We start from the raw sequence: 72,089 nt of genomic DNA, 5'->3' as shown, positions 1-72,089 counted from the left end.
CACCCAGTCTTTTCTTGCAGTCTCAGGGTATGCCTTTTAAAAAACAGTTAAATTACGTTGACAGAAGCATTTAAGAGAGGGACAACCTTACTAGTATTATCTAGCAAATTCATTTCTACCGATTGCAGGTAGAAGATCTGCTACCTGGCTCTATTGCAAGAGATACATCATCCACAAATCATTCACTGCTGCCAAATAATCTTATACAAATATAAAAGTACTAGATTAGTTCCAATTAATGCTTTTGGTCTGTAGGTAGATCCGTACCATTCGTGACCGAGCAATAACATCATGCACGCTCCTTAACATGACATCTTCCCCTTGGATGAGCCACTTCTCCACGGCCCCCCGAGCCTCGGAGGTGGAGATGGTCTGGATGAGCTCTACGCGTTCCCCCTCGGTGCTGTACATGGCTTTGATGTCCAGGTTAGGAAGGAACTCCAGCTTTGCGATGCCTTCAAAGCCCTTCTTTAGATGTGGTTGGACCCGAGAGGATCTTTAGTCTCAGAGAGAATTTCTAGCATTTCGTCGTTGGACAGGAAGAAAAAGCTAAAGCGAAAATGCACAATATGATAAAGATGTCATTAAAGTATTGGGTCAGGCGCCATTTGTATCAGTGTCTATGTGAGAAAATAGAAAAGCAAAGCTTTAAAGTAAAGATTCAGTCCCCATACACATTGGATTAAAATAGTTTAAACCTGACGATTGCAGCAGGACCGGCCTACCCACTGATGTGTATGGGGGTCTCCTGACTCTCCCCCGATAGAGGATGTCAGGGCCAGAAGGATCGGGCAGATGGGATTTCAATACCCGGTCTTTTGGTTCTCCGGGGAGATAACCCGCTGCCGGAGGTGTCCAGTACCGACTTTCTCCTCTCTCCCCATTAAAAACACATGACTGTTCAGCAGAATATGTGGGAGTCAGGAGAAATAGCCAAATTACCATTCAGACGACGGGTATCTCATATCTCATGCGTATGGCTAGCTTAAAGGGGCTATCCAGCTTTGGGAACTTTTTTATTTAACTGAAATGGGTATTCCCATCTCCAGGATTCTTCCCCAATATGTAGTAGGTGTAATAATAATAATATTAGCAAAAACCTCCAATTAGAAGTGTAGTATAGTTCTTCTGATTTGCTTTGTCGCTTACCCCATGTGCAGGGCATTGCAGTAGCTTAGGTTATGACCACTAGCAAATAACTGTCACTATATGAGTGGTCGTAACCATGGATACCGAAGCTGGGGAAAGCGACATAGCGAATCAGAAGAACTATACTACATTTCTAATTGGAGGTATTTGCTAATATTATTATTATTACTACGCCTACTACATATTGGGATAGGATCTTGGAGATGGGAATACCTATTTAATTGCGAGTATTTGCGACAATTCAGTTTCATTAAAAATGTTGCACCGTTAGGCTTTTTGTTTCCTGTACATTCAGCTTTGATGTGATCTGTGGTCATAAATCGGCTAAGAGGAGCTGAAAAAAGACAGATTAAAAATAAGTCCAATAGCCAGCGCAACACAGAGCCAATAGAAGGCAAACAGTGCAAAATTATTAATGAAATCCAATTACAAAAATGATTTCAATGGTTTAAATAAGAAAAAAAAATTTCTTTAAGGAGTATATAGAATCATTGCAACAAGTGAAAGGACTATACCGTGGGAAAAAAGCCTCTTCTTCTCCAGATAGGCATTCAGACCTTTCATGATTTTATCCAGAAGCACATTGCTGTCCTGAAGTTTTTCCAGAAGTCCGGTCAGAGAAGTGGCGCTTAAAGACTAAAACAAAGTAGATAGCCCATAAGTAAGATTCCATTATATAGTTATAGAGACTGAAAAAAGGTCACATTCATTGACTATTGTGCCAATAGTTCATATTAAAAAAAAAGTTAGAACCTATTTGGATAGAAAATAGAAGATGCGGGAAGCTGGAGTCCAGGCAGTGCGGAGCCCCATAACCCGGGATCCTTGTGATGGAAGCATCAGGACACGGACTCTTGGAAAACATCAATCCTGGATGCAAGATGACCGTGCTTTCTTGTATCAGTCCACCATGAAGCATCCATTTACCTTCGGGTCTTTAACGCAATGTTTCATGATCTCTCTCCAGTTTCTGTCCACAGTCTGGAATAAGCGTCCTTCTTCAGGCATTTGCTGCATGATGTCCTCAGAAGAGAAGATGGGGTCTAGATAAAGCCACTGGGCCTGCACCTTCAGCCATTCGTCAATGGTTTCCTGGATCCTTATCAGTCGTTCCTCCCATTGCTTAAAGGAGGAGAGCAAAAAGTTAATTACACATAAAATGAAAATGAGAGAAAAAAATGCTATCATTTTAGAAGATAAATTATCAATGGATATGAATTCTGAATTGTTGGACATTTGTAGGGAAAGTTTGGTGAGACTCCTTGATACCATCCCCTTTACATGTAAGCTGGAGCCGCATGTAACTTTAGCCTCGGAGATCCTAATGAAACCTTAGCTTCTGCTAATAAGCAAGTGAATATTTTATACCTTGATTTCTTTCTCATAGGGCTTGATGAAAGGCGATCCCCTCATTGTCTGAGTCTTCACAATTTGGTCATCCAGAGTGGTTTGGAATTCATCCACTGCTGATAGAATAGAAACGCCAGATTCTCGATAGGGACTGGTATTAAAGGATATGGAGTCCCACATTTCTTCCATGGTATGCATCGCCTTCTCCAAAGAAAACTCCTAATAAGAAAACACAGAAACTTTTCACTAGTAGCAGATTCCTCTTTGTTCCGACAAGGATGGGGGAGAAGCATATATTAAAGGATGGGGGGGAGCACATACAAGGATGGGGGAGCAGCATATATACAAGGATGGGGGAGCAACATATATACAAGGATGGGGGAGCAACATATATACAAGGATGGGGGAGCAACATATATACAAGGATGGGGGAGCAGGATATATACAAGGATGGGGGAGCAGGATATATACAAGGATGGGGGGCAGCATATATACAAGGATAGGGAGCAGCATATATACAAGGATAGGGAGCAGCATATATACAAGGATGGGGAAGCAGCATATATACAAGGATGGGGGAGCAGCATATATACAAGGATGGGGGAGCAGCATATATACAAGGATGGGGGAGCAGCATATATACAAGGATGGGGGAGCAACATATATACAAGGATGGGGGAGCAACATATATACAAGGATGGGGGAGCAGGATATATACAAGGATGGGGGCAGCATATATAAAAGGATGGGGGCAGCATATATACAAGGATGGGGGGCAGCATATATACAAGGATGGGGGGCAACATATATACAAGGATGGGGGGCAGCATATATACAAGGATGGGGGAGCAGCATATATACAAGGATAGGGAGCAGCAGATATACAAGGATGGGGAAGCAGCATATATACAAGGATAGGGAGCAGCATATATACAAGGATGGGGGAGCAGCATATATACAAGGATGGGGGAGCAGCATATATACAAGGATGGGGAAGCAGGATATATACAAGGATGGGGAGCAGCATATATACAAGGATAGGGAAGCAGCATATATACAAGGATAGGGAAGCAGGATATATACAAGGATGGGGAAGCAGGATATATACAAGGATGTGGATGCAGGATATATACAAGGATGGGGGGCAGCATATATACAAGGATGAGGAAGCAGGATATATACAAGGATGGGGGAGCAGCATATATACAAGGATAGGGAAGCAGAATATATACAAGGATAGGCAAGCAGCATATATACAAGGATGGGGAAGCAGGATATATACAAGGATGGGGTAGCAGCATATACACAAGGATGAGGGAGCAGCATATATACAAGTGTAGCGCCCTAAGGGTTCGGCCGCTACAGGGGTATTGCACCTCTGCCAGAGGTGTGATATTCCACTCCCGGGTAAGGATGGAGTATGGACCAGGGCTCAGTTAGCAGCATGCATCACACACACCCCATTTCCGAGGGACAGCTCAAAGGTGCTCCCATTAGTACAGTAATGCAGGCACGACAGACCATGTCCCTGGCTGGAGTGGAGGGGGGGGGGGAACCCAGTGATGTAGGAGCAGGAGGGGACGGTTCCTGAGCATAGGTAGGAGCTCATTGGTTGCTGGTCACCTGAGCTCACACACTAGGGAAGGGTATATAAGGTGGGCACCATCTTAGTTCTGGGTGGTTGAGTTCAGTGAGAGAAGGAGTTCAGCCAGAGAGGGCTGACAGGAGGCTGTGGCTCAGTCTGGGCCCAGCTCCACGAGGCAGGCCTAGGGTGAAGGCCGGAGCCAGAAGGAAGGAACAGAAACAGAAAGGAACAGCAAAGAAAAGAGAAGTACCCAAAGTGTAGAAGGGCTCAAACAAGAAGGCAGAAGGGACCCTAAGAGCCCATGAGAATACCGGGTGAAGGGTCAGGCAGATTAAGGGTACCGGATCCCAAGTTGGTGGAGGAGAAACTACCCTCAGCCAAAGACTGGAGGTTGTGATCATTTATTGGTGCGACACCTCACCAAACCTGCTAGGAAGGCACCATATAGGACAGCGGGGAACGGGGCCCACGTTTACCCGCGCAGATCCGCGGTAGCTGGACAAAAGTTGGTCACTGGTGGGGCAGGCCAGAGAAAGGATGGAAGGGGGTTCTGTGCCATGTTCCTGAACTACCTGGGGGTTGACCGAGCCCCTCACCTGGTGGACGCAGCACGGCTCGGGCGGTCATTGCTGACAGAAGTGACTGGGAATATACGAACTGTGAGTGAAAGACCCTGGACTGCAACACGTTGTCTTTGTGCTTTTTGCTTCGCCAGCACTAACGGTACTGGGACTCCCTGCACCATCACCCGCACCATTCACTACACTGCCCTGGGGCTGCACTCTTCCCGTGGGGAGTTACACTACCTCAGCTGCATACACCATCAGCCTCAGCGGTCTGCCTTGCAGCGGTGGTTCCTAATAGCCGCAATCCACGGGTGGCGTAGTCGGACATTACCTAAAGCACATAGTAGACTACCAATGGTCTGACCACCCTGAGCCACGGGACCGGGTCGCCACCACTACTCCCAGCATTGCCCTGAAGCCCGGTTCCGAGTACCCCACGGCCCAGGGGGCGAGTCACAAGGATAGGGAGCAGCATATATACAAGTATGGGGGAGCAGCATATATACAAGGATTTGGGGGAGCACATACAAGGATGGGGGAGAAGCATATATACAAGGATGGGGAAGCAGGATATATACAAGGATGGGGGAGCAGTATATATACAAGGATGGGGGAGCAGCATATATACAAGGATTTGGGGGAGCAGCATATATACAAGGATTTGGGGGAGCACATACAAGGATGGGGGAGAAGCATATATACAAGGATGGGGAAGCAGGATATATACAAGGATGGGGGAGCAGTATATATACAAGGATGGGGGAGCAGCATATAAACAAGGATGGGGGGTAGCAGGATATATACAAGGATGGGGGGTAGCATACATACAAGAATGGGTGAGCAGTAGTGTTGAGCATTCCGATACTGAAATATCGGGTATCGGCCGATATTCGCGGTATCGGAATTCCGATACTTAATTCCGATACTTTTACAATATCGAATACCGGAATCGGAAGTTCCCATAATGCCTGCGCTCTGCAGTGTCTCTGAAGGATGACAAGCTGGATGGCAGCGCTCAGCTGCGATCCAGCCTGTCATCAGAATGCCATCCCAGCGTGAGAGAATTCTCCTGATTGTTTAAAAGCCGGCGGTTTTTAAACAATCACACAGCCCCATACTGCTTCCCCGCAGCCTCCCACCCCGATCCTCCGCTCCCCTCGCAATCTCCCATCCCAATCGTAAGTTAGGACAGGGCGGGGAGCGCAGCACCAAGGAGCGGGGAGCGAAGGACCCGGGCGGGGAAGCCGGCAGTGAAAAGACTTCACCGCCGGCTTTCCCGTTCTGTGCTGCGCTTTCCCGCCGGTTATTTCAAATCAACAGCTGAGGTATCAGGTGATGCCGATCAGCTGTTCATTTGAAGTAGCCGCGGTGCCCTCAGAGGGTTCATGTGGGTTCATGCTTGACTGCATTGTATGAACTCACATGAACTTTCCCACGGCCGCACAGGTCAGACTCACCTCCCAGACCATCAGCCCGTCATGATTAGTGTGTGTGCGGTGTCTGTGCGATGTCTGCGAGTGTGTGCGGTGTCTGCGGGTGTGTGCGCGGTGTCTGTGCGATGTCTGCGAGTGTGTGCGGTGTCTGTGCGATGTCTGTGGGTGTGTTCGGTGTTTGTGCTATGTCTGCGGGTGTGTTCGGTGTTTGTGCTATGTCTGCGGGTGTGTGCGGGGTGTCTGTGCGATGTCTGCGAGTGTGTGCGGGGTGTCTGTGCGATTTCTGCGTGGTGTGCGTGGTGTCTGTGCGATGTCTGCGGGTGTGTGCGCGGTGTCTGTGCGATGTCTGCGCGGTGTCTGTGCGATGTCTGCGGGTGTGTGCGCGGTGTCTATGCGATGTCTGGGGGGTGTGCGTGCAGGCAGACATAGGCCGATGTGACACTACTACTCCCATCGGCCTATGTCTGTCCCCCGTCCACTCGTGCCAGCAGGATCAGCTCGATGGGAGCAGTAGTTCCCATCAGCCTGATCCTGCTATTTAAATTGCCCTACTGTGTCCCCAATAAAATTTAAATACATGTCATTGGTGGCCAGTGGTTACCTACAATAAATTAGTTTATACATTACCTGTCCCCGCCGATCGCCACCTAAAATAAAGTAAAAAATAAAAAATTACACCTATACTCACCTAGACACCTAATTCCCCGAAGCCATCGATCTCCTGTAATAAAATCTAAAATAATAAACCACAACCTTATCCTTACCCCTCCGTAGTAGTCCACGAGTGTCCCACGATGATCTCCAGTTTAGAGCAGCCACATAGAATGTGACCGCTCTGAACCGCTGCCGCCGCTAGAATGACGGGGCCGTAAAGCAGCCCCGTCATTGCATAAGTGGGTTCGCCGGAGTTGAGGCAGCGCTGCTCCAGTCAGCTCCTTTACGGCCCTGCTGTATCGTGAGAAATTCCCGCGGTACAGCAGTGCCGTAAAGGAGGTCTCCGGAGCTGCGCTGACTGAATGCACTCCCGTGACCTCAGTCAGTGGCTCCCGCTGCCGGGAGCGGACGTGTTCCCGGCAGCGTGAGCTTACAGCAGCCATGCACTGCTGTCACCGTCTCCAGATGTGACAGCTGTGCATGGGAGATCAGCGCAGGAACGTGGACAGGTAACTATTTTTTATAGTAAACTAAGAATTAAATAAAATGGTGTGTTTTATTTCAAATAAATTATTTTTTTCTGGGTGTAGTGTGTGTTTTTCTTTTTAACACTTTGTAGGTTAGTAATGGGGGTGTCTTATAGACGCCCATCATTACTAACCTGGGCTTCATGGCAGCTGGCTCTGACATGAACCCCACCACTATTACCCCCTGCCACCGCACCAGGGCAGCGTGGAAGAGCGAGGCTAAGTGCCAGAATTGGCGCATCCTATGGATGCGCCATTTCTGGGGTGGCTGACGGCTGGTGTTTCTAGCCTGGGAGGGGGCCAATATTCATGGCACCCTTCCTGGGCTATTAATATCAGCCCCCAGGAAATTCATGAAATAATTAAAAAAAAATTGATGTGGGGCTTCGCCCTATATTTGTGTCCAGCCAGGTACAGCAGGCAGGAACGGGCTGCCCCCAACCACCAGCTGCCTATTTGTACCTGGCCGGACACAACAATATAGGGAAGCCCTTTTTTTCTTAATTATTCCATGAATTTTATGAAATAATAAAAAAAAAAAATACGTGGGGCTTCTCCCTATTTTTGTGTCCAGCCAGGTACAACTAGGCAGCTGGGGGCTGGAATCTGCAGAGCAGGGAGGCCCAAGCTTTCTGCCCCCCCCCACCGCTGCAAATTGCAGTCCGCAGCCACCCCGGAAGATGGCACGTTCATAGAAGCGCCATCTTCTGGCGCTGTACCCAACTCATCCAGGGCCCTGGTGCGGTGGCTCACTGGATAATAAAGGGGTTAGGGCCAGCTTGACATTATCAGCTGGCCCTAAGCCCGAAATTCATGGGGTCACGCCAATATTAGACATGACCGCCATGAATTTCTAGTAAAGTATTTAAAAAAAAAAACACAACACCCAGAATAAAGTCCTTTAATTGAAATAAACACACAATTCTTTATTGTTCTAAATTAAACCATACTTACCATCACGCCCATTCCAGCTGAAGCCAACGATCTCCTGCAATAAATGAAAAATAATAAACCAACCTCATCCTTACCTTTCCATGGTTCCCAGGACAGCTTCAGCTCTGCTACATCGAGATGACAGGCTGGACCTGCAGAATGCTGCCATCCAGCCTGTCATCCCGCGGACACTGAGAAGCGCAGGCATGCTTGCGCTCCTCAGTGTCAGGCTGTGACGGCATCCAGATGAGCCGAGTCTCTCACGGTCACCGCATGTGCAGGGGAATTCTCCCATGCTGTCAGTGACGTGCATGAGGTTAGCTGAGTTCATTGTCGGCTCATCTGGATGCCGTCACAGCCAGACACTGAGGAGCGCAAGCATGCCTGCGCTTCTCAGTGTCCGCGGGATGACAGGCTGGATGGCAGCTTTATGCTGTGATCCAGCCTGTCATCTCGATGTAGCAGAGCTCGAGCCGTCCTGGGAACCATGGGAAGGTAAGGATGATGTTGCTTTATTATTTTATTTTTATTGCAGGAGATCGTTGGCTTCAGCTGGAATGGGTGTGACGGTAAGTATGGTTTAATTTAGAACAATAAAGAATTGTGTGTTTATTTCAATTAAAGGACTTTATTCTGGGTGTTTGTGTTTTTTTTAACTTTGACTATGGAGTTAGTAATGGGGGTGTCTTATAGACGCCTCTCCATTACTAACCTGGGCTTGATGTCAGCTGGCATTATAAGCTGACATCAACCCCAGCCCTATTACCCCACTGCCACCGCTACAGGGCAGTGGGAAGAGCGAGGCTAAGTGCCAGAATTGGCGCATCCTATGGATGCGCCATTTCTGGGGCGGCTGACGGCTGGTGTTTCTAGCCTGGGAGGGGGCCAATATTCATGGCACCCTTCCTGGGCTATTAAAATCAGCCCCCAGCTGTCTGCCGAGCCTTTGCTAGCTATTAAAATAGGGGGGACCCCACGTCATTTTTTGGGGGGGGGTCCCCCATTTTAATAGCTAGTAAAGGCTAGGTATTCAGCTGGGGGCTGATATTAGTAGCCTGGGAAGCTCCGTGGGTATTACCCCCTTCCCAGGCTTCAAACATCTGCCCCAGCAGTCTGCTTAACCTTCGCTAGAGACTAAAATTAGGGGGAACCCCACGCCAATTTTTTTTAAATAAATCCTTTATTTTAACACTAAATGACAAGTACAGTAATCAACACTATCACTGTACTTCTTATATATGTGACTGACATGTTTCTATGTATCTAATCTATGTGTGATGCTCTATTCTTTCTATTCTAAATTGTCGGGTACAGATGCTGAATTGCAGGCCGGCTTTTTTAAAGAGACAGTGCATTAAAACACTAATTTTTTTAAATAAATCCTTTACACTAAATGACAAGTACAGTATGCAATACTGTCACTGTACTTCATATATATGTGACTGACATGTTTCTATCTATCTAATCTATGTGTGAAGCTCTATTCTTTCTGTTATAAATTGTCGGGTACCGTTGTATGCCGCTGCTGAATTGCCGGCTTTTCATATTTCACTGTGAGCACTGTTCCCATCGATTTGGGCAACCACCTCCCCCAAAACATTCTACAATATTGTTAATTGTTTTCCTTCATGTAGAATTAACCTACAAGGAAAGAAAGGGTTTATTTTCATTCCGATATTTGTGTCCCATTGACTTGCATTGGTTTCCGGTACCGGAATCGGCGATATCCGATACTTTTTGGGTATCGGTCCGATCCAATCCGATCCGATATTTCCTGATATCGGAAGGTATCGCTCAACACTAGTGAGCAGCATATCTACAAGGATGAGGGAGCAGCATATATACAAGGATGAGGGAGCAGCATATATACAAGGATGAGGGAGCAGCATATATACAAGGATGGGGGAGCAGCATATATACAAGGATGGGGGAGCAGCATATATACAAGGATAGGGGAGCAACATATATACAAGGATGGGGGAGCATATATACAAGGATGGGCAAACATATACCAGGATGGAAGGGGGAGCATATTTTTTCTATCTGCAGACTCATGCCCCTGCTCCTGTTTGTGGCTGCTTTCGGTTCCCCTCGCCTGCTCTATGTAGGAGTTGTTTTTCTAAACTAAAACCTCAGTATTCTGGTTAAATGACCGTGTTGGCACTATGGGATAAATAAGTGGGTTTTGGGTTGCAGTTTGGGCTCTCGGTCTGTAAAAGGTTCGCCATCACTGACCTAGGATATTTTGGAGATATTGTCACTGCAGTATTCAGGTGTCACCATCTAGAGGTCGAAATGCAAATTACTACATGGATTCTTAAATTAAGAAATAGGGAGTCACATAGCAAGAGTGATTTGTATCATACTATCAAAAAATACTGCATATTTTTGTAAAATCATCTCATATACAGTACTGTGCAAAAGTTTTAGGCAGGTGTGGAAAATATGCCGCAGAGTAAAAAGCTTTAAAAATAGAAGTGATAATAGTTTATTTTTAAGAACAGTTATTAGGCTATGTTCACATGCTGCGTTTTTTCAACCCTTTGCATAACTAATAATCTTTTTATTTATATAGCGCCAACATATTCTGCAGCTCTTTACAATTCAGACAATTTACAGACATTCTGGGCGCTGTCCCCATCAGGGCTCACAATCTACATTCCCTATCAGTATGTCTGATACAAATGGAAGCAAGGGGACCCTCTGGGTTCTGTTATAGGACGGAAAATAATACTCCAATATTTGCAGTGGGTTTTTCTGCTGCAATTACTGAACATGTGAACATACCCTTATGACGTTTCTTTATATTTTAGTGGTTAAAATATAATTCAGAACCTTAAATTGTTTGTTCCTCCATATTCTGAGACCTGCATCTTTCCGCTCATGGAGCGGAGTGAGGTCTTGGTTATTTTTCGCTGGGAGCTGATGCTTTTAACCCCTTCACCACCTTGGGTTTTTCCATTTTTGCGTTTTCGTTTTTTGCTCCCCTTCTTCCCAGAGCCATAACTTTTTTTTTTTCCTTCTTCATGTTTAACATATTGTCTGAATAATTTAATATTTCGATAGATCGGACTTTTTTTTAGTCATGACGATATCAATTTTTTTTAAAATTTTTCCATTTTTGAATGGGGACAAAGGAGGTGCAGTTTTTTATACATTTTTATTTTTTAAATGGAACCTATCATGTGAAAAAACGCTATCAACCTGCAGATGTGGGGTTACTCTGAACTTGCTCGGCGCCCGCACTTTTAGCCCCGCTGCCAGGAGGAAGCTTTATTCCTCCCGGCACTGGTGTAACCGCACCCCCCGGCATTGATTGACAGCAGCTCAGCAGTACGACCGGACGACAGTCAGTGCTGGAGGCGCCACTCTCTATGTACAGAGCAGTGACTGTACCCGCGCCACCGCACCTATGACTGGAAGCTGACCGCTGCCAGGAGGAATACACATAATTTCCTCCCGGCAGCGGGGCTCTAAATGCCAGGGCCAGACAGGTTCAGAACGCTATTAACCTGCAGATTAACCCTGTTTTTTCACGTGACAGGTTCCCATCTTTTTATTTCTACTTTTTTTGTACCACTAGGGGATCTCAACCTGCAATTGTTCAATTGCTTACACTAAACTTACCGGCTGCCATGGTAATGTGGCGCCCCTGCGGGTCCAGTTGCCACAGAGGTACTGCATCTCACCCAGAGGTGTGGTACTCCACACTCAGGTAAGGACGGAGTACTACCCGGGACCCACACACCCACATCCAATACTCTCCACTACAGTAGGGAAGGGCGAGATTGATCCTAAGGGAGAGCAGTCCCTGGTCCCTAGCTGGAGGGTGTAACCAGGTAGAGGAGGTGGGTGGAGGAAGACGTTCAGGGGAGCACAGACAGAAAGAGTATAAAAGACAAGGGGAACCATCTAGAAGCGGACAGTACAGAGAGGAGCTCAGTTGGGAGTGGGAGCTCAGGAGGAACTCCGCTCAGGAGAGCAAGTTAGGAGAGAGAGGAGTCGGACCTAGTAAGAGAGGCCCAGGAGGAGAGTGAGAGAAGACGGGAGCAGCGAGAGAAAGGCTCCAGAGACAGAAGGGATCCCAGCGGCACGGTGAGTGCAGGAAGCCACCCGTGCGCCCGAATTCATGCTGACGTGGAGGGATCAGGCCGCAGAGGGGTACCAGCCCCACACTAGTGGAGAACAACCAGGTTCAGCTAGCCAACCGGAGGCTGCAGCATTTGCAAGGTGTTGCAGCCAAAATTCTCAATTATATCGCTGAAAAGGTGGCCACATAGGGTACAGGAGATTGCAAGTCGCCCGACAAGGCCCGAGGCCACTGGCTTGGGACACTGATTGTGAGGCGCAGGGTAGGAGGGTGAGAACCAGCGCCGTGAGACGACCAGGAAAGGTACATAGAACGGGGTCCCGTCCAAGTGCTCCTGAGGTACCTTAGAGTTTGCTGGATCACTACCCTGGAGGGGACAGGGCGACGTGGGAAGTTGCTGTTAGAACCTTGCTCTTAGGTTTTTTCTATTGCTGGTCACATGACCTTGTTGGCCTATTTGGTCCTGCTCCGCCCTTCTGGCTTTGCTGGACTTCATTGTATTACTACTCTTTAGCTAGCCGGTGCTCAGTATCTTACTCTGTTAGTTTGCTTGGTCTTCGGACCTCTGTGTTCTATATATATTGTTTGTTCGTCTGTCTGCTACTATTTCTGTTAGGAGGTGTCCATTTTGCTCCCAGTCCCTAGTACTTGTAGGGATTCCTTCCCCACATCTATAGGTCTCCGTACAGACTAGCTGAGGACTTTAGCAGGTCTGATTGCAGGATCAGGTTCCCTGTTACATCGTAGGGATCAAGCTGAGTTCTATCGTAGGGACAGATCTCCTCTCTTTCCTTAGCTCTGGTAGCAGAACATAACAGTTGCACACTGGTGACTGTAACCTGAGGAACTTAACAACTGTGAGTAAAACCTGAAGACTGCACCCCACTGTGTCCTTGAATAATTGCTGCGCCATCACCTGCATTACACCGCACCAACAACATCTACCTTCAAAATTCATCTTATTCTGCCCTGGGGCTTAGCTCTGCCTGTGGAGAGCTGAACCAACTCTACTGCGTCACCATCAGCTCCAGTGGATCTGCACCACAGCGGCGGCCCGATATAGCCGCATACCACAGGTGGCGTCACGAACATTATCTCTAAAAAAACTTTATTCCCCTTTTACTTATCCTTTAATTTGACTACCCGGGGCCACGGACCGGGTCACTGCAACCGTGACATCCCGAGCACCAACCGGCCCAGCTACCGAGTACCCCACAGCCCCAGGGGGCGCGTCAGTAACCCATCAGCTCCCTGCAATCGCCATTCAGTGATTGACAAAGGCATTTAGATGGATAAACCTCAGCGATCGGAGCGAGCTCTGGTTGCTGCAGTTACAGGCAGTTTTTGGCTGTGTAGCACAGCCGGCATCTGCTACATATGATGTGAGCTCTACTACTCAGTCGGTTTCATACAGGCCTTAGAGACCTGGGACAAAACTACATCATGGGTTTAAGGGAACCTGTCATGTAATATAACACTATTAACCTGCAGATATGGGGTAAATCTGCAAGTAATAGCATTGTGACACTGTGCGGTGCCTGCACTGAGAGCCCGCTGCCAGGAGGAAATTAACTTTATGTCACCCAGCAGCCTCTCTCTGTCAGTCACAGGGGCGGCGCCTGCGCGGCTTCAATCACCGCTCTGTGTATAGTGAGCGGCAGCTGTAGAAAACCCAATATCCAAATGGCATTTTATGGGAATCTGAAGTTCTGTATTCTCATCCATTAGTCAGAATGAAAACGACCACCAAACAGCGTCTCCTGCCCTGGAGGACCAAACACTAGATTTCCAGGTACAGCCCAGTGATTACAGAGAATCACTTGTAATACTTAATTTCTGTCTTGGGAGGCGCTGTAGGGAAATTCAGCACCTGCTGCCGGGTACTCGCTTACTGCAGAAGGGATCAGTTTGGTCTTTATCCGCAGCACATTGGGGTTTCACCTCTGACCCATATGGAGAAACCTTACATGAGACCGTACGACCCCATCAAGACTCAGGGGCGAAACCCACATTCACTACATGGACGACCGATGGAATAAAAACAAGAACAACGATGTAGGGGGTAAACGAAAGATTTTATTTATATATGGGGTTATTATATGTTATAGCATCATGTATATGTGTAAATTATTCTTCTATCAGAATAATCCTATTTATGGGCCGCGTTGATCCAGAGGAAGGCGAAAACCCCCTGTGAGGAATAAGCCAATTGTCCTCATATCAGGGGGGAAAATTCCTTCCTGACCCCAAATATGGCGATCAGAATAAATCCCAGGATCAAGGGCTGAGACCGAAATTAAATTAATTTCTAAAAAATGTATTAAACTATTTATCTTTTCCTTATTTAAGTTCAGAGCTACGGTATATATTATACATTATCTGAAAATCTGCCTATACTTTAAAATGTTTTTATGTATTTATAATAAGCCATTAATATGGGAATTACTTATATAACGGTCAGTTTATATCTATTTAAGGCCGTGTTGATCCAGAAGAAGGTGAAAAATTCCTTCCTGATCCCAAATATGACGATCGGGATGAATCCCAGGATCAACGGCTCATAGCTAATGTGTGATACGTAAGTGTACATTTTTTATTTAAATATTTAATTATTTTCAATTTTTGGAGTAATTTATTTTTATATTTATTTTAACTAATTTTTCTTAAACCAAAAAATAAATTATTTTTTCAGATATTTTTTCATTATAAATATAAGAACCTACTTATTTCTTCTATTTTACTAAACCTATCTATGGGCCGTGTTGATCTAGAGGAAGGCGAAAACCACAGGTGAGAAATGGGCCAATTATTCTCATGACGGGGGAAAAATTCCTTCCTGACCCCAAATATGGCGATCAGATTAAATCCCAGGATCAAAGGCTCGTACCTCCCTGTGTGTAATGGAAGTGAGATTTTTAAAAAATATATTTACATTTTTTAATTTTTATATATTTAGACTAAAAATGTTTTTGGTTTGTGTAAAATAAACTATTTTTGAATTTTATTTTTTTAAACTTATTTTTTTGCACTACTTATGTGTGAATCTACTTATTGATATATTACTAAACCTATTTAAGGCCGTGTAGATCCAGAGGAAGGCGAAAACCCCCTATGAGGAATGGGCCAATTATCCTCATATTAGGGGGGAAAATTCCTTCCTGACCCCAAATATGGCGATCAGATTAAATCCCAGGATCAAAAGCCGAAATCTCTATCTACGTCCTATGTGTCTATGTTTGTGTGCCTATACCTGTAGTGTAGTGTAGGGTCTACACCTATCATGTACTGTGGATGTGATGGATGATGGGTGCAGTACTTACCCGGCCTGCGCTGAGGTAAGTTCAGGGATAATGGCCAATATTATACTATTGTTCCTGAACTCACCAGATGGAAACTTAGCACAGGCCGCTCCTGGGGCGCAGAAGACCTTCGGGCTGGAGGGATCTCAGATGCCAGCCATGGATTGGAGGAGGCCAAGTCAAGGGCCTGGTGCAGCGACACGATGGCAGTGGTCCGACATGAAGGTGTTAATGAGAGACATGATGTTCTAGGGCAGCCGAGGTGACAAACAGCAGCAGAGATGTGAGGTACGGGTCAGGAGGCAAGAAGTTCTGGGCAGTTGGCACGGGTTCATCCTGCAAGACATAAGAGGAAGACATTTCAATAACTTCTAGCTCCTGGATCTTCTGTTATCTTAGAGGAATGGTCATTATAATGAACCATTCCCCTATGTAACATCAGATATAATGTACACATCTAATGATCGGTGTCCTGTGTGTACAGCGGTCACTCACCAGATGGTCGTGGATTCTTTCACAGCCCAGATATTCTCATCCACCTAAGAATGACAGAGACATAGTCATTGACAGAAACAGTGGGAGAAGACAAAGATGGTCATAATGGCCACAAGGTGAGAAGAACATTTGATGGGATTTATCCTCACAGAGGATGATCTTACCGGGCCCAGCTTGATGACCCATAATTGAATCCGGCCATGGGGTTAAAGGCTTTCTTATCCTCCGGCCACTGTAGCTGATGGTTGTCCAGAACTGGCCTGAATGGTACGAATGGCGGCTTTGCTCTCCTTTTCTCTAGATCCTCCCAGCCGATGTTGGTAAAGAATGGATGCTCTCTGATGTTCCCGCACACATCCAATCGTTTCTCAGGATTTTTGCACAGCAGCTTCTTGATAAGAGCTTTCAAGTCAGCATCAAGCCAAGATGGAATTTCAGGCTCTCCTCTGGTTATCGCTGTGTAAGCCATTTTGCTGAAAGAGCCGGTGTAAAATGGGGAGCGTCCTGTTGCCATCTTGGACACCACAATCCCCAGGCTCCACCAATCCACTGCTGTGCCATATCCTTTTTTGAGAAGCACCTCAGGGGCCATGAAGTGGAAAGTGCCCGTCACTCCTGAGATGTTTTTGGAGGAGGTGACCCCATCTTGGGCAAGCCCCAGGTCAACTACACGGATGTGGCCATCGGCATCCAACATGATGTTTACTGGCTTAATATCTCTGCAATGAAATAAGAAAACATAATAAGAAATCTACCCCATGATACAGGAGATGGAAAATGGGTCACTGCAAGATCAGATGGACTAGGCAGACAGGAGCCCAGGAAAGTTGGGGGCAATTTTTTGAGCATGTAGAGGGGACAGAGAGAAGGAGGAAAGTTGTGCTTACCGGTGGACGATGTTGTGTCCGTGGAGGAACTGGAGACCACATACAATCTCTGCTGTGTAGAATCTGATGGAGAGAACAGAGTGTAGTATCAATGTCATCACTGATACCTCCTTCCCTCCTGGGCTACATGACCTGCCAGTCCTCTCCCAGCTACATCTCCACCTCTGCTTTTATTTTCACCCCTCTGCTCTCTTTTTCGTATATCTTCCTCATACTCACCTTACGCTGTCGATGTTCAGGCAGCCGCACATGTCAATCAAAGCCTCGAGGCTGCCGCCGGACAGATACTCCGTGATGAAATACGCCAGCTTCCGAGACTGCTGTGCGGTATAGAGGTGACATAAGAATGGGCAGTCTCGGGCCGCGAGGAGTATCCGCCGCTCTCTCATAAGGATGTTTTCCTTCACCTTCTTTTTCTTGATCATTTTTACAGCCATAAAGATGTTTCGGCTGGGGACTGATGTCAGGACCACCTGAAGAAAGAAATAGGGAATGCTTAGAAAATGTGTATGGGAGGTGGAGAACAGCTGGTTTATCACTGCACAAGAAACGGGTGGGCTGAGTGGTGAGAGAGTCTGATGGTAATGTGGCGCCCCTGAGGGTTCTGTCGCCACAGGGGTACTGCATCTCTTTAATGAGGTGTGGTATCTCCTCTCCGAGGTAAGGATTAGTGTTGAGCCACCCCCGTAGTCTTCGAGTTCGGTTAGTCGAACACCCGTATGTTCGCCGAACTGTTCGACGAACTGTTCGACAAACACCTTCGAAAACCATTAAAACCAATAGCAGGCAAAAAAAAACACATAGAAACACATAGAAAACACCTTCAACGGTGTCCAAAAGCTGACAAACTGCTCAGAAGACATAACTAACACATGGAAAAGTGACAAGTACATATAGTCATGCGAAAAGAAAAGAGGTGGAGGAGTAAAAGGAGGGGGAGACACAGATATAGGCATGTCATGCCCTTCTAAAACCAAAAAAGTGCGAAGCCGACACGGCCAGTCCGTTCCTGCCCGTGCCACCTCCGTGTCGCCGGGTTTGTGCCAGAGCCGAGGTGGACCCTGACGGCCAGACCCCCTCTCCCAATACTGGTGCCTGTCCGCTGGTGGGTCGAGCCCCCCCGCGGTGGGGGGGGAGGGGGGAGTAACATCTGCAGAAGAAAGACCATCTTCCAGCCAAACTAAGATGTCGACTTCTTTTCGTGGACAATGTGATAAGATCCCTTTCTTACGGACATGCCCATCGCTACAAATTCCAGATGAGGCACAAAAACAGCAGGTGCTTCAACGGATATCAAGTGCTCCTTCAAGTGGGCTCTCCTCCACCTCAACTTCAACATCACAAATACTCCAGTCCTCAGAGGTGTCACCCCAATCGCACTTGCTTCCTCACAGCTCCCAAGTCTCCAGCTGCCCGTCTGAGTATGGGGTAACACAGATGGTTGAGTCTGCACAGCTGTTTACTCATACTATAGCCTGGGAAACGGAGGTCTGCTCCAGAGCTTCGGTTAATCCAGACGAGGAAATGATCTGCACTGATGCCCAGAATCTTTATAAGTTGGATCCAGGACCTGATGAAGAAGGTTCTGAGCATAATGTAGACCCTCGTTCCCAAACTGTAACTCCTGTTGGTGGAGACAATGATGAAGACGATGATGAGACTCAAATATCTGATTGGAGCGACAACTTGACTTTTCGGTCAGGGCAGGAAGAGGTTGGCTCTGAGGACGACGGGTGTGAGAACACACAGGGTGATGATGACGAGGTTGGAGATCCCACTTCCTGTCAACCCACAGTCAGCTAGTCGATGAGGTCAGCAGAGGAGGTGGAGGAGGATGTGACTAGCCCAGGGGATAGGGATGACTCGGTACCCGGGCCTTTGCCTGGCTTTGGGGATGTCGCGGTGGTCAGCTCCCTGGCCCGTACCCTGGGGTCACTCTTTAAAAGGGTGGATAATTGTTAATTTTATAAGAGTTCGTGACGCCACCTGTGGTATCTGGTGAGAAGCACCAGCGCTGCAGCAGTCCACTGAGGCCCGTGATAAGGCAGCTCGATGGTATAGCTCCCCACAGGTGGAGCTAGGTCTCAGGGCAGCGTATGCAGGGGGAATGCAGCACAGGCAAGACCCAGCTGGGTCAGAGCAAGAACGGGAATGGACACGGTAGTCACTTCAGTACCTTTTACTGGTGGAAATTCAGGCACATCCCGGAGCACTGTAGGGTGAAGGGTGCATATCAGGATCCTCCCCAATGAGCGGGTGTAGGGCCTCCTGTTTCTTGCCTCTGCGTAGTAAGTTTCTGACCTGCCTGGAGCTAGGCCTAACTTTGTCTCTGTCCTGCGCTGGCTGACCTTGTGGTAGGGCCTTCTCTTGGAGTTCACGCTCCCAGTATGCGGGGCCTAAGCGTCTCCTGGCTCTGTTACGTATCAGCACCTTAGCGATCCTGGGACTTGTAGTTCTCCAGGGATTCCAGTTATGCCTTACTGGGTCATAGAGATCCCGGTAAGCTCGGATCCGGTGTCCGGTAAATGCTTCGGGGTGAGCTGGTTAAGCTCCTCTGCCCCTTATGTACTAACTCGCCACTCGCCTTCGGCCTACTCGGGCCCTCACTAGGCTATACACACTAACGGCAGCTTGCCGCGCTTCACCGATCTTATGGCGCCGGCACACCTTAAGCTCTAACTGGGCTCCCTGAATCTAGCGAGCAGGAGCCTCGTGCTCCACTGCTGAACTATTAACTGAGTTCTCTAGACTAGACTGAGCTCCACTGCAGACTGACCTCTCTTAGGCTTCTCTACTGCAGGAACTCTTCAGAAGAACTGAACTGCCTAGCTCCACCTTCCCTATTTATATCCCTAACGGGCTCCCTCTGGTGGTCTGAGGTGGAAGGTGGAGATGTGTGAATGTTTATGGGGGCCTCTTGTGGAGGGTTCCATCAATGCACTCTTCTAGGATCTGTGATACCAAGAGCAGCGGGGCATCACAGATGCTATTGATGATTAGGTTAGGTTGCGCCTTCCTGGACAGAGACGTAGTACTGGAAGCACGTCAACAACTGCATCCTCAACCACAACTCTGCCTCTGACCACAAGTCGTAGTGGCTCTTCAGGTCGCATGGGCTCTAAGCCTTGCATAGCCTGGGCATTTTTTCAGATCGATAAGGATGACCCAACTCGTGTTATCTGTAATATTTGTCACCAAAAGCTAAGTAGAGGCCAAAAAATCCATAGTTTGAGTACTTCATGCATGTACCATCACATGGATATGAAGCAGAAGTTACAGTGGGAAGCTCACTGTGCTACAATGCGGCCTAGCGGGCCGGGCCAACCACTGTCTGCCCCATCTTGTGCATCCGCAGCCTCTTCATCCTCTGTGACTGGGGGGACAGCAGTCACACATGTTTTTGGACGTAGACCTGCCACCTCTTTACCCGCAACAGCCAGTGTGATTGGCAGGTCGTCAGTTCATTGGGAAGTGGAAACACCTGCTGGTGTTGAGCGCTCTCCGACATCGAGAGTACCACCTTTGGATCAAGGCAACCTAACATGTCCGCCTGCATCTTCCTCACAGACCGGCAGTTTGCCGGGGACACCCTACTCAACCCCGTCTAAGCACAACAGCCAGCCCTCGGTTCCTCAGATGTGGAAAAGTAAAAGACCATTTCCTCCTAGCCATGACAAAGCTAAGAGGTTGAATTTCACCATCTGCAAGCTGTTGGCTACAGAAATGCTGCCTTTCCGCCTGGAGGACACAGAGGATTTTCAAGACCTTATGTCCGTCGCAGTGCCCCAGTACCAGATGCCCAGTCGGCACTACTTCTCAAAGAAAGGTGTGCCTGCTCTCCACCAGCATGTCGCACACAACATCACCGCTTCTTTGAGAAACTCTGTGTGTGACAGGGTGCATTTCACCACAGACACTTGGACAAGTAGGCATGGACAGGGGCATTACATGTCGCTGACTGGGCACTGGGTAACTATGGTGACAGCAGGACAAGGGGCTGCTGTCCAAGTCTTACCATCCCCACGAGTTGTGCGTCAATCCTCTTTATCTCGAAGTTCCTCCACTGCTTCTGCCTCCTCAACCTCCTCTCGGTCCTCCACCTGCACCCAAAGCCTGTCTGGAAATGCCACCTGCTTTCTAACTGCACAGAAAGAATCCTGCACACCTCCTTACTATGCTGGCAGCAGGGCTCAATGGCATCAGTGTTCACTTTGAAATGTCTGGGAAATGTGAGTCACACAGCTGAGGAGTTGTTGTCAGCTCTGGAGACCCAGTTTCATGAATGGTTGTCTCCACTGGACCTGAAACCAGGGAAGGCCGTGTGCGACAATGCTGCAAACCTGGGTGCGGCCCTTCGCCGGGGCAATGTCACACACGTGCCTTGTATGGCTCACATGTTGAACCTGGTTGTCCATCAATTTTTAGCCCACTATCCCGGACTAGATGGCCTTCTGCAGACGGCACGGTCGCTGTGTGCTCACTTCCGCCGTTCGCATCCCGCAGCTCAACGACTTACATCTCTACAGAAGTCGTTGGGCCTGCCAGTTCACCGGCTGAAATGCGATGTGCCGACACGGTGGAATTCAACTCTGCACATGTTGCAGCGACTGTGGCAGCACCGACAAGCCCTGGTGCAATACGTTCTGACGTATAGCCTGGGCCAACGAGATCCAGAGGTGGGGCAAATCACGCTGCAGGAGTGGTCTCAGATCAGGGACCTATGAAGTTGACGCGCCCCCTGGGCCGTGGGGTACCCGGAGCCGGGCCGGTAGACGCTGGGGGTTGTAGTCACTGTGGCGGTGACCCAGGGCGGTCAATCCAAGGGTAATTTGTATATATGGGTTTTATGATGTCCGACTACGCCACCTCTGGAGTGCGGCAAAAGGGGCCGCTGCTGCGGAACAGTCCTCTGAAGCTGGTGGTTTTGCAGCAATGGTATTATTACTCCCCACAGGAAGAGTGTAGCTTCAGGGCAGTGTGGGTGGATGATGGTAGTTGTAGGGCAGGGAGTCAGTAATGAACACAGAGTCCATGTGATGCAGTCCCAAGATCTTTACTCACAGTTGTTGCAGTCCAGATTACAGGTACCAGAGCAATCTCCCCCGTTGTGCTGTGCATACTCAGTGAGGGGCTCAGTCCACCCCCAGATAGCTCTGGGGTACTTAGCAGGACCCCCTTCTGTGTGTCCTTTCTCTGGCCTTCTCCCTGCACCTCACACCCAGTGACACTTCTATCCGGTATCCTCGGGCCTTGGCGGGCGACGTGTGTTCCGTCCCCTGGGTCCTATGTGGCTACCTTCTTAGTGAGACTGGTGTGGACTTTGGCCTGCAGTAAATGAAATGCTGCAGCCTCCGGTTTCTAGTTGAGCCTTGCTGTTTCTCCGCTAGTTGAGGGACCGGTTCCCCTTATCTGGCCTGACCCCTCTACCTCCTGGTAGCAGCGGGAGTACAGGTGGCCTTCTGCATGGCCCGTACCCCTAGGGTCCCTTCGGTTCCTGGAGCCTTCCTGCTCCCACTCCTCTCTTCTCTCCTTCAGTCCTGGGCCTCCCAGGCTAGGCCCGCCTCCGGCGCAGAGCCTCTGCTCCTGTCACTTTTCCTCCTCTGACTGGCTTGCTCTTTCTAAGATGGCTTCCTATTTATACTCTCCCTGTCATGTGCTCCCCTAAGCTGCTCCCCTAAGCACCCACTATATAGGACCCTCCCGCCAGCTAGGGACCTGGGACTGTGCTCTCCCTTAGGAGTAATCTCACCCTACACCCACTGCGGGTATGTGTTGGATGCAGGTGTTAGGGTCCCGAGCCATACTCCTTCCTTACCTGAGGGTGAGATACCACACCTCTGGGTGAGATGCAGTAACTCTGTGGCGACTGAACCCTCAGGGGCGCCACACACCCTTCTGCACAGTTTTGAAATGGCTACGAAGATGTTTAGTGCCGACGACGATGCCATTATTAGCATGACTATTCCGGTTATTTACATGCTGGAGCACACATTAAACAGAATTCAGAGTCAGGTGGTGGGACAAGAGGAGGTGGAGGAAGTAGAGGATTGGTTTGCGGAAGGGATAACATCTCCAAGGTCCAGACGGTTGGCAGCACCAAGGCAGCAGGCATGGGAGGGTGGGGGAGAGGGATTAACCAGGGCGCATGGTAGCAGCCAAACTGTTGAGGAAGGTGCAGGAGCCGAGGAAGAAGTGGAGGACGAACTGGCGATGGGCATGGAAGACTCATCAGAGGAGGGAGACCTTGATCACATTTCTGTTGTGCGAGGTTGGGGGGAGAGGGCAGAGGAAGGAAGCATGATTGTTACCTCGCTACCAACACAACAAGGACTTTGTCCTCCTGGATGCGCAAGACACATGAGTGCCTTCTTGCTGCACTACCTGCAACATGACCCTCGGATTGTCAGAATTCGAAGTAATCCCGACTACTGGGTTGCCACACTCTTAGATCCCCGGTACAAAAGTAAATTTGCCGAAATAATTCCTGCCATAAAAAGGGATTTACGCATGCAGGAGTATCTGCAGACTCTGTTGCAGAATCTTACATGCGCTTTTCCACAAAACACCAGTGGTGCACGTAGTGAATCTCACAGCTCTAACTTGCCAACCGTGGGACTGTCGAGTCTTCATCACTCAAACCGTAACAGTAACACAGTATCTACTGGTAACAGCAATTTTGTGGAATAGTTTCACCACTTTTTTAGACCATCCTTTGCAAGGCCACAGGAGACAAGAAGTCTGACACATAGTCAACGCCTAGAGAGGATGGTACAGGAGTATCTCCAAGTGAACATCGAAGCCATGACTGTCACTGGACTCTTGTTCATTTTGGGATTCCAATCTGGAAAAATGGCTGGAGCTCGCCACTCACGCCTTGGATATCTTGTCATGCCCTGCAGCCAGCGTTCTCTCTGAACGTGTGTTCAGCGCTGCTGGTGGTGTGCTGACAGATAAGCGCACACGGCTGTTCACTGAGAATGTAGACAGACTCACGTTCATAAAGATGAACAAATCATGGATTCGCAAGGACTTTTCTACCCCTGTGTCATCCTGGGGAGACTAAAAGCTTGAGGATTTCGTAAAATCACCTCACCAACCATTTTAAGCAACTGTGGGGCAATTGATGCCACTTAACCCTAGAACGCATGACCATAAAAATCTACACTTTCACATACCTGGGACCTTTCAGGCCCGTGTGCAAATAACATGGAATAACTCAAACTCAAATGACAAACAACTATATACATGAAGAATACCTAGAGTTTCAAAATTCTAACTGAAGTAATCTTGCAGAAAATAGAAAACAATTAACAGGGCGGGCCTGCGAGGCCCCAGGTATGCGTTCTAGCGTTAAGTGGTGTCTGTGCCACAATTTTGGGAAAAAATGGAGACTCTTTTTTGAGTCCCCTTGCTGTGTCTTACGTGACGTTGGCATCGTCAATTCCAGGTGGGTTGGGTCGCTCCCCCCCCCCCCTTTTAACTGTGAGAAACTACATACATTATGGCTTGGGGTAACACAGATGGTTGAGTGTGAAGAGCTGTTTACTCAGAGGTCTGCTCCAAAGCTTCTGTGTCTGCTAGTCAGCGTAGAATTTTTAACTGCATCTAGCCTAGGCAATACTTTGGGCGTAGTAGCCCAGCTGCGAAGCAAGCTGCACCGCCTGTGTATCTAATAAGAATTTTTAAATGCATCTAGCCTAGGCAGACTGTGGGGACCCCCAACCAAACCCAGACGCTCAGCCCCCCTACCGCCCCCCTTTCCTTGACGATACAATAATGTAACTCTTACAACTGGATGGGTGAGGATCGGTCACAGCTTTATTAACTCTTTATACTCATTCCATTAGAAAGGCATTTTATTTCTAAAATAATTCAGCTTGTTGCAGCATGCCCTGGGTCTCCACTCTGGCAAGTTGGCCAACAAATGTAACTCTCCAACATGTCCTTTCTATTTCCAGGCCACGGAGGATCCTGCGTACTCGTATGCAGGACTCTGACCCCCACCCATCACTCTTAACGCTTGTTCCACTCCGTCCTGGAGTCCTGACAGGAATATGTCTAGTCCAATATCCATTAAGTGAACACCGTCGGGCCGTATGAGGCCTGCTTTATCTCCTTCCAGTTGTCGGTGTCGTATCACTACACCGCCTCTGTCGCTTCTAAATTTTGCCATCCGAATATTTATTACCCGCCTTGTCCGTTCGATGGCCGTGATGTCTCGCGCACCTTGCCACACCGCTATCGGCACAATCTCTGACCATACTATAGCTAGTTTTGTGAAAAATTCTCTGAAGCGCTCAGTGTCTAGTTTCATTATTGCCATTAGTTATGCGCTCTTGTGATGACCTAGGTCGTTTCCCCTGGCCTGTATAACTAAGATGACCAGACCTCTTGCCTCTCTCCCTACCTTGATTACCTCCATTAGTACCTGTGGCCATAGCAGGCCTCTAATACCTCTGCAGTTGAAATATGTGTTATGAAACTCTAATTTCCTCCCGCCTGGGTGGACTTTCGCCCTTTTTTCTGCCCAATATATATACGAGTGGCCTATCACCCACACTGTTGACTTAGCGTCACCTGTAGAAGAAACAAACCACGTTAGGATAACAAGTCCGGTCTTATGTATCTCGCCAAACACGTGGACGCCATCTCCCTATCCTCTGAACTTCCGTTTCTGACAGTCCTGCTCTTGCTGCTTCCGTGGCCGCGGCTATGCGGAATGAGTGTGTCCCATAATCTTTGGGGTGATTCCCTGCGGATGTTATGCATTTATTAAATATAGCTTGGAACTGGTATCTTGATAATGGCATTCCATCAATGTGTGATAGGAAGAAATTACTTTGTGATCTGATGGTTATATATGTTTTTACTATTGTTACCCGACTCAGTGTACCGTTTGTGGGTTGTAGAAGTACCCAAGTGCCCCTGCCTGCTGGAACCGTTTTCGATTGGCGTATGCGTAGACGTATAGCATTATTGGCTATGACTACGTCCTGGTGTAATAAGCCTCCACTGGTGGTAATTTTGGATTGAGGGACTAATTCGCTTATACATAGCGCCCCGAAGAAGGCGATCGCAAATGCAGTAGACAGTAGTGTTGCTTCAAATTGTGAGTGTCATGTTAATGGTGTTAGGGATGTGATGTGAGAAATCAGTTTTACTGACACGGGATGGGACGTCTACACTCCTGACTTGGCTGACCCCTTTTCCACCCTTTTATGGATTGTCTGATGATGAATCTCTTTGTCACATCTCCTCAATTCAGTAGTTGGAAGTGAAATGCTACTCCGGTCAGACACCGCTGCGCTGACGCCCCTGAAAAGCCCCTCATCATTAGCTGGTGGAGAAATTCTATGGTGACTTGTAATCTGGCTTGTTCACATTGGTCAACCCGTCTGCCTGCTACTAGTCGTGTCCACTCTTCCCATGCCTTACCGTATGCTTGCCACGTCGACGGGGCAACTGACGCTCTGATTAATGGCATCAACTATTCGCCACTAGATCCCATAGGGAGGGTGGGCAACTGTTGCCCGATGGGTGGGCGCTGGGGAGGAGCTCTGTGAAAATCTGCCAATTGAATTGTGATAAAGCGTTAACAGCAGCTTTAGACCCCTCAGCATCGTGGCTAGCGCGGACCCATACATTGTGTTTTAGGCACAGGAATGCTAGCCGGCGTAGTTGGCCTAGCACTGGGAGAGACGATAATGCCATCTTATTAATGCAGTGCTCTAGGCTGGTGTTTTTTGTTATGAAGCGTATATTTTTGTTAGCCAGGCGCGCGCCCCATATTTCTATTGCTACCACTATTGGGAAGAAAAATTATTTTCCGGGCTAGATGCAGCTAAAAATTATTATTAATTTCAAAGCTGGTGGAGCTTGGTATAGATGGCCTAATACAATGATTACCACACACTACTGCTATGCCCAAAATTATTTTCCAGGCAAGATGCAGCTAAAAATTATTAGTAATTTGAAAGCTGGTGGAGCTTAGTATAGATGGCCTAATAGATTGAGTACCACACACTGCTACAGGCCCAAAAGGTTTTACTTGGGTAGGTGCAGTAAAAAATGAGTATTACATACACAGGTGGTGTAGCTTGCAACACAGATAGGCTACTCCACTGCCTAACACACTGCAATAGGCCCAAAGGATTTGTTTAGCTAGATATAGCCAAATGCTGTCAAAAACACTTTCACAGCACTGGCACAGACCTGCCTGGCAAAAAGTGATAGGAACTGATGTAATCTAACCCTCAAAAGGGCTGCAATTACAAACTAGTCCCTACTCCCTAAACCTTTCTGTCTATTTAAGAGAAAATTTGCTTGCAATTCAGTTACACAATATAGCGCTAACAGCAGCAGCAGTGAGAAAATGGTGGCGACGGGGAAAATGGCTGGGTCTTACAGGGCAAGGACATGTGACATACACAGCCAATGACACATGCCCTTGCTTGTGTGAAAAAAAGCAGTTCGCTCCGTGTGTGCGCTGCTGATAGATTGCACCTCCCCACTGTAAATGCGGGAAAGAGAAAAAAAAAATGGAGATCTTCATTATTCCTGCAGAGATCCATCCCCTGCCCCTCCCCCCACCCCGCTGTACACTCAAACTGTGTATTAACATTATCAGCATTACTGAGAAAAAATCCAGTTATGATTTGGGTGCACGAACAGTTATCGAACGTAACCTCGAACAGCCGGATTTTTTTCAAATCGTTCGGGTTCGTCGAACGGCTCGAACACCGCCCAAAACCACTCGAATTTGAGATTGGCGAACAGTTCGATTCGAACACCGCTCATCTCTAATGGTCACATGCCGACTAGACATGCGTGGCCTCATTCTATACAAATTACTTGAGTGAGGCTGGTCACGTTTAGTTGGAATGTGGCCAGAAATATGAAAATCTCATACTTGGACTCACATGACCTTTCAGGATTCTCCTGTACTGGAGGAAAGGTGAAAGTGTGCAGTGCATGCGCTGCGAGTATTCAGAAGTCTGCAGTCACCTAGAGTTCTTCCGACTTTATTCACAAACCTGGACAACCCTTTTAATTATACAATTAAGTACTGTAGCATGCCCAATCCTAACAGCGTGTAATATACTCAATGTCAGGATTCAGCTCTGCTAGCTGGGTCCAGCAGACACCACATGACCACTCGTATGTGATTTTCATACTTACGGTTATGTGACAACTAGCCTGTAGGCTGTAGTTTTTGACTGAAATTGAGAGAATTAGGAAGAGTAGGTAGTCACGTGACTGTCAAAAAGCAAATCGTAGATGAGCGGTCACATGACTACTATTCAAACTGCATGAGCGGTGTGTGTGGGGGGCGCCAAACTGAATTCCTGCTCCGGGTGCCGGAAAACAGATCTGCCTCTGTGCTAAGCTTGCAGATATGGTCAGAAGGTTCTGTAAGACATTGCTCTATAGATCAGATATTCTTCCAAAAACAAACCGCCTGGAAGCCTCCTTGTCAGATTTATGCTTAAGAACTAATTATATTTTACTTTAAATATTTCTAATAAAGAAAATAATCAATACAGTAATTATAATCCATAATATTCCAATATGTTATATTACTTGTGATACGTCTGATATAGTCTAGCTTTAGTAAATCATGTTTTGTTTCTGTAAAGGAAATCAAGGCTGAGCCTGCAGATATTGTTAGAAAGTTCTGTACCATGTTATTCTATGGATAAAATGTACTCACAGAAACCAGGTGTCTGGAGGTCTCCTGCAACAGACTTATCCTTGAGAACTAAGAATTGTAATGTTTAATCTGAACATGCATGGAAACTTTGTTACTGTGAGCCAGAACTTTGGTTTAGATACTGCACTCTCTGTAACAGAGTAGGTCCCTCTCTCATTCATAGGGGTCCTGTATACACAATTTATGTCTCATCTCCATCTCTGAACTGTAACTATTATTCAAAATACATTTTTCTCTCATTCTAATCACCTGTGAATATGGATGTTTTGCTTGGAATACAGATTTCCATGTCATTTCATTATATTGTCTGGGCGTGCGTGGAAACTCCATGTGACGCGCCCCCTGGGCCAGTGTTGTTTGGGGGATACCCGGAGCCGGATCAGATGGGGGTTGTAGTCTCCGAGTGACGGTGACCCGGTCCGTGCCCAGGGTGTCAAGCTCAGTGTGTGGCAGTCCTACAGATGTTGCTGGATGTTCTTTCGTGTCGACTACGCCACCCGTTGATTTGCGGTCAATACGGCCGCTGCTGCAGCAGGGTCCGCTGAGGCTGGTGGTGTGTGTGCAGCTTCTGGTGGTATAACCCCCAACGGGAGGGGTATAGCCTCAGGGGGTCAGTTGTAGAGGGTGGTGGTTGTGGTGGTGCAGTGAGGATGGTATTAAGACTCAGAGTCGGGCTGTGCAGTTCAGGGTGTTTACTTACTGCTGTTGTTCTGGTCACTCCGGCCTTGAGTGACCGCCCGAGCCGTGCTGCGTCCACCAGGTCCTGGACTCGGCCAACCCCCAGGTAATTCTGGAGCGTGATCCTGAGCTCCCTTTCTGACGTTCCTTTTCTCTGGCCTTCCCCACCAGGGATCCACCTATGTCCAGCTCCCTCGGGTCTCTTGGTGGGTACACCTCCTCTGGGTTCCCTGACCCTATACTTGGTCTGCCTTTCGGGTGGATATAGTGGGGGGTCGTGGCAGATCCTGCCCACAACCTCCGGTCTCTGGCTGAGGATTAGTGCCCTCCACCAGCTTGGGATCCGGTACCCTTGTGCCAACCCTTCACCCTGTTGCTTGTATTTGGGCTCTTGGGGTTCCCTCTTCTTCCCCTCTGGGTCCTTCTGACTCCTCTCTCTCTTCCTTCTTTCAGGACTGCTTGACCCTCTACAACAGACTGACTAGTAGCTGTCTGCCTGTCTGACCCTGATCTAAGATGGTTCCCACCTTATATACTCCCTCTATGTGTGAGCTCAGGTGACCAGCACCCAATGAGCTCCTAGCTTTACCCAGACTGCTCCCCCTATCTGCCCCTACACTACTGGGATGTTCCACCCCCCTCCCACTCCAGCCAGGGACAGACACTATCGTACCTGCACATAAACTGGTGGGAGTACCGTTGATCTGTCCCCCGGAAATGGGATGTATGTAGTGTATGCAGCCTACTGAGCTCAGTTCCACACTCCATCCTTACCCGGGAGTGGAATACCACACCTCTGGCTTGAGGTGCAATACCCCTGTAGCAGCCGAATCCTCAGGGTGCTACATTCCCCCCTGGTAAATCACAGCACGTCCTCGGGCTGTAAGAGAATAAACATCCAAAACATACAAATTTTTTTCCATAAAACATAAACATATAAAACAGTATATATATCAGCATAAACTTTTCATAAATAACATTCTTGTTCCTCCGGCCACGGTGCAACTTGTGACCGGGTAAAGTGCGACAGTCTCTTCAAGAAAAACAACAGTTTCCTATAAAACCGGTAGGGGGCGCCTTAGAAAGCGCAACTATATACAGGGGAAAGTATGGCCGCTCTCAGTCCTCGGCCAGGTATAAGGAAGGAATGACCGCTCTCAGTCCTCGGTCAGTTGGATTAAGGGAAATACGGGTAACAGTTTAAGCTTGTCCCAACGGGGACATATTTAAAGCAGCAACAGTTCACTGTACCCCGGCGGGTAACTATTTACAGTCTCTTTACCGTACTTTAACGACGGCGTCCTCCTGCTCCTTCTTTATCTTCAGACCCGTCCGGGTCCTCTTGCTCCTCCTCACACCGTAGCTCCTCCTCCGTCAGCCGGTGTACATGGAGGGCGTAGGGTCCTTTGGCACACTTGTGCCGGGTGAACGTGACCTCGTCCCCTACGTACAGGTCACGACCTCTGTGTCCCTCCGGCAGATGGCTCTCTACGTCTCTGCGGGTTACAAAGACGTCGCCGGGGGTATGATGGTCTCTTATGAAGCCCCACCCATGCTGCAGGTTGAATTTAATCACAGTCCCGGTGGTACGGGGACCATGAGCTGCACGGGGGTTCCTCCTGGTCCGGCTCTTCTGCCCTGCGCTCTGTTCTTGCAGCCGCTGCTCTCGGATCCGCCTCTCTTTCCGTTCTCGCTCGAAGTCTGCCAACTGCTGGCGGCAGCACTCCACTCGCTCTGCTGCAGCTGCCCGCGTTTCTTGAGTGAACCCCATGAGGTCTCCTCCGGTGGGGTTCCACTCGAATTGTGCTTCTTCTAGCGGGAGCGGGGTTCTCCTGACGGGCTTCGGAGCCGGAATCAGAGGCTCGCACAGGGGCCTTGCTCTTCGGAGTTCCAGTTGGTAGTACTCCTGGGGCCATACAAAGGGCTGCCCATCCGGGCACGTGTGCTTGGCAAATAGATCTTCGCCCAGGTGCGGCACTCGAGATGTTGAGGGCGCGTTGATGGTAGCGGCGCCCGGGTTGACCAGGCCTTGCGACCAGGCTTGGGGCACCCTAAAGGTAAAGGGCACTGTAAGGACGGCGGCGCCCGGGGGTACTCGGCCCTGCGACCAGGCTGGTGGCTCCGCGGAGGTAGGGGGCGCTGTTGGAATTGCGGCGCCCGGAGGTACTAGACCTTGCGACCAGGCCGTTGGTATTTCCTGTTTGGTCGCGCTCAGGGTCGAGGCGTGTGACGTCACAGGGGTCGCGGCCGCGGCTTCTGCTTGAGGCCTAGTCCGGCACGGTGACGATGCAGCGACGGGCACGGCAGGGGGAATTTCGGGCTCTGCGACGGGGAGCTGGGACAGGTACACGGTTTCTCGGCTCGGGGTAGAGACGTCCCCTTTACCTGCCTCCGTCCGTTCAGCTCCCTCCTCGGCGCCGTCTCCGGCCTTCACTCCTCCTGCACCATCCTCAGAGGCGGTCTGTCTCCTCGTCTCGGGTGGCGTGCTCCGCTGACGGGTTCCGGTCTGCTGGGCCATCTCACGGCTCCACTCCGTCAGCGTGTCTTGCTGCACCTGGGCCATCCTCCGTGCGAGGCCCTCCAGCGCGGTCTGTGCACACTCCCGGTCTCGGGGGAGCTGTGCCAGGATCTCCACTAAGCCTAGTGGGGTTGTTGCTTGCAGCAGGCTCCTGACCACTGGGTCGGTGCTGCCTGTCTCTCCCTCCATCTCCAGGTACGCTTTCTCCGGAGTCCTCTCCAGACTTCTTGTCTCCGGGTGCGCTCTCTCCAGACTCCTCCAGGCTGCACCCATCTTCGTTCTTTTGTTCAGTCTCCGCCCACATTGAGGGTGGTCCCGGGGCAACTTTGTGATTGTCAGTTCCAGGGGCAGTTCTCTTACGCTGATGGACACTTCCAGCATCACAGTCTCTGTTGGTGGGCGCGGTTTCCGCTTTTGGCGCCATTCTTCGACCTGGCCCACGATGGGAGGTGGCCTCTTGCCACCCTCTGGCACGCCCATAATGGCGTCCGCTCTTCCAAGGCGGGAAATCTTTGGAAATGGCGGGAAAAAGCTGCAAATGGCGGACAACCGGCGGGAAACGACCTGTGATGGGGTCCGTTGGCGGGGACCCTCCGGAACCGGCGGGAGACTTCTTTTTAAGGTAACGGTGAACTTTTCTTCAGGCACGCAGTACCCGGTTGTTGCGGGCACGTTATCCTGCCGACTACGCCAAAGTTGACGCGCCCCCTGGGCCAGTATTGTTTGGGGGATACCCGGAGCCGGATCAGATGGGGGTTGTAGTCTCCGAGTGGCGGTGACCCGGTCCGTGCCCAGGGTGTCAAGCTCAGTGTGTGGCAGTCCTACAGATGTTGCTGGATGTTCTTTCGTGTCGACTACGCCACCCGTTGATTTGCGGTCAATACGGCCGCTGCTGCAGCAGGGTCCGCTGAGGCTGGTGGTGTGTGTGCAGCTTCTGGTGGTATAACCCCCAACGGGAGGGGTATAGCCTCAGGGGGTCAGTTGTAGAGGGTGGTGGTTGTGGTGGTGCAGTGAGGATGGTATTAAGACTCAGAGTCGGGCTGTGCAGTTCAGGGTGTTTACTTACTGCTGTTGTTCTGGTCACTCCGGCCTTGAGTGACCGCCCGAGCCGTGCTGCGTCCACCAGGTCCTGGACTCGGCCAACCCCCAGGTAATTCTGGAGCGTGATCCTGAGCTCCCTTTCTGACGTTCCTTTTCTCTGGCCTTCCCCACCAGGGATCCACCTATGTCCGGCTCCCTCGGGTCTCTTGGTGGGTACACCTCCTCTGGGTTCCCTGACCCTATACTTGGTCTGCCTTTCGGGTGGATATAGTGGGGGGTCGTGGCAGATCCTGCCCACAACCTCCGGTCTCTGGCTGAGGATTAGTGCCCTCCACCAGCTTGGGATCCGGTACCCTTGTGCCAACCCTTCACCCTGTTGCTTGTATTTGGGCTCTTGGGGTTCCCTCTTCTTCCCCTCTGGGTCCTTCTGACTCCTCTCTCTCTTCCTTCTTTCAGGACTGCTTGACCCTCTACAACAGACTGACTAGTAGCTGTCTGCCTGTCTGACCCTGATGTAAGATGGTTCCCACCTTATATACTCCCTCTATGTGTGAGCTCAGGTGACCAGCACCCAATGAGCTCCTAGCTTTACCCAGACTGCTCCCCCTATCTGCCCCTACACTACTGGGATGTTCCACCCCCCTCCCACTCCAGCCAGGGACAGACACTATCGTACCTGCACATAAACTGGTGGGAGTACCGTTGATCTGTCCCCCGGAAATGGGATGTATGTAGTGTATGCAGCCTACTGAGCTCAGTTCCACACTCCATCCTTACCCGGGAGTGGAATACCACACCTCTGGCTTGAGGTGCAATACCCCTGTAGCAGCCGAATCCTCAGGGTGCTACACATGCATGAGAGAAATTTACATTTATATACTTCACCCTTTTGCAAGAAGGCCGACCCACTGCTCATTCCTAGAGGTTTCTGTAGAAGTTTTTTTTATATCTTAGCCTTATCTATACCTTTTTTAATTGTAAGTTTATTCTAAATTAACCTCCATTTTATTCAATTACCTATGAAGACCTGGTTTGTCCAGAAGTCTGCACCGACTTCTGCTCTCAAGCTCATCCAGTGGCCAGTATCATTATGGTATGGCATCCATTGGCCAGTATCATTATGGTATGGCATCCAGTGGCCAGTATCATTATGGTATGGCATCTATTGGCCAGTATCATTATGGTATGGCATCCATTGGCCAGTATCTTTATGGTATGGCATCCAGTGGCCAGTATCATTACGGTATGGCATCCAGTGGCCAGTATCATTACGGTATGGCATCCAGTGGCCAGTTTCATTATGGCATGGCATCCAGTGACCAGTATCATTATGGCATGGCATCCAGTGGCCAGTATCATTATGGTATGGCATCCAGTGGCCATCATCATTATTATACACACTATAATCCTCCCAATTTGCATCAAGATAACAGAACAGTAGTGTTGCGCAGACGTGCTTGGATAAGGTGTCATCTGAGCATGCTCGGGTGCTAACAGATTATCTTTTGCGTGCTCTAATAATATGTTCACACCGCCGCGGCTGCACACAAACTGGCAAGCCCAGCATGTATTGCGGCGGTCTAACAGCCGTGAGACATGCAGCCGCGGTGACGCAAACATATTTTTCAAGCACGCCGAAGATACTCTTAGCACCCGAGAATACTCGGATAACGCCTTATCGGAGCACGTTAGCTTATCACTACAGAACAGATCTGAACAGTGCTCAGGATTCTCCTCACCTAGCACCCTGCCGAGAATAATAAATGCCTGTAGCCAATTTCCAAAAGTGCCTCCTACATTGCTCACCCTCCACCTCCCTATGCTTTTTCCCTGCTCCCACATTTCAGTGATGAAACACTCAAGAGGCAGTAAAGTAGATATAGCTGCAGTTTTCCTTTTCCAAATATTTTTAACTTCCATTTTTTAAATGAGGCCCTAATGGTCCTTGAAAGCATACACACACGCTCCCAAGTCAGACTTTGTTGCAGACGGACAAGCCTATTTTTGGTAACAGTCTCTGCTGCCACTGGCCAAGTCCCAACACATCCTTCCGCATCATCAACCCTAACAGACCATGCTGCTACAGGCCCCTCACACTGTTGTCCCAACTGCAACACCCGGTGGCCTAAAAGATGTACTCAGGTTACCGTACGTGAGGTGTGAAAGCGTGTAACTGGCATGTCTCACCGGAGGTCATCACCACAACCCACTAATGGTCCATCCTAACTGACTCTGGGCACTCTGAGGACCTGATGCAAAGTATCTTCTGGATTAACGACCTCTGATGAAGCCTGCAATAATGAAAAATAATAATAATAAAGTAAACTCTTCTGCATTGCACTGAATGACCAGCAGGTGGCAATGAAGTCACAACATTAACTAGCCCCCTATTGTAGAAAACCTAAACACCATCAGGTGGCGCTGAGGCTTCATGAGAACGCGCCACCCCCAAACTTAAAAGGCTTTTCCACTATTCAGACAACTTCTCAATCACTGTTTCCCCTCAGTAAAATAATAACTATTCTACTCTGTGCCATTCCAGCAGTGTCAGCACTGGCTCTCCCGGGGTCCGCAATCCCTGCGGCCAATCAGAGGTGTCAATGTGGCACCCCAGGGGTCTGGTTGCCACAGTAATAGAATTATTATGTCTGAGAGCAAGTGGGAGGTTTCTCTGGTCAGGAGCCCTAAGCATGCAACACTGCCCGCCCAGACCTGGGAGGGGAGGAATCTGCCCTTATAAACTGGGTCTGGGGCGGGATTAGGTGAGTCAGAGCTTGGAGAGGGAAAGATACAGCAAGAGCTCTATAGGAGCAGGATTGAGTGCCAGAGGCTGGAAGCTAGATAGCTCACCTTGGCTGAAGACACTAAACTCGGACACGGAGTCCGAGGCTGTGGGGACATCCAGGTCCAGCAGCAGAATCCAACCGGCAGGGGATTCCAGGTCCTCTGGCCTTAGAAGCCCGGAGGCACGGTCACAAGCAAGGGACCAGCACCGCCGTCGTGGAGCGGAGGCTAACAGAAGGCCCCAAGTCACCGGCCATACGGGTGAGCACCACACGGTATACTCAGGGACGTGGGCTATTTCTACCCGCATAGAGCAAGGTAGCCAGGAAAGAGTGCAGATAGACGGGGAGGCCTACAATTCCACCTGGCCAGGGGGAGATCCTGCTTGCTCACAGACTGACCAGGCCTCTACTGCTAACCAGTACTCCCGGGAGGGTCTGCTCTATACCATCAGTAAAGACCCTGAACTGCACCACACGTCGCCGCACCAACACCTTAGTACTGGGACGTTCACACCATCACTCCCATCATCCACACTAGCTGCCCTGTGGCGTAGTCGGACATTTGTTATTACACTAAGACTGCCACTGGTTTGACCACCCTGAGCCACGGACCGGGTCGCCGCCACACTGAGACTACCACAACTAGCATCCCACCAGAGGCCCGGCTCCGGGTTCCCCATGCGGCCCAGGGGGCGAGTCAACTTTGGCGTAGTCGGCAGGATTTCGTGCCCGCAACCACCGGGTACTGCGTGCCTGAAAAAGACTTTTGTACTTACCTGTGGTGAAGTTTCCCGCCGACCGGAGTAGTTTCCCGCCATCGGACGCCATCTTGGGTCGTTTCCCGCCATCTTCTGCAGTCTTCCCGCCATCCGCAGCCACTTCCCACCATCGGACGCCATCTTCGGGACGCCGCACGGGAAGAAGAGGGACGTGGACGCCGAAAGCGCGCGAGAGCCGAAGCTCCACCCCACGCACTGACGCTGCGCAACGTCCTGGAAGGGAGGAAGAGCGACGCTGACGTCATCGAAGTGCGACGCCAGGTCCTCTACCCCGACGATTGACTGCGGAGCCGCGGCCTACGGAAGAAGAGCATCGCAAGGTAGGCCACGGTCCACTAGGGGGGTAGAAGGATGTTGGATACCGAGGGGAGCTCCACCGCCACACCGGCCGCCAGCGCAACCGCTGCAGCGGTCATGCCATTCACCATGCCCTATATCCCGGGGGCAACCTGGCTACCCCAGTACTCAGGGGAGTCACATACCCTAAGTGACTTTAGGGAAAGATTGGATAGCCTCTTCCAGGTATACCCCCTCACGGAAGAGCAAAAAGTAAGCATCCTGGAGGCCCAGTTAATCGGGGCAGCCCAAAGGGAGGTAAAGTCCTGGTCACCTGGGAAGAAGAGGACTGTCAGAGAAATACTAGCCCGGCTGAAAGACACATTTGATACCCGAACCTCAGCCAAAATAAAGCTCAGATTTTACGGGTGCAAACAACGGGCACATGAAAGTATAAGACTATGCTCTAAACCTACAAGAGGCCCTGAGAGCCATTAAGCAGGCAGACCCTGACAGCGTGGGAAATGAAGACAAGCTGTTGACCGAACAATTTATTGAGGGTCTACTGTGCAATGCCCACCGAACCCAGTTGCGGGCAATGGCCTTACAGGACCCTGACCTGGACTTTGTACAGTTCAAGGACAGAGCCATCCGGGTGCTCGGAGAACCGGCACCAGGTGGCGCTGTGACCCACAGGTGCCCTGCTATCACTTATCACCAGGACGCGGCGCCCTTGTCTGCAGGGCCTGTGGGAGCTGATGCGCAGGCTTTGAACAATAACCCGACTACAGACCTGCACCATCAGGTCCAAGAGCTGACTAAGAGCGTTGCCGCGCTAACCAGAACTGTGCAGTCTTTACAGGTCTCTTCTCCAGGAAAGATCCAGCTGGCATCTGGACCGGAGGACGTCCCGTGGCGCCGACTGAGGAGGACCCCATCGGCCAGAGGGAGACCCAGCGACAGGTACAACGAGGACGGACGACCCATCTGTCGCCACTGCAATCAACCCGGACATATGGCAATGTACGGTCATTTAAACGGGCACAACCTGGGGTAGAAGGCCAACCCCCAGGCCTAAGATCATCAGGCCCATCGAACTGGCGTGACAAGTACGTAGGGGGATGTCCGGTCTTGCCTGTGGTACTGGACGGCATTCCTATGAGTGCCCTACTGGACACCGGGTCACGGGTCACCACCATCTCGTACGTGCTCTTCAAGCAGTACTGGAATGACTCGGACATAACCGGCTACCCAGATGACGACCTGAGCATTATCGCCAGCAATGGTCAGCCCATGCCACAGATAGGATTTAAAGAAGTGAACATCAAGGTCGGTAAAGTTGAACTGCCGGCACAAGGACTGATCATTGTGGACATTGACCGTCGCTAGAGTCACCCAAAAATAACCCTAGGTACTAACGTAATTGAAAACTGTCTTGCAGAGGGGATTCTTATTTTGCAGCAGGTTGCCAAGAACGCCAGTTCCAGCCAGCAGCGTGTGCTCCAAAAAGAGATCCGGGCACTGATGAAGCAGCAACAAGTGGAACTATCTGGTGGTGAGATAGGTAGCGTGAGAATGTGTGACCCGTTCCCTATTGCCATGCCCCCAAAAAGTGAGATGATGATTTGGTGCCGGGCAGCTATTGGTCTAAGAGGTAGAGACTACCAAGCAATGGTAGAAACCGTCTACTCAGACAGTAGGCCCACCATTTTGACAGCACGGGGGGTGGTCGATGTACGTCATGGGAGGGTGCCCGTCCGCATCATAAATATCGGGGAGAGAGAAGTATACCTGCCCCGGTATGCCACGCTAGCCAAATTGTTCACCATAAACCAGAACTCTGTACAGGCCGTGGAACCCTTGCCTCCATCTCAACCAGAGGAAGGTAACGGCTCAAAGAAACCAATGGAGGACTGGTGTCAGCAACTGCATTTGGGTACTGACTCCACTCCCTCACACCAAAAACAGGGAGTCTACCGGGTGGTTCAGGAGTACGAGAGAGTGTTTAGCAAACACCCGCTAGACTTTGGGCGAGTAAAGGGGGTAGAACATCACATCCCCACGGCAGACCATCCTCCCATAAAGGAGAGTTACCGACCCGTACCCCCTGCACACTATCAGCACGCCAAGGGGATGTTAAAGGACATGAAGGAGGCTGGGGTAATTAGGGACAGCTGTAGCCCCTGGGCAGCTCCACTAGTCTTAGTGAAAAAGAAAGACAACACCATGAGAATGTGTGTAGACTACAGGAAGGTCAACCATATCACACACAAAGATGCGTACCCGTTACCAAGGATAGAAGAGTCCTTAGCTGCATTAAAATCTGCTAACTTCTTCTCTACTTTGGACCTCACTAGCGGGTACTGGCAGGTTCCTGTGGCAGAGGCGGACCGGGAGAAGACCGCATTCACCACCCCAATGGGTCTCAGCAAATTTAACTGTATGCCGTTCGGGCTCTGCAAGGCACCAGGAACCTTCCAATGGTTGATGGAATGCTGTCTGGGACACCGGAACTTTGAGACGGTCCTATTATACCTGGACGATGCCATCGTTTATTCCAAGACTTACGAGGACCACCTGAAACACCTGGCAGAAGTGTTTGATGCCCTGGCAAGCTACGGCCTAAAGGTGAAACCCTCCAAGTGTCACCTCCTGAAACCAAAGGTGCAATACCTGGGACACGTGGTGAGTGCTGACGGAGTGGCTCCCGACCCCGATAAGATCACCGTGATTAAAGACTGGCCAAGACCCTCCAGCATAAAGGAAGTGCGGCAGTTCCTCGGGTTGGTAGGCTACTACCGAAGATTCATTCCCGGTTTCACCAAAATGGCAGCCCCTATGCAGGACCTCCTGATAGGTCAATCTCGGAAAGCCAAAAACCAGAAGCCGCCCTTCAGGTGGGAAAAGCTGGAAGAGGAGTCCTTCTGCCAGCTGAAGATGGCCCTCACGGGGGATGAAATCCTGGCGTACCCTGATTACAACCAGCCCTTTATCCTCCACACGGACGCAAGCAACATCGGGCTAGGAGCCGTACTGTCCCAGATCCAGCAGGGGAAAGAACGGGTAATCGCTTACGCCAGCCGAAAGCTACGGCCCACGGAGAGGAACCCTGATAATTATAGCTGATTCAAGCTGGAGTTCCTGGCAGTGGTGTGGGCAGTGACCGAACGTTTCAAGCATTACCTTGCCTCTTCCAAGTTCACCGTGTACACGGATAACCCGTTGACACACCTGGACACTGCAAGGCTCGGTGCCCTGGAGCAGAGATGGATGGCCCGCCTGTCCAACTATGAATTCACCATCAAATACCGGGCGGGACGCTCAAATGCCAACGCGGATGCCCTGTCTAGAATGCCAAACTTACCGGATGTAGGGGAAGATCCAGAAGAAGTCGAGCTCCCTGCGTTCCACCGTCTTGGGATTACCCTGTATTCCCACCGTGTGAAGGGCAGGCGCTCTGTGACATTCAATCCCTTGCCCCACTACAGCTGGGCGGAAACGCAAGACAGTGATCCCGCAGTCCGTCTGGTGAAGGAAATGCTGACACAGGCCGATGCCCGTCTTGACCCAGACACTCCGGAGGAGACCAAGCAACTGTGGAAGGAGAAAAGTAAGCTGTTCCTCTACAGGGAGAAGCTGTGCCGAAGAATGGTTAATTCTCGAACACATGAGTTGACCTGGCAGGTAGTGGTCCCAAGACGAGACGCGGCTATGGTTCTGGAGGCATACCACAACGGAGCAGGACATTTTGGATGGAAGAAGCTGGAGTACTTGTTGCGTGAACGGTTCTACTGGGTAGGCATGAGAGGAGCCATCGAGAGGTGGTGCAGAGACTGTGGCCCGTGCAACCTAAGAAGAAAGGACCGTGCCAGCCAGAAGACTCCCCTGCAGCCCATCATCACCAGACAGCCACTGGAACTGGTAGCCCTGGACCATGTGAAACTGGCTCCGAGCAGATCTGGGTATGTCTACGCCCTCACAATCGTAGATCACTACTCCCGGTTCCTGGTGGTGGTTCCCGTCAAGGACTTAACGGCTCAAACAGCAGCTAGAGCCTTCCAGCAGCACTTCAGCCGTCCACAAGTGTTGACAGACCAAGGACCAGCCTTGGAAGCAGAGGTCTTCCAGGAGTTCTGCAACCTGTATGGCTGCAAGGAGATAAGAACAACGCCCTATCACCCGCAGACCAACGGACTCTGCGAAAAGATGAACCAGGTGGTGATAGATCTGCTAAAAACATTGCCCCTGGAAGAACGCAGCCTGTGGCCTGAGAAACTGCCCGATCTGGTGGACCTGTACAACCACATCCCAGTAGGTACCACCAACTGTACCCCGGCTTACCTAATGAGAGCAAGACCTGGTAAGCTACCTATTGACATGGATATGGGAGTCCTGACGCCTGAGGACACCTCGCCAGAGGCAGACTGGGATACAGAACGGCAGCAGCAGTATCGGAAAGTACAGGAGAGCGTCGAGCGAAGTCTCTGTCAATCAAGAGAAAGGCAGGAGAGGACTTATAACCAACATGCTCCCGCTGTTCCCCTGGTACCTGGAGAGCAGGTCTTGAAAAGAAAAAGGCGGCTCCATAAGTTGGACGACCAGTGGAAAAAGGACCCGAACACCGTACTGCCCTCAAGCCACAATAATCCAAAGGTGTACGTCATCAGCAAGGATGGAGGAGAGACCACAGCCACTGTCTCCAGAGACCACCTGAAAAAGTGCCCCGAGAAGTTGCAAAACACGGATGAAGATCAGGAAGACCCTCAACCCGTAGAGGAAAAGGAGGAAATGATCAGCACCGTACTCTGAGACTTTCCCCGGTCCTGGACACAAGTAAACAACGCTATCGTGGTGCCCGTCCTCACCTTTCTCCAGCCAGCCCCTCAAGTTCCTACAGAAGACCAGGTAGAGCTGGAAGAGCAGCCAGCCCAGGAGGCAGAAGAGTCCACACCAGCAGCGCAGGAGGATCAACCCTCTGCTAGTAGTGAGCCTGCCATGCCCCTAGTGAGCCAAAGAGTGCGCAGACAGCTGCCCAGCTTACCCATAACACATCCTACACCCTGTAGTGCAGGACCAGTTAGTGAGCTCCGTAGGTCCACTAGAGTCACTAGAGGTCAGATGCCCGCTCGCTGGAAAATATAAAGTAATGCACTGTAAATTTACCTGTTTCTTGAAAATGTTTATGGTTTTTGTTGTTGCCTGTTATTAATTATGTTTCTCAGTTACCCTGCAGATTTATTTGGACTAACAGGTTATGGACGCTGGATAACCGAAACAATCTTGTAGATAGTTGCACACTGTGGCCGCAGAAGAGAAAACCTGTCTGGCGTGGCCTCCTTGCGGCCCAAAGTAGCTAGCTTCAGCCTTGCAGCCACGCCCAAGGCCAACGCAAGGGGTTTGCTTTGGACAGGTCCCCTACTTCGCTTAAAGCTTCACCTTGGGTGACATGGACACCCTCTTGTTTCACAAACTTCACCTTGGGTGATATGGACACCCGGTTGCGGACACGCCGTGACCTTTAAAGAACTAAAGCTTCTTGTAAATATGTTATTGTATTATCGTTTATACCCTTGTATTTATGTTTCTTTAAAAATGTGTTTAGTCCCGGAGTACTAAAATTTACTAGAGGGGAATGTGGCACCCCAGGGGTCTGGTTGCCACAGTAATAGAAATATTATGTCTGAGAGCAAGTGGGAGGTTTCTCTGGTCAGGAGCCCTAAGCATGCAACACTGCCCGCCCAGACCTGGGAGGGGAGGAATCTGCCCTTATAAACTGGGTCTGGGGCGGGATTAGGTGAGTCAGAGCTTGGAGAGGGAAAGATACAGCAAGAGCTCTGTAGGAGCAGGAGTGAGTGCCAGAGGCTGGAAGCTAGATAGCTCGCCTTGGCTGAAGACACTAAGGGACCAGCACCGCCGTCGTGGAGCGGAGGCTAACAGAAGGCCCCAAGTCACCGGCCATACGGGTGAGCACCACACAGTATACTCAGGGACGTGGGCTACTTCTACCCGCATAGAGCAAGGTAGCCAGGAAAGAGTGCAGATAGACGGGGAGGCCTACAACTCCACCTGGCCAGGGGGAGATCCTGCTTGCTCACAGACTGACCAGGCCTCTACTGCTAACCAGTACTCCCGGGAAGGTCTGCTCTATACCATCAGTAAAGACCCTGAACTGCACCACACGTCTCTGTGTTTCATCGCCGCACCAGCACCATTAGTACTGGGACGCTCACACCATCACTCCCATCATCCACACTAGCTGCCCTGAGGCAATACTTCTCCCGTGGGGAGTTATCCCATACTTGGCTGCGCTTACAACATCAGCCTCAGCGGCCTGCAGCACAGCGGCGGTCCCCACTGACCGCAATCCACGGGTGGCGTAGTCGGACATTTGTTATTACACTAAGACTGCCACTGGTTTGACCACCCTGAGCCACGGACCGGGTCGCCGCCACACTGAGACTACCACCCCCAGCATCCCACCAGAGGCCCGGCTCCGGGTTCCCCATGCGGCCCAGGGGGCGAGTCATCTTCACTCTCTCGTACTTTGGAGGAATTGACCGCTGCAGCTGCTCTCCCACTTCCTCCAGATGTCAATGTTGTCTGTAGGAGAGGAAAGTGAAGCCAGCGCTGAATGTCACGCCAAAGATGGCTGCCCTCCTATTATATAAATCTCACTATAACTCCACCAGCCTATCACATTCCTAGTTCCACATCCAACCTCCATATCAAACCCTGTAATAAACCCTTCATTACCTGGTCTTGTCAGGACCTCAATAAACCCAGCCTTTTTGAGGCCTACTTCTGTACGGCCATTAATAATGCACTGGTGTAAATAATGTGTGTGAGGTAAATGGTGTGGAAAACCGGATTGTAATCAAGCAATGATTTCTTCAATTGGACTGCAATGTCCTGAACCATACGACTTGTACCAGTCATGTGACTTATGCTGCCCCAGGACTACAGCCATATTGGCCAAAGCTGTGATATCACAGAGGCACATACCAGCATGTGGAAGCATGGCGACATAGCGATGACATCACAATGGCAGGTGCCGGAATGTGGAATCTATGACATAGCGATGACATCATAATGGCAGGTGCCGGAATGTGGAATCTATGACAACGATGACATCACAATGGGAGGTGCCGGAATGTGGAATCTATGACAACGATGACATCACAATGGGAGGTGCCGGAATGTGGAATTTATGACATAGCGATGACATCACAATGGCAGGCGCCTATATACACAGAAGCGCAGGTGAGAGGAGACACACGGAAGCTCACAAACCACAAGGAAGGCAAGAAGCATCGATTGGAGAATAGGGACAGGAGAAGCCAAGAAGAACAGAATAACCCGCTTCTTAGCCTTCACTGAGCCATGACAAGACTGAGCGGATGGAAGCGGAGGAGGAGACCCAGGACCCCGTCACATCCACCTGACTGATGAGAAAGGGGAGAAATTATGTAGATTATGTAGCAACATTACAACTATTCTTGTTACCCATAGCAACCAGTCAGAGCTCAGCTTTTATTAAAGGGGTATTCCCATCTCCAAAATCCTCTCCCAATATGTAGTAGGTGTAATAATAATAATATTAGATATCCATGCTTACAACCACCAGTTATCTAGTTGCTAGTGGTCGTAACCATGGATACCTAAGGTCCTGCAATGCCTGCACATGAGGAAAGAGACAGCGAAGCAGAAAAACTATTCTACATTTCTAATTGGAGGTTTTTGCTAATATTATTATTACACCTACTACATATTGGGATAGGATCTTGGAGATGGGAATACCCTTTTAATCTCTGATTGCTATGGGTAACTAGGAGAGTTTGTTGCTCAGCTTTGATGAGGGATGACAGATTTTACTAGACTAAGTGGATATCATTGGTGCAACCAGAGCAGCTGCACAGGGGGCTAATAGGTTAGGGGGTCACTCACCTTCATTTTGTTAATTCTGTGTATTGCTGTAGCAGTGCTGTGCGCGTATATTGATGCCGTGGGGCAGGGGCGTACATAGAAATCATCGGGCCCATAGCAGAAGTTTGAGTTGAGGTCTCTCCCTTCAAAAGAAATGAATAAAAAAATTATATTTGTCAGTGTCACAACTTTCCAGCCTTTACATAGTAATTTTCCTCCTGCTGAAGTCCTAGATTCCCCTATCATTGCCACCATAACGTATGATGCCAACAAAAGTGCCCCCCAAAAACAGTATGATACCCCCCATGGTGAATTCCTCTACCTTAACCTCCACATGTACAGTAGGGTCATCAAACTGTGCCCCCCCCCCTCAACTCCCAAGGCAAAGTAAGGTGACCACAACACAGTAATCCCCCAACTTTGACCCCCACACAGCCCTCCATGCAGTGTACAGCCCTCCATGCAGTGTAATGGGCCTACATACAGTATAAAGGCCCCACACTGTACAATAGTCTGCACTAGCCCTCCAAACAGTATGATGGACACCACATAGGTCAGAGTAATATTCAGCTCACCCTTGAAGGATTCCCAGCGGGTTCCATATAACGAAGCACAGGATCCAGTCTCTGCCAGATGTAGAAGCAAGGTGCATCCAAATCCAGTACAAAAAAAGTCTTTATAAGAACGATTGAAACAATGGCATTGTTGTGACACCATTTAGGTGTAGTTGGGGGTTTGGAAGATGCACAAAAGAGGAGTCTAAGAACATGCAGAGTGTTCAAAACGCGTTCGGTGTTGCACATTTTCTACACCTTCCAAACCCCCAACTACAGCTAAATGGTGTCACAACAATCCATTTGTTTTTTTTACTGGAGCTGGATATTCACTTCAATCCAAGCATGATGGACCCCACACAAACCTTAACACTGTATAATTGCTTGCATACTGTATAATGGCCCCACACAACCCTTCAAATATTATAATGGCCCCCCATAGTATAACACGCCACCATAATCCTCCATACAATAAAATACTCACTATAGTCCTCCACAGAGCATAATTCACTTCCCCATGGTCCTCCTCACAGTAATATGCACCCGCCCATAGGGTAAAACGCAACCCCACCCCCCCATAGGGTGAAGCTCAACCCCCCCCCACCCCCCATAGGGTAAAATGCAGCCCACAGTTTTCCAGTATTATGGGCACCACGTACTCACTGATTTTATTTTTAAGAAAAATACAATACTCACCGCTCCTTGTTCCCCCACTGCTTCAGTCTCTGCAGCGCATATACTCACCTCAGCAGCTACACTATCTGACACAGCATGGAGTGCGATGAAGTGTCGTCATCGTGCCCGCTGTGTCAGATGCAGGAGGGAGGGAGCATTAAATGCTGCCGTTCAGTCAATACCATGGTTAATCACTAACAGGGGCATTTAAGTGTCCTGGTAGCTACTTCACTCATGTACCTCTTCCCATCGCCCCATAGAAGTGATTGCCGAAGATTTACCATGGCAGTCAGGGGCCTTAAAGAAGGATTCAATCACTGCCATCTTAGTACTCCTATAAAGCTCGGCTTCACAAGAGAATGTCAATTAAACTACATGTATATACTGCAATAATACAAAATATAGTATAAGGGGTTAAATGATCACAAGTCCACTAAGTTAACTTAAAAATAAAGTAAAAATTTAAAAAGTTTTGAAAAATATGAACGTTTAAATTATACTTCAACCATTATGTTAAAATACCCCCCAAAACAAAAAATGAAATGCTCTTCTTCACAAAAAAACACAATCAAAAGCAATGACATTTAATGCAACCCAAAAAGGTATCAAAAACGGATCAATTCACTTGTATTGAGAGAGGCTGAACACATCCAGTCGGCACGTGATAGCGTGTATGCAAATTGCAATCTTGCGGCGCCAGTACTAGAGAAATTCTGTCCGCTCGCACACTGTGCACTTTAAGGAGCCACAAGTCTGACTGCAGATGGCGCCCCAAACCTGGGCAAACCTTTTAATATACCCCAAAATTGTATCAATAAAAGCTACGCAAAATCACACAGTCACAAAGGTCCATCAACAGAAAAAAAAATGTAAAAGGTCTCAGAATATGGTGACCCAAACCAATTTCTTTAGTGTTGTTACATAGTTGTTTAACCACCGTGGGAGATAAAACAACTTGAGTTTGGTATTGCGGTTATCTCAATGACCTGGAGAATTATATTATAATCTAAAAACAAATCCTTAAAAGACAATAGTGGAATTGCTTTTATCTCATTATTTCATCCCAACACAGATTTTTTTTCTCTCCACATTTCAGACATATGATAAATATATAGTTGTATAGTTTGTTTTTATCTTAGTGGTGAAAACATTTTATTTTATTTCATTTTGCAACAAAGAAAATAACTCGTTTCCCACTATTTCCTGTGGCCAAATATTTTCCTATTGGTAAAGCAAAATGAGGATTTAGTTTGTGTGAGTGAAGCTCATGTTTTTATTGACAAAAGTTTGGGGAACATAGAAGATTTTGATTATTTTTTAAAATCATTATTTGGGTATGTTATATGGTTATTAAAGGGGTAAATAATTGCTATGGAGCTAATATTATGGGTTCAATAATTTAACATTTTTATATGGCGAAATGATTAAATGCTACTTCCGCGTCTTAAATTTTTATACCTTTGAAATCGGATCGGGGCCCGCCTCTGCCCACCGGGACAGGCGATCGGGGCCCGCCTCTGCCCACCGGGACAGGCGATCGGGGCCCGCCTCTGCCCACCGGGACAGGCGATCGGGGCCCGCCTCTGCCCACCGGGACAGGCGATCGGGGCCCGCCTCTGCCCACCGGGACAGGCGATCGGGGCCCGCCTCTGCCCACCGGGACAGGCGATCGGGGCCCGCCTCTGCCCACCGGGACAGAACTACCCCGATGCCGTGAGCGGTAACTACGTCAGGTGGGAGCTTCTAGAACTACCCCTCATGAGCGGTTCTATTAGTACTCCTAGTTTGCTGTTCTTGAGCTACCCATTGTGGGCGGTTCTATTAGTTCTCCTAGTGTGCGCTTCTAGAACTACCCCTCGTGTGCAGTACTAGAACTACCCCTGGTGCCGGTGTGTGCTTCTAGAACTACCCCTGGTGGGCGGTTCTAGAACTACCCCTGGTGCCATGATCAGTTCTAGAACTTCTTCTAGTGCGCGGTTCTAATACTGCTCCTGGTGGACGCTTCTAAAACTACCTCTGGTGGGCAGTTCTAGTACTACCCATGGTGGGTGGTTCTGAAACTACTGGTGCTGATGGGCGCTTGTAGAACTACCCCTCGTGTGCGTTTGCATAACAACCTTTGGTGTGCAGTTCTAGAACTACCCCTGTTGACGGTGGAGGCTTCTAGAACTACCCCTGGTGGACGCTTCCAGTACTACCGATTGTGGGTGGTTCTATACGTACTCCTAGTGAGCAGTTCTAGAACTACCCCTGGTGCCGGTGGGCGCTTCTAGAACTACTCCTAGTTTGCAGTTCTAGAACTACCCCCTGGTGCCGGTGCGCGGTTGTAGAACTACCCCTGGCAGGCGCTCCTAGAACTACCCCCCGTGGCGCTTCTAGAACTACCCCTCGTGGGCGCTACTAGAACTACCCCTCGTGGGCGCTACTAGAACTACCCCTCGTGGGTGATACTAGAACTACCCCTCGTGGGTGATACTAGAACTACCCCTCGTGTGCAGTACTAGAACTACCCCTGGTGCCGGTGTGTGCTTCTAGAACTACCCCTGGTGGGCGGTTCTAGAACTACCCCTGGTGCCATGATCAGTTCTAGAACTTCTTCTAGTGTGCGGTTCTAATACTGCTCCTGGTGGACGCTTCTAGAACTACCCATGGTGGGCGGTTCTATTAGTACTCCTAGTATGCAGTTCTTGAACTACCCATTGTGGGCGCTTCTAATACTACCTCTGGTGGGCAGTTCTAGTACTACCCATGGTGGGTGGTTCTGAAACTACTGGTGCTGGTGGGCGCTTGTAGAACTACCCCTCGTGTGCACTTGTAGAACAACCCTTGGTGTGCAGTTCTAGCACTACTCCGATGGGCGGTTCTAGAACTACCCCTGTTGACTGTGGAGACTTCTAGAACTACACTTTGTGGGTGGTTCTAGAAGTACTCCTAGTGAGCAGTTCTAGAACTACTCCTGGTGGGTGCTTCTAGAACTACCCCTGGTGGGCGCTCCTAGAACTACCCCTGGTGCCGGTGCACGGTTGTAGAACTACCCCTGGCGGGAGCTCCTAGAACTACCCCTGGCGGGCGCTTCCAGAACTACCCCTGGCGGGCGCTTCTAGAAGTATCTGTGACACCCCAGGGGTCTGGTTGCCACAGTAATAGAGATATTATGTCTGAGAGCAAGTGGGAGGTTTCTCTGGTCAGGAGCCCTAAGCATGCAACATGGTCCGCCCAGACCTGGGAGGGGAGGAATCTTCCCTTATAAACTGGGTCTGGGGTGGGATTAGTGAGTGAAGACAGAGACAGAGCCTGCAGAACAAGCAGAGGAGTCAGAGCCTGGAGAGGGGAAGTAAGAACCAGGAGCTCTGTAGGAGCAGCAGCTGAAGGCCAGGGGCTGTGAGCAGAGATATAGCTCGCCCTGGCTGAAGTTACTAAAACCGGACACAGGAGTCCGAGGCTGTGGGGACTGATATATACCCAGCAGCAGAAACCAGCCGGCAGGGGATTCCAGGTCCTCTGGCCATAGAAGCCCGGAGGCTCAGTCACAAAGAAGGGACCAGCGCCGCCATCCAGGAGCGGAGGCTAACAGAAGGCCCCAAGTCACCAGCCATACGGGTGAGCACCACACGGTATACTCAGGGACGTGGGCTACTTGAAACCGCTGACAGCAAGGTAGCCAGGAAGAGTGCAGATAAACGGGGAGGCCTACAACTCCACCTGGCCAGGGGAACTCCTGCTTGCTCGCAGACTGACCAGGCCCCTTATACTAGCCAGTACTCCCGGGAGGGTCTGCCTTGTACCATCAGTAAAGACCCTGAACTGCACCTCACGTCTCTGTGATTCCTTGCCGCACCAGCACCATTAGCACTGGGACCCTCACACCATCACTCCCATCATCTCTCACATTAGCTGCCCTGAGGCAATACTTCTCCCGTGGGGAGTTATCCCATACTCGGCTGCGCAAACAACATCAGCCTCAGCGGTCGGCAGCGCAGCGGAGGTCCCCACTGACCGCAATCCACGGGTGGCGTAGTCGGACATTTGCTATACATTAAGACTGCCACTGGTTTGACCACCCTGGGCACGGACCGGGTCACAGCCACACGGACACTACAACCCCCAGCATTCTACAACAGGCCCGGTTCCGGGTTCCCATGCACAACCCAGGCCCAGGGGGCGCGTCAACTTTGGCGTAGTCGGCAGGATTTCGTGCCCGCAACCACTGGATACTGCGTGACTGAAAAAGAGACTTTTATACTTACCTGTGGTTAAGTTTCCCGCCGTCCGGAGTAGTTTCCCGCCATCCGGAGCCGATTCCCGCCATCAGACGCCATCTTGGACCGTTTCCCGCCGTCTTCTGCCTTCTTCCCGCCATCCGCAGCTGCTTCCCGCCTTCGGACGCCATCTTCGGGACGCCGCACGGGAAGAAGAGGGGCGTGGACGCCGAAGCTCCGCCCCACGCTCTGACGCTGCGCAAGGTCCTGGAAGGGAGGAAGAGCGACGCTGACGTCATCGGAGCGCGACGCCAGGTCCTCAACCCCGACGATTGACTGCGGAGCCGCGGCCTACGGAAGAAGAGCATCGCAAGGTAGGCCACGGTCCACTAGGGGGGAGGAGGATGCCGGATACCGAGGGGAGCTCCACTGCCACAGCCACCGCCAGCGCAACCGCTGCAGCAGTCATGCCATTCACCATGCCCTATATCCCGGGGGCAACCTGGCTACCCCAGTACTCAGGGGAGTCACATACCCTAAGTGACTTTAGCGAAAGACTGGATAGCCTCTTCCAGGTGTACCCCCTCACAGAAGAGCAAAAAGTGAGCATCCTGGTGGCCCAATTAATCGAGCAGCCCAAAGGGAGGTAAAGTCCTGGCCACCTGGGAAGAAGAGGACTGTCAGAGAAATACTAGCCCGGCTGAAAGACCCATTTGATACCCGCACCTCAGCCGAAATAAAGCTCAGATTTTACGGGTGTAAACAGCGGGCACATGAGAGTATAAGAGACTATGCTCTAAACCTACAAGAGGCCCTGAGAGCCATTAAGCAGGCAGACCCTGACAGCGTGGGAAATGAAGATAAGCTGTTGACTGAACAATTTATTGAGGGTCTACTGTGCAATGCCCACCGAACCCAGTTGCGGGCAATGGCCTTACAGGACCCTGACCTGGACTTTGCACAGTTCAAGGACAGAGCCATCCGGGTGCTCGGAGAACCGGCACCAGGTGGCGCTGTGACCCACAGGCGCCCTGCTATCACTTACCACCAGGAGACGGCGCCCTTGTCTGCAGGGCCTGTGGGAGCTGATGCGCAGGCTTTGAACAATAACCCGACTACAGACCTGCACCATCAGGTCCAAGAGCTGACTAAGAGCGTTGCCGCGCTAACCAGAACTGTGCAGTCTTTACAGGTCTCTTCTCCAGGAAAGATCCAGCTGGCATCCGGACTGGAGGACGTCCCGTGGCGCCGACTGAGGAGGACCCCACCGGCCAGAGGAAGACCCAGCGACAGATACAACGAGGACGGACGACCCATCTGCCGCCGCTGCAATCAACCCGGACATGTGGCAAGGTACTGTCATTTAAACGGGCACAACCTGGGGTAGAGGGCCAACCCCCAGGCATAAGACCATCAGGCCCATCAAACTGGCGTGATAAATATGTAGGGGGACGTCCAATCTTGCCTGTGGTACTGGATGGCATTCCTATGAGTGCCCTACTAGACACTGGGTCACAGGTGACCACCATCCCGTACGTGCTCTTTAAACAGTACTGGAATGACTCGGACAAAACCCGCTACCCAGATGACGACCTGAGTATCATCGCCAGCAATGGTCAGCCCGTGCCGCAGGTGGGATTCAAAGAGGTGACCATTAAGATCGGTAAAGTCGAACTGGCGGCACAAGGACTGATTATAGTGGACATAGACCGTCATGAGAGTCACCCTAGAATAACCTTGGGAAGTAATGTGATTGAAAATTGTCTTGCAGAGGTGATTCTCATTTTACAGCAGGTTGCCAAGAACGCCAGTTCCGGCCAGCAGCGTGTGCTCCAAAAAGAGATCCGGGCACTAATGAAGCGGCAACAGGTGGAACTATCTGGTGGTGAGATAGGTAGCGTGAGAATGTGCGACCCGTTCCCTATTGCCATGCCCCCAAAAAGTGAGATGATGATTTGGTGCCGGGCAGCTATTGGTCTAAGAGGTAGAGACTACCAAGCAATGGTAGAAACCGTCTACTCAGACAGTAGGCCCACCATTTTGACAGCACGGGGGGGTGGTCGATGTACGCCATGGGAGGGTGCCCGTCCGCATCATAAATATCGGGGAGAAAGAAGTACACCTGCCCCGGTATGCCACGCTAGCCAAATTGTTCACCATCAACCAGAACTCTGTACAGGCCGTGGAACCCTTGCCTCCATCTCAACCAGAGGAAGGTAACGGCTCAAAGAAACCAATGGAGGACTGGTGTCAGCAACTGCATTTGGGTACTGACTCAGACTCCCTGTTTTTGGTGTGAGGGAGTGATCGGGTGGTTCGAGTGTACGAGAGAGTGTTTAGTAAACACCCGCTAGACTTCGGGCGAGTAAAGGGGGTAGAACACCACATCCCCACGGGAGACCATCCTCTCATAAAGGAGAGATACCGACCCGTACCCCCGGCACACTACCAACACGCCAAGGGGATGCTTAGAGACATGAAGGAGGCTGGGGTAATCAGGGACAGCTGTAGCCCCTGGGCAGCTCCACTAGTCTTAGTGAAAAAGAAAGACAACACCATGAGAATGTGTGTAGACTACAGGAAGGTCAACCGTATCACACACAAAGATGCGTACCCGTTACCAAGGATAGAAGAGTCCTTAGCTGCATTAAAATCTGCTAACTTCTTCTCTACTTTGGATCTCACTAGCGGGTACTGGCAGGTTCCTGTAGCAGAGGCGGACCGGGAGAAGACCGCATTCACCACCCCGATGGGTCTCAGCGAATTTAACTGTATGCCGTTCGGGCTCTGCAACGCACCAGGAACTTTCCAACGGTTGATGGAATGCTGTCTGGGACACCGGAACTTTGAGACGGTCCTGTTATACCTGGACGATGTCATCGTCTATTCCAAGACCTACGAGGACCACCTGAAACACCTGCCAGAAGTGTTTGAAGCTCTGGCAAACTACGGCCTAAAGGTGAAACCCTCCAAGTGTCACCTCCTGAAACCAAAGGTGCAATACCTGGGACACGTGGTGAGTGCTGACGGAGTAGCTCCTGACACTGATAAGATCACAGTGATTAAGGACTGGCCAAGACCCTCCAGCATAAAGGAAGTGCGGCAGTTCCTCGGGTTGGTAGGCTACTACCAAAGATTCATTCCCGGTTTCACCAAAATGGCAGCCCCTATGCAGGACCTCCTGATAGGTCAATCTCGGAAAGCCAAAAACCAGAAGCCGCCCTTTAGGTGGGAAAAGCTGGAAGAGGAGTCCTTCTGCCAGCTGAAGATGGCCCTCACGGGGGATGAAATCCTGGCATATCCAGACTACAGCCAGCCCTTTATCCTCCACACGAACGCAAGCAACATCGGGCTAGGAGCCGTACTGTCCCAGATCCAGCAAGGGAAAGAACGGGTAATCGCTTACGCCAGCCGAAAGCTACGGCCCACGGAGAGGAACCCTGAGAATTATAGCTCATTCAAGCTGGAGTTCCTGGCAGTAGTGTAGGCAGTGACCGAACGTTTCAAGCATTACCTTGCCTCCTCCAAATTCACCGTGTACACGGATAACAACCCGTTGACACACCTGGACACTGCAAGGCTCGGTGCCCTGGAACAGAGATGGATGGCCCGCCTGTCCAACTTTGAATTCACCATCAAATACCGGGCAGGACGCTCAAATGCCAACGCGGATGCCCTGTCTAGAATGCCAAACTTACCGGACGTAGGGGAAGATCCAGAAGAAGTTGAGCTCCCTGCGTTCCACCGTCATGGGATTACCCTGTATTCCCACCGTGTGAAGGACAGGCGCTCCGTGACGTTCAATCCCTTGCCCCACTACAACTGGGCGGAGACGCAAGACAGTGATCCCGCAGTCCATTTGGTGAAGGAAATGCTGACCCAGGCCGATGCCCGTCTTGATCCAGATGCTCCGGAGGAGACCAAGCAACTGTGGAAGGAGAAAAGTAAGCTGTTCCTCTACAGGGAGAAGCTGTGCCGGAGAATGGTTAACTCTCGAACACATGAGTTGACCTGGCAGGTAGTGGCCCCAAGACGAGACGCGGCTATGGTTCTGGAGGCATACCACAATGGAGCAGGGCATTTCGGATGGAAGAAGCTGGAGTTCTTGTTGCGTGAACGGTTCTACTGGGTAGGCATGAGAGGAGCCATCGAGAGGTGGTGCAGAGACTGTGGCCCGTGCCACCTGAGAAGAAAAGACCGAGCCAGCCAGAAGACTCCCCTGCAGCCCATCACCAGACAGCCACTGGAACTGGTAGCCCTGGACCATGTGAAACTGGCTCCAAGCAGATCTGGGTATGTCTACGCCCTCACAATCGTAGATCATTACTCCCGGTTCCTGGTGGTGGTCCCGGTCAAGGACTTAACGGCTCAAACAGCAGCTAGAGCCTTCCAGCAGCACTTCTGCCGTCCACACGGGTACCCGGACCAAGTGTTGACAGACCAAGGACCAGCCTTCGAAGCGGAGGTCTTCCAGGAGTTCTGCAACCTGTATGGCTGCAAGAAGATAAGAACAACGCCCTATCACCCTCAAACCAATGGACTCTGTGAGAAGATGAACCAGGTGGTGATAGATCTGCTAAAAACGTTGCCCCTGGAAGAACGCAGTCTGTGGCCTGAGAAACTGCCCGATCTGGTGAACCTGTATAACCACATCCCTGTAGGTTCCACCAACTGTACCCCGGCTTACCTAATGAGAGCAAGACCTGGTAAGCTGCCTATTGACATGGATATGGGAGTCCTGACGCCTGAGGACACCTCGCCAGAGGCAGACTGGGATACAGAACGGCAGCAGCAGTATCGGAAAGTACAGGAGAGCGTCGAGCGAAGTCTGTCTCAAGCTAGAGAAAGGCAAGAGAAGGCTTATAACCAGTATGCTCCCGCTGTTCCCCTGGTACCTGGAGAGCAGGTCTTGAAGAGGCGGCTCCACAAGTTGGACGACCAGTGGGAGAAGGACCCGTACACCGTACTGCCATCAAGCCATGAGAACCCAAAAATCTGCGTAATCAGTAAGGATGGAGAAACCACAGCCATTGTCTCCAGAGACCACCTGAAGAAGTGTCCCGAGCAGCTGCAAAGCCCTGAAGAAGATCAAGAAAACCCTCAACCCGCAGAGGAAAGGGAAGAAATGATCAGTACCGTACTCGGAGACTTCCCCCGGTCTTGGACACAAGTAAACGGCGCTGTCGTGGTACCCGTCCTCACCTTTCTCCAGCCAGCCCCGCAAGTGCCTACAGAGGAACCGGTAGAGCTGGAAGAGCAGCCGGCCCAAGAGGCAGAAGAGTCCACACCAGCAGTACAGGAGGATCAACCCTCTGCTAGTAGTGAGCCTGCCGTGCCCCTAGTGAGCCAAAGAGTGCGCAGACAGCTGCCCAGCTTACCCATAACACCTCCTACATCCTGTAGTGCAGAACCAGTTAGTGAGCTCCGTAGGTCCACTAGAGTCACTAGAGGTCAGATGCCCGCTCGCTGGATAATCTAAACTAATGCACTGTGAATTTATCTGTTAACTGTTTATGGTTTATGTTTGTTGCCTGTTATTAATTATGTTTCTCAGTTACCCTGCAGATTTATTTGGACTAACAGGTTATGGACACTGGATAACCGAAACATTCTTGTAGATAGTTGCACCTTGGTGCCTCTTGTGAAGACGGCCGCGGAAGAGAAAACCTGTCTGGCGTGGCCTACTTGCGGCCCAAAGTAGCTAGCTCCAGCCTTGCAGCCACGCCCAGGGCCAACGCAAGGGGTTTGCTTTGGACAGGTCCCCTACTTCGCTTAAAGTTTCACCTTGGGTGACATGGACACCCTCTTGTTTCACAAACTTCACCTTGGGTGAAATGGACACCCGGTTGCGGACACGCCGTGACCTTTAAAGAACTAAAGCTTCTTGTAAATATGTTATCGTATTATTGTTTATACCCTGTATTTATGTTTCTTTAAAAATATGTTTAGTCCCGGAGTACTAAAATTTACTAGGGGGGAATGTGACACCCCAGGGGTCTGGTTGCCACAGTAATAGAGATATTATGTCTGAGAGCAAGTGGGAGGTTTCTCTGGTCAGGAGCCCTAAGCATGCAACACGGTCCGCCCAGACCTGGGAGGGGAGGAATCTTCCCTTATAAACTGGGTCTGGGGTGGGATTAGTGAGTGAAGACAGAGACAGAGCCTGCAGAACAAGCAGAGGAGTCAGAGCCTGGAGAGGGGAAGTAAGAACCAGGAGCTCTGTAGGAGCAGCAGCTGAAGGCCAGGGGCTGTGAGCAGAGATATAGCTCGCCCTGGCTGAAGTTACTAAAACCGGACACAGGAGTCCGAGGCTGTGGGGACTGATATATACCCAGCAGCAGAAACCAGCCGGCAGGGGATTCCAGGTCCTCTGTGACTGAGCCTCCGGGCTTCTATGGCCAAAGAAGGGACCAGCGCCGCCATCCAGGAGCGGAGGCTAACAGAAGGCCCCAAGTCACCAGCCATACGGGTGAGCACCACACGGTATACTCAGGGACGTGGGCTACTTGAAACCGCTGACAGCAAGGTAGCCAGGAAGAGTGCAGATAAACGGGGAGGCCTACAACTCCACCTGGCCAGGGGAACTCCTGCTTGCTCGCAGACTGACCAGGCCCCTTATACTAGCCAGTACTCCCGGGAGGGTCTGCCTTGTACCATCAGTAAAGACCCTGAACTGCACCTCACGTCTCTGTGATTCCTTGCCGCACCAGCACCATTAGCACTGGGACCCTCACACCATCACTCCCATCATCTCTCACATTAGCTGCCCTGAGGCAATACTTCTCCCATGGGGAGTTATCCCATACTCGGCTGCGCAAACAACATCAGCCTCAGCGGTCGGCAGCGCAGCGGCGGTCCCCACTGACCGCAATCCACGGGTGGCGTAGTCGGACATTTGCTATACATTAAGACTGCCACTGGTTTGACCACCGTGGGCACGGACCGGGTCACCGCCACACGGACACTACAACCCCCAGCATTCTACAACAGGCCCGGTTCCGGGCTCCCATGCACAACACAGGCCCAGGGGGCGCGTCATATCCCTGGCGGGCGCTCCTAAAACTACCCCTGGCGGGCGCTTCTAGAAGTACCCCTGGCGGGCGCTTCTAGAAGTACCCCTGGCGGGCGCTTCTAGAAGTACCCCTGGCGGGCGCTTCTAGAAGTACCACTGGCGGGCTCTTCTAATAGTACCTCTGGCGGGCGCTACTAGAACTACCCCTCATGGGCGCTTCTAGAACTACCCCTCATGGGCGCTTCTAGAAGTACTCTTAGTGTGCAGTTCTAGAACTACCCGCAGAGCCGTGAGCGGATCTAGAACTTCTAGTGTGCGGTTCTAATACTGTTCCTGGTGTGCGCTTTTAGAATTACCCCTGGTGGGCGGTTCTAGAAGTACTCCTAATGTGCAGTTCTCGAACTACCCCTGGTGACGGTGGACGCTTCTAGAAGTACTTCTAGTGTGCAGTACTAGAACTACCCCTGGTGCCGGTGTGTTCTTCTAGAACTACCCCTGGTGGGCGGTTCTAGAACTACCCCCAGTGCCATGAGCTGTTCTAGAACTTCTAGTATGCGGTTCTAGAACTACCCCTGGTGCCGATGGGTGGTTCTAGAACTACCCCTGGTGGGCACTTCTAGAACTACCCCTGGTGGGCACTTCTAGAACTACCCCTGGTGGGCACTTCTAGAACTACCCCTGGTGGGCACTTCTAGAACTACCCCTGGTGGGCACTTCTAGAACTACCCCTGGTGGGCACTTCTAGAACTACCCCTGGTGGGCACTTCTAGAACTACCCCTGGTGGGCACTTCTAGAACTACCCCTGGTGTCGGTGGGCACTTCTAGAACTACCCCTGGTGTCTGTAGGCTCTACTAGAACTACCCTTGGTGTCTGTAGGCACTACTAGAACTACCCCTGGTGTCTGTAGGCGCTACTAGAACTACCTCTGGTGGGCAGTCCCAGAACTACCCCTGGTGGGCAGTCCCAGAACTACCCCTGGTGGGCAGTCCCAGAACTACCCCTGGTGGGCAGTCCCAGAACTACCCCTGGTGGGCAGTCCCAGAACTACCCCTGGTGGGCAGTCCCAGAACTACCCCTGGTGGGCAGTCCCAGAACTACCCCTGGTGGGCAGTTCCAGAACTACCCCTGGTGGGCAGTTATAGAACTACCCCTGGTGCCGGTGGGCACTTCTAGAACTACCCCATGAGGGCGCTTCTAGAACTACCCTCGTTCCTGGTGTACGGTTCTAGAAATACCTCTGGTGCCGATGGGCGCTTCTAGGACTACCCCTGGTGCCGATGGGCGCTTCTAGGACTACCCCTGGTGCCGATGGGCGCTTCTAGAACTTCCCCTTGTGGGCGCTTCTAGAACTACCCCTGGTGGGCGCTACTAGAACTACCCCTGGTGGGCGCTACTAGAACTACCCTCGTGGGCGCTACTAGAACTACCCTCGTGGGCGCTACTAGAACTACCCTCGTGGGCGCTACTAGAACTACTCCTAGTGTCCAGTTCTAGAACCACCCCCAGTGCCGTGAGCGATTCTAGAACTTCCGGTGGGCGCTTTTAGAACTACCCTTGGTGGGCGGTTCTAGCAGTCCTCCTAGTGTGCAGTACTAGAACTACCCCTAATGCCGTTATGCGCTTCTATAACTACCCCCTGGAGGGCGGTTCTAGAACTACCCCTGGTGCCATGATCGGTTCTAGAACTTCTTCTAGTGTGCGGTTCTAATACTGCTCCTGGTGGGCGCTTCTAGAACTACCCCTGGTGGGCGGTTCTAGAACTACTCCTGGTAGTATACATCTATTCTATATTTTTCTATTTTAACTATTGTATGTACATTGGTGTGAGTGCCTGTCTCTATGGTGTCTTACTTAACCGTGTATTTATTATAGGTTTTTTAATTTCCTATTTATGCATAATTTGACAATTTTGTTCGGTTGTTCTTGATTGGTTCTTTGACATTCCTAGTTTGCCTATGGGGTCAATGCACCAAAATGAGTCATCTAGCGTCAATGAACTTTAACCACCTTCACTGCACACGTCAGTGTTGTGCCCTTCTCCCCCGCCCCCCCAAATAGCTGCAAAGTCCCACCTGTATACTGGAGCCCAAGACCACAAGATCACATGCTGGATCTCTGGCACTCATGAGGTCATGTGCAGGGGCCTCAGGAGCCTCCGAACACCACACTGACATCTGTCTTGTCTCCTCCACAACTGAGCAACATCAGAAACCCAGCTAACAGACATTGCTGTCACTGCAAACACTCATTGGATTAACTGACACGATGTCAGCAAGTTGCTGAAGATCTGGATACTGCAGCCATGAGATCTGTGGCAGCATTAGGCAGATGGGACACTGCAGCTAATAGAGAGTAAGAGTGCAACAGAGATGGCCCTAAACTGCATTTAAAGGGTGTCAGGAAAACTTAGTCAGACTTTGCAGCCCTCTGGCGCCCCCTTATCCTGCTGGTCAAACACGGTATTGACTGAGGATAAGCGACAGGGCGCAGCTGCTCTCATTTATGTCGACTATTGTGGCTCGTGATGTGACAGGACGTATATATACCACCAGTTCAGTCCAGGAACGTATATATACCTAAATCCCACCACCCTCAACCACAATATCACATAAATACACCGTATGCTGCCACCACCGATCTCTTAACAGGTGGATTGGGTACCCGTTAGGTAACGTGAATTAGCGGGTGAGGAACGTGTTTGCTCGACATAGGACAAGAAGAACGAAGCTGGTAAATAATAATTTACTCCCGAAAGTTGGCAGTGTTTACAAAAGATATACAAGATATTATAAAAGAGACAATTTACATATATGCATAAAACAGTTATTAAAATAAAAGGGGTAAATAATAGCAAAACCTGCGCCACGAGGTGATGGTCTCAGATTCTGTGGCGGGGACGGCTCCCCGGAAATTAGGTGTGATTCCTCCACGCAACGAGGAGTGCTTGCATCTGACGTCCCTGGGTTGGAATGAGCCAACATGGACGATCTGGTTTTTAGTAAGGAGGCAAAACACTAGGACACACCCATGTTGTTTACCTCACACGGGGCTCTGTTTTGTGAACCCACCCAGCTGCACAAGACATAAAAATCCTTCATCTTCCATATCTTGGTATGGGGGGGGCCCACATCCAAGATGAATACATCATTTTTTTATTTTTTTTTTTAAGGTTGAAGGAAGACTAAGTCCATCTAGTTCAACCCATAGCCTAACATGTTGATCCAGAGGAAGGCAAAAAAAAACCATGTGGAAAACACTAAGCTCCACATTGGGGAAAAAAATTCCTTCCCGACTCCATACGACAATCAGACTAGTTCCCTGGATCAACGCCCTATCAAGGAATCTAGTATTTATAACCTATAATATTATACTTTTCAAGAAAGGCATCCATGCCCTTCTTAAATTTAAAAAGTGAATCACTCGTTTCAACATCATGCGGCAGAGAGTTCCATAGTCTCACTGCTCTTACAGTAAAGAATCCCCGTCTGTGATTATGATTAAACCTTCTTTCCTCCAGACGTAGAAGATGCCCCCTTGTCCCCGTCTCAGGCCTCAGAGTAAAAAGATCAGTAGAAAGGTCTTTGTACTGTCCCCTCATATACTTGTACATAGTAATAAGATCACCTCTAAGCATTTCTTTTTTCCACAGTAAATAACCCCAAGTGTAATAACCTGTCTTGGTATTGCAGACCCCCCAGTCCTCTAATAACCTTGGTCGCTCTTCTCTGCACCCGCTCTAGTTCAGCTATGTCTTTCTTATACACCGGAGACCAGAACTGTACACAGTATTCTAAGTGTGGTCGCACTAGTGACTTGTATAGAGGTAAAATTATGTTCTCCTCGTGAGCATCTATGCCTCTTTTAATGCATCCCATTATTTTATTTGCCTTTGCAGCAGCTGCCTGACACTGGCCACTAAACGTGAGCTTGTCATCCACCAATACACCCAGGTCTTTTTCAGTTACAGTTTTGCCCAGTGTTTTACAATTAAGCATATAATTATACATTTTATTTCCTCTGCCCAAGTGCATTACCTTACATTTATCCCCATTAAAGCTCATTTGTCATTTATCAGCCCAAGCTTCTAGTTTACATAGATCCTCCTGTAATATAAAATTGTCCTCCTCTGTATTGATTACCCTGCAGAGTTTAGTGTCATCTGCAAATATTGAAATATTCCTCTGTATGCCCCCTACAAGGTCATTAATAAATGTTAAAAAGAAGGGGGCCCAATACTGACCCCTGTGGTACCCCACTGTTAACTGAGACCCAGTCTGAGTGTTTTCCATTAATAACCACCCTTTGTTTCCTATCACTGAGCCAATTCTTAACCCACATACATATATTTTCCCCTATCCCCATTGTTCTCATTTTATGTATCAACCTTTTGTGTGGAACCGTATCAAAAGCTTTTGAAGAGTCCATATACACAACATCCACTGCATTTCCTTGGTCCAGTCCCGAACTTGCCTCCTCATAAAAACTGATCAGATTAGTTTGACAGGAACGGTCCCTCGTAAACCCATGTTGATATTGGGTCATGAGGTTATTCTTCTTCAGATACTCTATTATAGCATCTCTTAGGAAACCCTCCAGGATTTTACACACAGTAGAGGTTAAGCTTACTGGCCTATAATTTCCAAGTTCAGTTTTTGTCCCCTTTTTGAATATTGGCACCACATTTGCTATACGCCAGTCCTGTGGACCCTGTTATTATTGAATCTTTAAAGATTAAAAATAATGGTCTATCTATGACGTTACTTAATTCCTGCAGTACTCGCGGGTGTATCCCATCTGGGCCCAGGGATTTGTCAACTTTAGTGATTTTTAGACGCCGCCGTTCTTCCTGCTGGGTTAAGCTAGTGACATTTAATGGAGAATTTTTGTTATCACTAATCATGTTTTCTGTCATGCGATTTTCTTGTGTAAATACGGTTGAAAAAAAATCATTTAGCATATTGGCTTTTTCCTTATCCTCATCCACCATTTCACCCAGACTATTTTTAAAGGGGGCCAACATTATTATTTTTTAGTTTTTTACTATTTATGTAGTTAAAGAATATTTTGGGGTTATTTTTACTTTCTCTGGCAATGATTCTCTCTGCCTCAATCTTTGCTGCCTTGATTTGCTTTTTACATAATTTATTTAATTTTCTATATTTATTTAATGCCTCATCACCACCTACTTGCTTTAGTTCTCTAAATGCTTTTTTTGTCACTTATTGCGCCCCTTACAGCTCTATTTAGCCATAGTGGTTTCCTCCTATTTCTAGCATGTTTATTCCCAAAGGGTATATATTGTGCACAGGTACTATTCAGGATGTTAATAAACGTCTCCCATTTGCTTTGTGTAGCTTTATATCTCAGGATATCGTCCCAGTTTATTGCACTAAGATCATCTCTCAACCGTTGGAAATTAGCCTTCCTGAAGTTTAGTGTCCTTGTAACCCCTCTACTACACATCTTATTAAAGGTTACATGAAAACGTATTATTTTGTGATCACTATTACCCAAGTGACCCCCAACTCGTATATTTGATATGCGGTCTGGCCTATTGGTTAATATTAGGTCTAGCAGTGCCCCCCTTCTTGTTGGGTCCTGAACCAGTTGTGAAAGGTAATTGTCTCTCATAGTTGTCAAAACCTATTACCTTTGCTTGAACTACATGTTTCTGTCCCCCAATGTATTTCAGGGTAGTTGAAGTCTCCCATAATAATGACTTCTCCTTGAGTCGCTGCTTCATCTATTTGCTTTACGAGGATATTCTCTGCTACTTCCATTATTTTTGGAGACCAACCCCTATCAGTAATTTATTATTTTTTCCCCCTCCCCTTATCTCCACCCACAGGGACTCTACATTTTCATTAGATTCACATATATCCTCCCACAAGACAGGTTTTAAGGATGATTTTACATATAAACACACCCCCCCTCGCTTGTTTGTACGGTCATTTCTGAACAGACTATAGCCCTGTAAATTAACTGCCCAGTCATGGCTCTCGTCCAGCCACGTATCAGATATTCCTACCATGTCATAATTATTTTCCAACAAAATTAATTCTAATTCCTCCATTTTGTTGGTGAGGCTTCTGGCATTAGTGTACATGCATTTTATGTATCTCTCTGTACCTCTATTCCTTCTTACTTTATTGGCTGTTCTAACCCCACCCCCAATTTATTTGTGCCCAGGTCACTATCTGCACTATCTTCCCCACCTATAAAATGAATACCCTCCCCCCCAATCCCTAGTTTAAACACTCCTCCAACCTTCTACCCATTTTCTCCCCCAGCACAGCTGCACCCTCCCCATTAAGGTGCAGCCGGTCCCTAGTATAGAGTCTGTAGCCAACTGAGAAGTCGGCCCAGTTCTCCAGGAACCCAAATCCCTCCTTCCTACACCAGTTCTTGAGCCACTTATTTATCTCCCATTGCCTCTCTGGCGTGGCACGCGGTACCGGAAGTATTTCAGAGAATACCACCTTGGAGGTCCTTGCTTTCAGCTTGCAGCCTAATTCCCTGAAATCATCTTTAAGGACCTTCCACCTACCTCTAACTTTGTCATTTGTGCCAATGTGCACCATGACCGCTGGGTCCTCACCAGCCCCTCCCAGTAATCTGTCAACCCGATCAGCGATGTGCCGGACTTGAGCGCCAGGTAGGCAGCACACTGTTTGATGATCCCTGTCTTTGTGACAGATTGCCCTATCTGTTCCCCTAATAATTGAGTCCCCCACTACCAGCACCTGCCTGGCCTGCCCTACTCTCCTATTTCCCTCTTTACTGGAGCAAACACTCCTCCGGCTTTCAGGGGACATGCCTTGCTGCAGCAGTGCTACCCCTGTACCGTCACTCCCCTCATCTGCCAACTTTGCAAACTTGCCAGATCAGGACTAGCCTCCCTTGCACTCTTCCCTCTACCCCCCCTTCTAACTGTCACCCAACTAACGGCCTCACTGTCCTGCAGCTCCAGACTACCACCCTCCCCCACATCTACCCCAGTGAGATGCTGCTCAGTGAGCAGCAGACTCCTTTCCATGTTGTCAATGGATCTCAGTGTTGCCAGCTGCTCATTTAGATCCAGTATCTGGGCTTCCAAAAGCACAACGTGCTCACATCTCACGCAGCAGTAAGCAACCACGACCGGCTGTTCAGGATTGCATACATGTGGCAAGATGTACACTGGATAGCATTGTCAATAATGGAGCTCATTTCCTAATGGGGATTGCAATAGACAGAATGTTAAGTAAAAAGAAAAGCAAAGAATTAATGAAATGCAGACAGCAATTCAGTCCAAAGTCCTCCCTTCCAAACTTCCTGAATCCAAGTCACTGAAAAATAAGTCACACACTTACTTTCGTTCGCACTTATGCTCTGGTCACACTCAGCTCGTTCACACTTGCAAATTAAGAGATTTAAAGAGGTTTTGTTCTGTTTTTTTCCCCTTTTCCAGCAATGCACCCTTCACCTCAATGCACTTCCAAAGGAAAGTTTGCCGTCACCAATATTGACGTAGATTGATATCAAATATGATATTTCTATGACGTTCAGAAGCTCAGAAACCATTTCCTAGGTTTCTGGTGGTTTCCCAGTTATGAAAGATACACCATCATAACTGGAAAAAGGCGAGCATCCCAAAAATGTGGTCCATGTGTTTGTGACCGTCATGTGCATTATTAAACTTGACATTAAAAGTTTGTACAGTTACACAATAGGGCTTTGGAGGGGAAATCCAGTGTATACCAGTATGCTTGCCCTGGGCTGAGGTTTATGGCGGTTATAAAAATTCCTTGTTTGGGGGAAGCAAGAGTAGAGTTCTATGGAGGTCCCTTCCAAGTGAACAGGGGGCGGAGATATAAGACATCTCTGGCTGTCCTTTCAACATTTTTAAAACTAGGACAAAAATACATTTTGCCTGACAAAGGGAATGTCACCAGGTTTCTTGCCACCTGATCTGAGCACAGCACAACGTGGGGACAAAGATCACCAATTCCAGCGACGTGTTGCTCTCTGGGCTGACTGATGTAGTTTTGATAAGTGATCCTCCACCAGCAGGAGACTGCCACCAGAGGACTAGTAAAGCTGCTGCCATGTAGTCCAACCCTGTCCCCACAACTGATGAATAGCTCTGTACACTGTGCATTGGTAGCTTTCTGCATATCAGTGGTGTGGGTGGGGTTATACAGAGCCCAGCATTCAGAGAATTTGTAGATCTGCAGCAGACACAGTTAGGGTATGTGCCCACGTAGCGTTTTTCAAGCGGATATGCTGCAGAATTTCCGCAGCGTAAAGGCTTGTTTAACGCTATGTTATCCGCCCCCCAATGTGATTACGCAAGTTCAATGCCCATGCTGCGTTTTTTTCCGCAGCGATTTTGCTGCGGGGAAAAATCCGCAGCATGTTCATTCATTTTGCGTTTCCGCAAGCGGAATTGCCTTTGCAGTACAATTAAAAACTCAAGGCAATTCCGCATGTGGAAATTGCACGATAAAAGCATGATAAACGCGTGCGGAATTCCACATGCGTTTATCCGGGAGAGGACATGCAGAAATGAAGCAGAAAATTTCTGCTTCATTTCCACAGCATGGGAGCATAGCCTTACTCTCAACTGCACCAAGCGATCCATCACTGTAATCAGGGTCTCTGCTCCTAAATCACCCTGCTCTCAGATGGGGCAGCAAAATCCTGGTGACAAATTCACTAACCCCATCCAGCTTCAGATGCAAGTATTAGAATTGATTCTGATGCTCAAAATTAAATGTAAAGGCCAGTGGCTAATGGCAGGCAATAGGTACAGCAAAGTGTGGAAAAGTTACCTGCAGGATTGTAGGGAACAAACTTCTCAGTGTCGGGGTACTGCTGCTCGTCTGTCTTATCAGAAGTGCCAGAAACCTAGTGGGGAACAGGAACCAGGTCACAAGCTTCATTTATCCAGGGTTTACCATTAGGTTCTCCATATATGATCTGAAAAGTAGTGTTGAGCCACCCCCGTAGTGTTAGAGTTCGGTTCGTCGAACACCTGTATGTTCGCCGAACACCTTCGAACACCGTTAAAACCAATGGCAGGCAAACAAAAACACATAGAAACACGTAGAAAACACCTTCAAAAGGTGTCCAAAAGCTGACAAACTGCTCAGAGGACACAACACACACATGTAAAAGTGACAAGTACATATAGTCATGCGAAAAGAAAAGAGGTGGAGGAGTAAAAGGAGGGGGAGACACAGATATAGGCATGTCATGCCCTTCTAAAACCCCAAAAATGCGAAGCTAACACGGCCAGTCCGTTCCTGCCCGTGCGACCTCCGTGTCGCGGGGTTTGCGCCAGAGCTGCGGTGGAACCTGACGGCCAGCCCCCCCTCTCCCAATACTGGTGCCTGTCCTCTGGTGGCTCGAGCGAGCCCCCCTGCGGTGGAGGCAGGTCTAAGCTTTTTAATTTAAATTGTCTCTGTAATTTGAATGAGCACACTTTAAATCCTTTTACAAGGATCTATTGGAGGGCAAGTCTGATGCCAGCAGCCGCGTAATTCCAGCTCCAGTAGCGTCCACTAAAGCTGCTACAGTTAAAAAGCTTTTATAAGGATTGAGCTTGGCGGTCCACCGCAAAGCGTCCTACCGCCAGTCCCAGCCCCTATGCCTTGGGGTGCCTCCCCGATGCTTTTCACTGAGTGTCCCGGGGGCCCGAAGCATTTCCTTTGAAAAAATTAAGTGTCCAAACTACAGGTGGTGCAGCTTGCTTAACAGTTGGGATAATAAGCTGACTAGCAGACATTGCTACTAGGTCCAAAGTATTTCCTGGGCTAGATACAGTTAAAAATTTGTAATTAGATACTCTCGTTGGATGCTGAGAAAGCATTCCATAGAGTCTCCTGGCACGCCATATATTATTCTCTTAAAAAGCTTGGGGTAGGGATCTAGGGGACCCTTTCATAGGCAAAATCACAGCCCGGTATCGCAATACGTCACCTAGGCTGAAGATGAATGGAACATTTTCATCACCTTTCATAATCACCAATGGGACAAGGCAGGGACGTCCTCTGTCCCCTCTCTTATACATCCTAGTGATGGAGCACCTGCTCTCATCAATTCGCCATAACCCCAATATCAGGTGGATTGAGGTGGCAGGCACAGAGTACAAGTGCTCTGCATTTGCTCATGATGTCCTAGTATATAGCACTCAATCACATATATCCATCCCTGCTGTTATGGCTGAAATCGATCACTTTGTTACATGGTCAAATTTTAAAATCAATGCAGCGAAGTCTGAGGCCCTCGATGTCTCCCTCCTCAAATCCATACAGGATTCCATCCAGTCCAACTTTCCCTTTGCCTGTCCCTCACAGGGTATCAAATACTTAGGAATTCGTATTCATAGAGACCTCTCCCGTCTATGTTATCTTAATTTTGGGCCCTTTATTGAACAACTCCATACAGACCACGGTTGGCAAGTTAGAACTGTAAGATTCACTACGTGAACCACTGGTGTTTTGTGGAAAAGCACATGTACACTGTGTTCCAAATTATTATGCAAAAAGTGTTTAGGAGTGATAAGGGAAGAATTTGTTTGTTTGTCAGTTAAACTCATTGATGGTGATGTGTGTCAGGGCTCTTTATATCACTGTAAGCAATTGCAGACACCTGTGCTAATTAGTTTGGCAGGGGTGTCCAATGAAAGGCAAGACTTCTTAAGAAGGCTGTCCCACATTATTAAGCAGCCTACATTTTCTGCCAAAATGGGAAAGAAAAAGGATGTGTCGGCTGCTGAGAAGCAACAAATTGTGGAGTGTTTAGGTCAAGGCATGACTACAATCAACATTGCTAAGACACTTCATCCTGATCCATCGCATAATCAAGAAGTATGTAGCTGATTCACAGTACACATGTGTGCATGCTGATAAGGGAAAATTGAGGACTCTTTCCTACAGGCAATTACGTCAGGTTAAAAGAGCAGCGGCAAAAAAGCCTTGTCATAGCAGCAGACAAGTTTTTGAAGCTGCTGGTGCCTCCAACGTCCCCCGAACAAGATGCAGGGTCCTTCAGAGGTTTGCAGCTGTGCGTAAGTTATCCTGTCGACCTCCTCTATCTAATGTACACAAGCAGAAAGGGCTGCAGTGGGCCAAACAATACATGAAGACGGACTTCAAAACTGTTTTGTTCACCGATGAGTGCCGTGCAACGCTCGATGGTCCAGATGGATGGAGTGGAGGATGGCTGGTTGATGGACACCCCATGCAAACACGGCTACGGCGCCAACAAGGAGGAGGTGGAGTAATGTTTTGGGCTGGAATCATGGGGAGAGAGATTGTCGGCCCCTTTAGGATCCCTGAAGGGGTAAATATGAACTCCATAATGTATGTGGAGTTTCTCAAACAGCACTTCCTGCCATGGTTCAAGAAGAAGAACCGTGTATTCCGCAGCAAGATCATTTTCATGCATGATAATGCACCGTCTCATGCTGCACATAACACATCTGCATCTCTGGCTGATATGGGCATAAAAGGGGACAAACTTATGGTGTGACCCCCATGCTCCCCTGACCTCAACCCCATTGAGAACCTCTGGAGCATCATCAAAAGGAGTGTCTATGATGGCGGGAGGCAGTTCACATCTAAGCAACAGCTCTGGGAGGGTATTCTGTCCTCATGCAAAACAATTGAAGCAGAAACCATCCAAAACCTGACAAATTCAATGGACGAGAGAGTTCAGAAGCTCCTTTCGAACAAGGGGTCCTATGTGCAAATGTAACATCACCTAGAATAAAGTTTTGAGCTGAAAACTGTTTGATTACAGTTTGTAATAACCGGCTAATGCTTATAATTTCAAAAATGACCATTTTTTTGCTCTTTATTAAAAAGAAAAGGTTGATCGTAGAGTGTGGGGGATCTAAGAGTGTGGCAACCCAGTAGTCAGGATTATTTCGAATTCTGACAATCTGAGGGTCATGTTGCAGGTAGTGCAGCAAGAAGGCACTCATGTGTCTTGCGCATCTCGGAGCCCCAAAATTATTTTCCGGGCTAGATGCAGCAAAAAATTATTATTAATTTGAAAGCTGGTGGAGCTTAGTATAGATGGTCTAATAGAATCAGTACTGCACACAGCTACAAGGCCCAAATTATTTTCCAGCCAAGATACAGATAAACATGATTAGTAATTTGAAAGCTTATAACGGTTGGTGAGGTGATTTTAACAAATCATCAAGCTTTTACTCTCCCCAGCATGACACAGGGGTAGAAAAGTCGTTTCGGATCCATGATTTGTTCATCTTTATGAACGTGAGTCTGTCTACATTATCAGTGGAGAGCCCCGTGCGCTTATCTGTCAGCACACCACCAGCAGCGCTGAACACACGTTCAGACAGAACGCTGGCTGCGGGGCATGACAAGATCTCCAAGGCGTAAGTGGCAAGCTCCGGCTATTTATCCAGATTGGAAGCCCAAAAAGAGCAAGGGTCCAGTGACACAGTCATGGCTTCAATGTTTACTTGGAGATACTCCTGTACCATCGTCTCTAGGCGTTGACTATGTCAGACTTCTTGTCTCCTGTGGCCTTGCAAAGGATGGGCTAAAAAAGTGGTGAAATGATTCCGCAAAATTGATGTTACCAGCAGATACTGTGTTTATGTTAAGTTTTTGTAGTGCCGGCGTCCCTGCCCTCTGCTAGGCAGGGACGCTGTTCCCCTCACCGCTCTGCTCCGTGCCCGGCGTCCCTCTCCCGCTCTGCTGGCAGCGCGCGCTCCTTCCCGGCCACTGTGCTTAGGGCGCGCGCGCGCGCGCCCTCCCTCCCTAAGGGGCCGCGCGCGCCATCCTAAGGAGTCCCCGGCCAATGGCCGGAGGACTTTACCATATATAAGGCACCTCCTCCAAAATGGAGGTGCCCGAGCAATATTGTTGCACCGTTCTACTCTGCTTCAGCCCTCAGGTCCCGTTGCCAGTTACCTGCCAGATTCCTGCCAGCTTGCTGTCCTAATCCTGCCTGATTTCCTGTTACCTGCCTGCCTGCCTGAGGTCCGACGGTCTGCCTTACAACTCCGGTCAGTCTGTCTAAGGACCAACTTGCCCGCTCACCTGGGAGCGCACATCAGCTACCTGCCTGCTTGCCTGAGGTCCGACGGTCTGCCTTACAACTCCGGTCAGTCTGTCTATGGACCAGCTTGCCCGCTCACCTGGGAGCGCTTCTCCGCTACCTGCCTGCTTGCCTGCCCGGAGGCTCCGCTGTCACGTGCTGTGACCACCAGCTATTCCAGACTCTTGCCCGCTCACCTGGGAGCGCTTCTCCGCTACCTGCCTGCTTGCCTACCTGGAGGCTCCGCCGTCACGTGCTGTGACCACCTGCTATTCCAGAGACTCTCGCTTGCTCACCTGGGAGCACACATCCTCCATCTGCCTTGCTAGCCTACCTGGAGGTTCTGCCATCACAGGTCGTACCTACCCCTTACCTAGAGACTGCCCCGGTCACTTGCCGTGACCTCCAGCCCGTTCTTCCAGAGACTGCCCCGGTCACTTGCCGTGACCTCCAGCCCGTTCTTCCAGAGACTGTCCCGGTCACCTGCTGTGACTGCCTGCCTGGTCGCCACCCGCTCCCTTACAAGGACCGCTCCCTTGTATAGTAGCCCAGAGGTTCCGCCTCCCAGACCCGTTACAGTTTGCTCGGGCCATGGAACCCGGTGGCACCCAAGCTCCCTCGCTCTCGGACCTGTGTCATGAACTGTCCCGTCAAAGGTCCCAACAGGAGTCCATCCTGGGTCACCTGCGGAATGTCAATACTCGCCTGGACACTGACTGCTCCACCAACAACCTCCGCCAGTGCCATGTCTCGCAATCCGGCAGCTCCGCTGTCCACTAACACCATGATATCCTACCCCGGACCTCGGCTTTCTGCACCTCCTCGCTTCGGAGGCGACTCAGCCCAGGCTCGGGGCTTCATAAATCAGTGCACCCTGCACTTTGAACTATTGTCCCACCAGTTTAACTCCGACCGAGCCAAAATTGCATTCATCATGTCCCATCTCACCGGGGAGGCCCTGGCCTGGCTAAATCCTCTATGGGAGAGAGGAGACCCCCTGGTGTCCAACTTGCCTGCTTTTCTCACGGCTTTCCGGAAAGTCTTCGACGAACCCGGACGGAAGACCTCATCCGCATCATCGTTGCTACGCCTCCGTCAGGAAAGTCTCACCGTGGGCCAATATGCCATACGGTTCCGTACCCTTGCCTCGGAGCTGGCCTGGGATAACGACGCTCTGGTTTCCGTCTTCTGGGAGGGTCTGTCCGGCCGTATTAAAGATGAACTTGCCGGTCGGGACATTCCTACCACTCTCGATGACTTAATAACTCTTGCCACCCGGATTGACCTACGGTTCCAGGAGCGTGCCAGAGAGGTCACCCGTGAGAGGAGGTTACCACGTCTAGCTCCTACTTTTCAGAAACCCGTCACTCCTTCTGTCTCTAACCAGGTACACCCTCCTGAGCCTATGCAGGTCGACCAGACCAAGATGGTCAAGACCAGTCAGGACTTACGCCGTGCCGAGGGGACCTGCTTCTACTGTGGCAGTAAGGAGCACCGGATCCGTGCCTGCCCGGAGAGGTCGGGAAACGCCTGTGTCTAGGTTCGCTCAGAGAGGTCCACCTAGACAAGAATAAATCCTCTCCATCCCTGCTGTTGTCAGTTTCAATCGTCTACGGGGAGAAACGTTATTTCGAACTAGCCCAACTGGACTCTGGAGCAGCCGGGAATCTTATTTCACAGTCCCTGGTAGAGAAATACCGCATCCCCACCAAACCTCTGGCTGTACCCTTGTCTGTTGCTGCCGTGGATGGGGGGCTCTTACCATGCCCCATCCAACTCATCACCGAATCCATTACTCTGCAGGTGGGAATGCTGCATTCTGAAAGTATCTCCTTCCATGTTCTGCCTGGACTCTCTCACGCCCTCTTGCTAGGCCTACCTTGGCTCCAGAAACATGCACCCGTTCTTG

The 72,089-nt window shown here is 49.7% G+C and overlaps 1 protein-coding gene across 1 annotated transcript; it reads right to left on the bottom strand.

Annotated features, from left to right (window-relative positions):
• Positions 1-17,183: 17,183 nt before the first annotated feature.
• Positions 17,184-44,791, bottom strand: LOC141233118 (protein kinase C-like 1). The gene is made up of 2 exons (XM_073667865.1): positions 44,701-44,791; positions 17,184-17,441 (listed from the first exon to the last, which is right to left on the bottom strand). Exons 1-2 carry the CDS (start codon positions 44,704-44,706, stop codon positions 17,184-17,186), a joined length of 264 nt encoding a protein of 87 aa, XP_073523966.1. The 5' UTR covers positions 44,707-44,791.
• Positions 44,792-72,089: the final 27,298 nt, after the last annotated feature.

The sequence above is a fragment of the Phyllobates terribilis genome, unplaced genomic scaffold, assembly GCF_046119375.1.
Source record: "Phyllobates terribilis strain yellow unplaced genomic scaffold, ASM4611937v1 Scaffold_565__1_contigs__length_1073536, whole genome shotgun sequence".
Lineage (NCBI taxonomy): Eukaryota > Metazoa > Chordata > Amphibia > Anura > Dendrobatidae > Phyllobates > Phyllobates terribilis.
This window is presented reverse-complemented; position numbering and strand designations above follow the sequence as displayed.